Here is a 54,993-nt window from a genome sequence, read left to right as displayed (position 1 = left end):
TAGGGGAATGAAGTGGTTCACGTCATTGGCCCAGGACAAAAACAACCTAACAAGTGATGGTAGGAGCAAGTTAGCTTATACAGGGTCTTGTGAGCAAAAGAGACAAGTCAGGAATGTCGATGAGGTAAAGGAGGGACTGGGGCAATGCCAGCTTTTACTGGCTTGCATTGCTGTGGGATCGTACCTTTTATAAACTGATAACAATGCATCTTCATATGCAGAAGAAAGATTTATCCTGCTGCTGACAGGAAAAAAAAAACCCTCTTACAATGACAGTTTCTATTATATTAGTATAGCTACACAACTATGTGTATTTGGTGATCTTGTAAAGCAGTCAGAATGTGGCGCAGTTTGCAGCGTAACTTTAAAACCATGCTACTCATCTCCTATGATGTTAACCTGCCAGATCTGAAGTCAGAGCAATTTTAATGTTACTGTGCAAGGAAGCTGTAGGTTCTGAAGCAGTTAGAATTTCCAAATGTGAATATGAACTATTAATTTTATTTGCTGTTGTATATATCAGAAAAGCCTTTTTTCAAAGATGTGCTGCTGTCCTTTCAGTAGCTAGAAATGTGTCGTGGTTTAACCCCAGCCAGCAACTAAGCACCATGCAGCCGCTCACTCACTCCCCACCCCCCCAGTGGGATGGTGGAGAAAAATCGGGAAAAGAAGCAAACCCGTGGGCTGAGATAAAAACATAGCACCGTACCAGCTACTAGGAAGACAGTTAACTCTATCCCAGCTGAAACTAGGACAAAAAGTAAGATAAGCTAGAAAGAAGTAAGCTAGAAATTTAAGAACTATGTTTCTATAAAAATAATTAAAATAGTTAAATGAAAATGAACTATGAAGTTACAAATTGCTTTTATGTTAATCCTTTTTTTTTAGCTACAAAACCTGTCCACAAAAAACGTGGCATGGCTACCTTTGAACTTCTGTAAAAATAAATTTGAACCTCAATCAGGTGGTCTTTTGCAGGCTATATTAACATTAGCATTAAAGTTGACTTGAGAATATAAACAAAAAAGACTCAGTGTAAGAGTCTTTCATTTAGAAACCAAAGATGCAATGTTTTTCTGCTTCCTTTTGCAATTGCACTATGATTACAAGTTTATAGGAAAATAAAGTTAGGCTTTGGTATTTGAATTAGTCAATACTGTGCATCACATGTGGGGGAAGTGCCTGGTGTTCAAGAGGATGGCTGCTCAAGAGCTGACTGAAGCCTTTGTAGCAGGATAGGAAAAGAAAGAAGTATTGCTATAAGGATTGGGGATCGTGTGTGGCTTGGAGAGCCATAGGCAGAGTGGGAATAGACGGACAGGGTGGAGTTAGAGGAGAGTTAGTGTCGTGGTTTAACCCCAGCCAGCAACTAAACACCACGCAGCCGCTCACTCACTCCCCCCCAACCAGTGGGATGGGGGAGAAAATCAGGAAAAGAAGCAAAACCTGTGGGTTGAGATAAGGACGGTTTAATAGAACAGAAAAAGAAGAAACTAATAATGATAATGATAACACTAATAAAATGACAACAGCAATAATGAAAGGATTGGAATGTACAAATGATGCGCAGTGCAATTGCTCACCACCCGCCGACCGACACCGCGCCAGTCCCCGAGCGGCGAATCCCTGCCCCCACTTCCCCGTTCCTATACTGGATGGGACGTCACATGGTATGGAATACACCGTTGGCCAGTTTGGGTCAGGTGCCCTGGCTGTGTCCTGTGCCAACTTCTTGTGCCCCTCCAGCTTTCTCACTGGCTGGGCATGAGAAGCTGAAAAATCCTTGACATTAGTCTAAACACTACTGAGCAACAACTGAAAACATCAGTGTGTTATCAACATTCTTCGCATACTGAACTCAAAACATAGCACTGTACCAGCTATTAGGAAGACAGTTAACTCTATCCCAGCTGAAACCAGGACAGTTAGGTTTGATCTTGTTTTGGCTAGGCATTTGTGAGGCAAGGTAGTAAATTTATCGGAGTATCTCAGGCAATGCTACCTGCTCAACGTATGTCACTGCCATGTGCATCTTAACTTCTTCCTTGCCAACAGCAATGAGCAACAGCTTTTCAGGATGCTGGTGAAATGGTTAATGTGAACACGGCCAGTTCGCTTCTCCTGGTTGTTACTATTTTGCCCATTCATATAGATCTGCCGGATTCACTCATTTCTGCCTTCAGTTCACCCATGATTAGGCTGGCAAGGATGTTTAGCTTAGAACTCCTTTTGGTACATAACTTTCAAATTATTTAAAATGATCGGAAGTGGCTGAACAAGTGAGATGTAAGTAGAAGTGTCTTGCTATTTTTTTTTTTTTGTCCTTGAATGAGAATCTGACCAAGTAGTCTCTGAAATTTTGAAATGTTTGGTTCTTTTCTTGTGCAACTCTGGCACTTGAGTATCTTTGATTTTACAAGTTTTGCATCCCAGTTGTGCATCTTCTTTTGATCCATCCATGTGGCTCAAAATGTGGCAGAGTTTTTAAGTGCTCCTTGAAATTACAATTCCAAATGCTTGAGGGTTTCCTCTGTGTGGATGATTTTTAGAAAATATTACTGTCTCATGTTTTCAGTAGTTGTTGGGGGGGGGGCGGGGGGTGTCCCTCCACTTTTCTTAAGATATCACTAGGTCTTCAACTATTTCAAGGTGTCGTGGTTTAACCCCAGCCAGCAACTAAACACCACGCAGCCGCTCACTCACTCCCCCCCACCCAGTGGGATGGGGGAGAAAATCGGGAAAAGAAGCAAAACCCGTGGGTTGAGATAAGAAGCAAAACCCGTGGGTTGAGATAAGAACGGTTTAATAGAACAGAAAAGAAGAAACTAATAATGATAATGATAACACTAATAAAATGACAACAGCAATAATGAAAGGATTGGAATGTACAAATGATACGCAGTGCAATTGCTCACCACCCGCCGACCGACACCCCGCCAGTCCCCTGAGCGGCGAATCCCTGCCCCCCACTTCCCCGTTTCTGTACCGGATGGGACGTCCCATGGTATGGAATACACCGTTGGCCAGTTTGGGTCAGGTGCCCTGGCTGTGTCCTGTGCCAACTTCTTGTGCCCCTCCAGCTTTCTCACTGGCTGGGCATGAGAAGCTGAAAAATCCTTGACATTAGTCTAAACACTACTGAGCAACAACTGAAAACATCAGTGTTATCAACATTCTTCGCATACTGAACTCAAAACATAACACTGTACCAGCTACTAGGAAGACAGTTAACTCTATCCCAGCTGAAACCAGGACACAAGGTTAAAACCAACTTTGTCACTTCTTGAAGTAAAATTCTGAACATATTTTCCATCAAACCTGCTTTCATCAAGACTACATGATTAAATGCTGCAAAGTCCTTTTGCAAACTGCAAACATGCTATTTTCCCACTTAACTACAGAACTCTCTGTTCTGTGCCAAAGTGTTAATTTATACAGACTCACTATAATTATACAGTGATTAGTAACTTTATAGGGTGTGGTCATACATAATAGAGAAGATAAATGCTTTCCAAAACTGAGCTACTGTAAGGTAACTAATGTGCAATGGTCAGATTTTTAGCAGTAGTTCTGCAGTGTCCGGTCTCATCCTGCCAACAAGGACAGCACAAATGCCTCCCTTCAAGGAGGAGTAGCATCTGGGATCAAATAGTCCCTAGAGCAGCCATCCCTGAATCACCAGCGCAAAGAACACTGGTAGAGAGGAGTGGGCAATGACAGCAGTGAGTCTTCCTTTTGAAGACACTTTCTTCCCCTATGTTTCAGGAATAGCAGCTTCACTTTTCCTTCCACCCTCAGGACAGAGGAGTTTATGCTTTCAGAGCATTCATGTGCAAACGGGATAAAAGCGTCTGCAGGTGTGGATACAAAAACACATTTCTGGCATGATTTCTGTTATACTGTAAAGGTTTCCTGTCTTCTGTGGCAAATTACTTTTGATAAATTGCATCACTTCTTTTTGTAAGATGTTTTTCCCTTTACTATTAAACCATTACAAATGGCGGTAGCTGGAACAGTTACTGCCACTTTGATTAAGTGCCCTCTGCATCCTGGAATCTTGTAAGTGCTACAGCCCAGTCCACACCAAAACATTGAAGACTATGGGAGCTTTAATTTAAGCATGTAAGTAGTCCTGAGGCAGTCAGAAGTATGACTCAAGGTTTTTAAAAGTTAAGCACTTGCTTAAGTGTTTTCTTAGGTCTGGTGCAACTTTTCATCACTCTGAAAGATTGAGCAGCCATCTTTCAGTAAGTCAGTAAAAACAAGGTATTAATCTGTCAGCACAGGCAACTATTGGATCAAGTCCAGAACACAGGTCCAAATGGTTTAAAAACCTGCCCTTTCATGTTCGGTAAAGAAAAAAAAAAACCAAAAACTGGTTTGTCAGGGAGAGTTTAGGTTACAGTTTGGGTCTGTTTCTGTTGAATCACATTTCTGCTTTATGTGTTACCTAGTAGTAAAATAAATGGAAGTTTTCATAATATTGGTATACATGCTAATCTGTTACAATACTTCTAAATAGCAGAGGGAGTTTAGAAGCATCAAAGCAGTTCACAGTGCAGCCTTATACTGGGGCCATGGGTAATGGGGAGATAGCAACATCATTCAAAAAATAAAAAGGGAATCAGCAGGCTACCTGGCTCAATCTGATGATTCACTAAAGAGGGTGAAGGCTAATGAGCGCACTGCAAGTTGGAGTGGGTGCTGAGCTTCTGTGTTCAAATGGCTGCTGTGAGGGAAAGAGGCATGCAAAAACAAGCTGGACAAGTCACGGTAGTAGGAAGGAGTCAGTGAAGGTGGGCATCAGCCCACCAACAGCTTGGCCTGAGACGTAGGGCTTGTGCTTGGGGGATTTTGCTCTTGGCCAGCTGGCTCATTCACAGACTGGGATCAGCCGGGAGACATGGGATTAGGTAGTTGTAGCAGGCCAAAAAATCAAAAAAAAGCCTAAATTGTGAATGCTGACAGGTAATTGCCACAAGTAATTGTGGTGCATGTGCAGAGTGAGGGTCTGAAGCTGAACTTTTGAACTCTTGAGTACAAACTTAGCTACAGCTGTGTGGGCTGCTTGTGATGTCTTGCAACACCCAAACTAAACAAAGTGGGCATTTCCTGAATCCTCCCATCACTGAACAGGCATGAACCAGTGAACAGATCGTGCTTCATGCTTTTGAATGTAGACCTATCACATGAGAAAGCCAGGGGCTTGGGGAGGGGAAAGAGATCTTGGAAGCGGGGAGAGATCCTAGAGGTGGGAGACATACATGGAGACAGACACTGGGGGCACCCGGGGACCTTGGCTGGTAAGGTGTGGGGCTGGTAACAGTGAGCAGCTGTGGAGCAGGGAGCCAGCACAACCTTCCCAGACCAGCAGCCACCTCCCCGATGGGCTGGGCTGGTAGGCCTAAGTGAGTGGGCGAGGTAACTGATCAGGGTGACAGCTCAAGTGTCACTGGTTTTAAAATAAATCTCTGCATCGAGATCTACAGCTCGTCTTGCCTGTGATGCTCATATGGGATAAACACATTTATTGTCTATTACGAATCTCTTCCTGAATTGGGTCTGAGACCTCTGGATGGCATCTGTATTGATCTAGATATTAAACGCAGTATCTGTTCTTGGAGAATGTCTGCTCAGAAAGGACCGTCAGTGCTTACTGAGAGGCACATTACTGGGGACTTTGGACTTCCATTGACTAACTTCACAGCATCTCTCTTAATTGCAGTACTCCTTCTAATTCTCGTTCCTTTTCTTCCTCTTTATGTTGCTGGTAGAAGAAAACTGCAGCCAAGCCATTAACTGGAATACTTTTGTTAGCTTTAAAAGGGGTGGTAAGTTCAGCTGTTTCTCTCGCCGAGCCGATGCCCTCAATAATGCATGAGGTTCGTATGTGTGAGTGCTCCTCGGTGGTGGCTGTTAACCTAATCCGCTCGCTTCACTGTGCATGTTTCTGCAGTTTAAAGACATCGCCGAATTGACTCATCGGCGTCAAAATGCTGCTGTGTGCATCGCTCTACAGCCGGCTGCTCGGCGCTCCTTGAAGGTACTGCGGCGTTTGTGCCACGGCACGCGAGAAGCTCCCCCCGCCGCGGGCGGTGCAGGCTGTCCCTTTGCGGGGGTCGGCACCCGCGTCGCCCCCCGCTGTCCCACTCCGCCCCGCGCCCCCCGCTCCCGGGGGGGGACGGCGGTGGGCGGGGAGGGAGGCGGCCCCGCGGCCGCGCCTCAGCCCCCCGCGGCCCCGGGCAGGGCGGGAGGCGAGCGGTAAGGGGGCCGGCGGCTCGGCTGGGCTCGGCTCGGCGGCGCGTTGGAGGCTTCGCCCCTCGGTCCCGCGCGGGTCCCCGAGGCGGTGGCTCAGCGGGGCGGCTGCCGCCGCGCTCCCCCGGCCCCTTTCGGGGGGCTGCCGCCGCCGGCAGGCGGGGGAGGCCGGGCATCCGCCCTCGGCAGGCGCCGCGGCGGCATCGCCGTCCCCGGGCAGCCTTTCCCGCGGGCGGCGGGGCTCAGCGCCGGTGCGGAGGCAGCTGGAGCCGGGCGGAGTCTGACAGCGCTCCCCGTGAGTCCTGGCGCCGGGGCGGTGGTGTCTGTCTTTCGGAATTAGAGGAAAAAGCGTTGCTTGTGCTGAGGCCGGTAACTTCCTATTTCGTTACATCCCATCGCAGTCGCGGCGAGGCGGAGGTCACTGTTAGGCGAAACGGCCGTTCAGCAGCTCCGGTAAGCGAAAAGGTTTTTTTTTCTCTTAGCAGAGATCTCTCTGCTCGTTTTTGTTAACGTGGAGCATGGGAAAGTGTGAAATTCTTCCCCGAGTGTTACTGGGGTGGATCTTCACCGGCGGTGATGCGTGCTTGCATTCCCATCCCTCCAGATGTTCTTCCTAGACTCGAGGCAGTGCATGCTTCTATGTCTCTCTGGGCCAAGCAACTCCTTTCGGTTTCCTTCTTTCAAGTCCGTGAGACAGTAAGAATTGAAACTTCCTATTTAGCTGATTGCGTTTGTCTCTTTTTGGGAAGAATATGATACAGATGCTTGGCTGTGGTTTTCTTTGTGCAATGACAAGAGTTAGTTATCAGAATGTTTGCAGTATATGGAGTCCTCAAAGGCAGTAAAAGTGCTTTCCTAGCTGCTGGCTGCTTAAATTGTTTGTGTTTGCTCAAATTTTTTCAAAGTGGCCTATCAGATTTAAATATATTGGCCCCATGCTGCTTCTGTGCTTGCACAGTTTCTGCCTCCTGGGAAAAAATAGTTTTGTATTATGTTTGCACACACGTGCATCATGAGTATCACCTATGCACACTCCTGCTTAAATTGGGGAAGCTGCACTGAACTTCTCATCTGTAATGGACTGTGTGTTGCCTTTTGAAGATGATTGTCTAAAATAGTTGAAATCCAACTAGCCTCTATCTGTGAATTAAGACACTGGGCAAGAGAATGTTTTCGTGCTTGAAGAAAACTTCATGTATTGGGCAAAAGAAGGAATGGTCAGTTCAGCTTTTTCTGTCAGATAGAGGCTAATCAGTAACAAAACAGGTCTCAAAAGGGATAAAAGGGAAAAATGCTTTCGGTTTATATCATAGAGGTTGCAGTATTGAATGTTAAAGATCTTGACTTTTCTGTAATAATCATGTAAGTCTGGTAATTTTTTGCATTATTTGGTGCTTGTAGGGAACACTTTCAATTAAAAAATGCTGTACTGGGAGATCTCAAAATGTAGCTGGTTTTAGTAGGTACCATGGAGCCTGGTTTCACGCCACTGTGCCATGTTTCAGCTATTAACTATATAAAATTTTAACAGTGTAAAAATATTGTTAGTAAAGTTTACAGTGTAGGTAGTAAACAAAAGAAAAACAGGATATATAATCTTTATGAGATGATCTGAATTAACAGGGTGATACAGCAATTGTCTATGCAGGTCAACACCAAGTTAAATACATTTGGTATCAAACAATACAGAGGATGCTCAACAGGACAAAAACTCTTGGAAAGTAGTAACATAAAGACCATTTTAGATGACTGTGTCCTCTGTTGGGGGAAAGAAAGGGCTAACATTCTGCTTAGATGTACAGTAATAGGAATAGCAGGTAAGTGGTAGTGATCTTATGTTCCTATAACAAGGTACATGAAGTATATAGCACCCAGCAGTGAAAGGTGGTAAGGAGTAGATGAAGGTTAGCTGTACAGAGGCTTCCCTGTCATGTTATACATTCACTGCATTAATGCCATGGAGGCTGTAGCTCACTTCAGTAAATCTAGCTCTCACTATTCAGATATTGTCTGCACTTCAGGAAGGGTGTGAAATACTGGGGAACCTTCGCAAGAGAATATAAAAAGATAACAACCAAAGGAAATGGAAAACAAACCTTTTAAAGAGGACTTAATGTATGCTCTACGTTTATATAAGGTTGCGATGAATGTGGAGAAGGATATTTGATAGTGGAGTGTAAGCAAGCTTCTTAATCACTGTGAAAAAGATACGAGATGAAATGCTGTGTAGGTATTGTCTATAGTCCAAAATAGCTCCTAAAACCAAGAATAAGTGATGCAATAGTCATATAAGTGCAAAACTCACTGTCAGCTGAGCTTGTAATGAGTCTGAGTTTCTAACGTTTTCTAGAATATATGATTAAGTCTTTTTCAGCATGGTATATTATGCGTACAGGTAAGCTGCAGGGTCACGGTCATCTTTTCTGAGTGCTAAAGCAAGTGAGGGTTTGCACTCATTTTGTTCTCATTTCTTCTTGTGTCTGTGAGAGCACAGGATTACCTGCATTGTTCTCTGCATTCTTGTAAGACTTGCAGCACTGCAGTAGGACAGGGATTATAATTACGTACTGGGTTTTGGGCTGTAGCTGATTCTCTGAACAGTCCAGGGAAGTTTTTGTTTGCTTTCTTGTGAAACACAGTTTGCTAACGTTATTCAAGTGGACGTGTGTTTTACTCTGGAATTGGTCTTCGTTTAAGAGGCAAGGCTGGACAAGGTGAGCTAATGCTCTGAAGTAGTACAGAAAATCTTCCTTCTGATTTTCTGACAGGTGTGTATGCTGTACAAACTTCAGGTTAAAACCACCCAAATCTGGCAACTCTAAGAGATTTGGATCTGGCCACCCTCTCTTGATAAGAGTTCTGTGTTTCTTTAAAGCTCAATGCATGGATTTTCCTGCCCTGCCCATCCATTTTTCTCAACTAGTTGCTTATCATGGCAGAGGCATCTTGTTCTCCACCTTTGTTTGAGTGACTGTGCTCAAGGAAGGGGCACAAAGGCAACCACCCTATCTAATAATGTTTCCTAACTGAAAACGTCTGACACAAAACCATCTCTCAAAGTAGACCCTTGTATCCAAAACAGACTTTGTAGTCCCTCAAACACTGAGCCGAAGAAGAAAGCTCCAAGACCAGACCTGTACACGAAGCCTGTTTAAGCCCTAGCTTGTCTGTTTTTTCATTCTCAGTAGAAAAAAGAACAAGGAATGATAATGCTTCTATGAGAGCTGCAGTTCTCTCTGGTAGTATCACCAATACTCAGTTCTAGTGGTATTGATGGCCTGGCCTTTCTTTTAATGAGCATTATAAGATCAGATATAACCATGTAGTTAAAATGAAAAAAGTGACCAATATGTAAAAATGAAGAAATTAAGTCTTGTTTTGTGTTTGTAGCTTTAAGCTTTTTCCCTAAAAACTGAGTTTTTGTGATGAGGTATAATATATTAATTAGCAAACAAATATTTGTTTTGTAGCCTTTGTATCTAGCTGAGCATTTTATACCTTAAGATTACTTAGAGGCTAATTTCTTATGCTTGTTCAGAGAATAATACATTATATTTACTAGATATAGATTAATTATTTTTCTGTGTTAGTATCAAGCTGCATTTAGGTAAAAACTGTATTTAAATTCCAATGTACAGCGTTTTATATTAAAACATATTCAATATGCTGTTAAATATTATTCTATAATGACAGGGTTTATCAAAGCATGTTTTGAATCTATAACTCTAGGCTATACTAAACAACATAACTGTTATCAGCAGTTATTAACTGAACTGACCTTTCCTGGTCACTGGGTCTTTCAGGATTTTAGAACAACAGTATCTTATCCTTTTGTGCCTATTTTAATTTAGAGACTGAAAGAGGAAAACTGCTTTCCTGCTTTTTCAGTTCCCATCTGATTTGCAGCTTTTAAATTAACAAGTCATTGAACTTGGTGAATACAGCCTTTGTTTCTAATTTTTTTTTTTTTTTGCCCACTATGGCATTTTTAGAACAAGTTTCTGCGGTCAAAAGTTGGCACAGCATTTCAAGGGTCTCTGCTCCATGCTGCTCCTTTGGATGTGTCTATAAGCTTAGTGGTTTCTGTTTTCTCAACAAGTATGTATTGTTTGAATTTATTTAATTTATGTGATTTTAGTAGATTATGGCAGCATTATGTTGTAAGGTAAGCTGTCATAATTTCAAATTTAAATAGGTTTATTTTTCAAAAGAAAATGCACCTAAGTTCTGTTTAAATCAAATTCTATTTAAATGTTGAAGATCTTATTCGTCCTGGTCTGAGGTTCAGCTGACTATTTTTAGCTGAGTTAAGGACTGTGGGTCATGGAATCAGTGTGCTCAGGATCTTTCACTGCAGTGTCTGTCATTTTTCCCATGGATGAGCTTGTCAGTGCATGATTTATAGGGATTTGGGAAAAGCCATTAGCTGTCCCTTACATTTACTGCTTCCTCCAGTATGTTTACATGTCATTCTTTTCTCTGACCTATGTAGAGAAATCTCTGGTTTCCTCTTCTGATGCTCACTGGTACTCGTCCTTGATGGAACCCTGACCAATCCTGGAAGCTGATGCTTCTACACCCTGTTATCTAGGAAGGAGTCTGAAGTTCGTATTTGGATCGTGTGCCTGAAGTGTTCTCTTTCCCTCTAGGATTTGTGTAAATGCTGGTGGATTTGAATCTTGGAGTTCTGAAAACTGACGGTTATGGCTTTTCCAATTGCATCTGTGTGTAACATCACACTCAGGTGGCCCAGTGGGGCCATGTGCAGCCTCAGGCTTCTGGCATTCAGCATTGGCCGATTTTGTGTAGGGCAAGGTATGTCTCTCCGTATGGTAGCTGGCATGGCAGAGCTGTAGCAATTGCTACTAAAGACTAAATAAAAGACAGCAGTGGCTATTCAGCTTCTTTCTAGTTGTTAGGAGAGTGTCAGACTTAATAGGAAAGGATGCCCTGCCAGGTTCCAGCAAAGATGTTAGAAATTCTTGAAGATGACTGGGCATGTTTTATATAGGCTAAAGGCATACTGCCTTTCCATTTATAGATGTACCATGTTCTTTATTCACGGTGTAACAGCTGCACTGCATGTGAAGTATGTGTTTGTGTAGTTAAAAATAATCTTTGAATTGGATCTGAATGGAAAAAGCTTTCCTGTCCCAAAATGGGGGAGAAGGGTGATTAAGAAATAGTCCTAAGTAGAGTATGGGGAAAAGTTACTTTAGGTAATTGTTCCTCTGACTCCTTTAAACTTTTAAACCATAGCTCTTCCAAGCAACTTGAATTTCAGAATTAAAATGGAAAACCAGAGGTTTTGTTATTGAGAAAGCCTTGTTTCATCAACTATGTTACACAATTTTTTATGTATTTAATGAGACCTTCATCGAGATTGCCACTTCCTGCAAGAAATCTGGCTTTGGTGAATCAGTTTTTTAAATAGTTGAGGAAGACTGTTCTGTTCATGCTCTTTGTTTAGTCATCAGAATTCGGCTTTTATAGGTATCTTTAAGTGAAGCACTTCTGAATTTATGATGTGACTTTTACCGAGGCATGTTCTTTCACCACCTTTACATATGTGATCTCTTAAGTAAACAGCCAAAGAGCTATTTAGTCACGATCAGTATAGTGACAACCACGTAAGACATGAGTAGTGTTGTAACCTGCTGAGTCACTACCCTGGTCTCTGACATGTAGTAACTAGCAGCTGGCATGTCAAATAACTGGCTGCTAATTGATACTGGAGAAAGTGGAAGGAGGTACAGCATAGCATCAGGACTGAACCAAATCAACAGCTCACAGCTGGGAAGAAGTGTCATGGAGGTCTCTCTCCCCAGTTCTCTATTTCACCAACTCAGATGCCTGTCAAATCATGTAGCAAGTTGCTTACATTTGCTAATGCAGCACAAATACATTTTTTGCTTAGTTTTCTGCTATTTTAGCAAGTGGACGTGACTTACTGTGTGATGAGCACTAGAAGAGCACTAGGAGAGGGGGAAAAGGTAGGTATGGGTACAGGATGAGGACCGCTCACTGAGTGTGGATGCAATCTTTGTTTAAGCTTTCTGGTGAGCGTGTAGAACTAGAATTTTTCAAAGGCTTGTAACTTGTCATCAGGGCCAGATTTGCCATGCCTCATCTTTTAGCACTGTACTCCACTGTGGTGGAATATGTGGTGGTATGTGGTATTCTTGGCACAAGCATAATTAAAAAATGTTTTTATGATTTCCCAATGATTTTCAATTCCAATTCCTTCCTAAAAAAGTGTGGGATTGCTGGAACTAGTCAAAGGAATATGATAAAAAAAATGTTTTCCTTATTCTTGGAAATAGCTGAACTATTTTGGCTGAAATGCAGCCTCTTCTGTCTCGTGTCCCCTCAAAAACAGTGAACCACCATATGTAGAATATCAGCAGAAACCTTTAGAGCTTTGCCAAGTTGTAAGCAAAGACAGTGGGAAGCGTTTGATAAATGTAATAGTTTTTTTCCTTTTTTCTTTTTTTCTTCTTTATCTAGCAGATTGTTCTTCATCTCCCTGCTAGAGTTTTTGCACCCTTTGAAGCGTTTTATGCTTTAACCAAGGCCATGGTTCCACTCATACTGTCTTTTCATTTTTCTTACAAATTCTCAGCAAAGACCTACAAAATAATTTAATTTCTAAAAGAAGGGTAGCTGCTCCCAGATAAAGTCAGTGTCCATGTCAACTCATGGTTGGTTTTTTTGCGCCAGATCTTCTATTGAAATGGACTGTTAATTTCATTAGAAACATTTTGTAAATTGATTCTTTCCTAGGCTGGAAGGGACTTTGCATGTCCTGCCTGGGGAGAACCATCATCTTCATTTTGGTCTTGGTATTAGCTGATTTTTTTTTTTTTCTTTTCCTCTCTGGGTAGTCCACAAAGTAGGAAAACCTATTAGCCCTTTTCACTTAGAGCAGTGTAATCAAGTTCAGTATTGACAGCTGCTCTGTGGTGACACTGCTTTTCTCTCTTTTTGCTCAATTCTTTTATAGTTGCATATATTTGACATGGTGCTGCTGCCTATATGATCGGGAAGCAGTTGTTTCTTTACATACTGTTATCTAATCTTAAGGCAGCTTTTACTGTTCTTTGTTACTGTGTAGTTATGTTTAGTGAATCTAAGGAAGAAGTCAATCACTAAGGGAAATTCTTTAATTAGTCACAGCCATAATATGGAATGGTTGATGCAGGTAAGTGGAAAGCCTGTGTTTTGAACTATTGGTTTTATTTCAAGTTTTTATTTCTTTACAATACAGAATACACAGTGAGCTTTTATTACATGTTGCTAGCAGTTAAGTCTACAGAAAAGAAAGAATAGAGCCTTATTATTTATATCAAGTGCCTTAAGCTCTTTTCTGTAAACAATTATATGTATGCTTATCTTCACATGCCACGTGGAGGATTTGGTGTTCTCGTGAACAAGTATATCCCCCAAGATTAAAGCCAAATTTGTAGAGCTGTTGCAAAAACATTTTATTTGACTAACAAAATTATTTACTTTTTAAAGTTTATAAAAAAAATACTTATGCCCTTGTAGCATCTGTAACTTGATTTGTCTTTGGCTTACCATTCCTCCTTCCTCTGTCAGGTAGTTTTGATTGGGCATATCATCTTGTAGTGCTCTTGGTTATTTTGCTTGGTTTTGTTGATGTTAATAATAATAATCTTTGAAGCATGTTGGTTTGCTGCAACTACTAGTCTCCTAGCTGATGAAGTACTGACTACCAGTACCACTGTTTACCACAGCTGTATAGCAGTCATTGGTGTGTGGCCCTATGAAGTTGGCAAAGCCTTTTTTAGAGTCATCATTATGATTTTTCTTTATTTTTGAATGGAATGTAGTTTTCCTGTAGCCATGACTTTGGGACTGATTTTTTTACATTGGTATCCTTCTTAAACTTTAAAAAATATAGTAAGAATAAACACACACTTTAGTGCTTACAAAATACATTCTTACCTTTAACAGAGTAGAACTTCCAGTATCTCATCAACATTGCTATGGACTATGTTAACTCTAAAATTTAAAAATAACTATCTAAATATTTCTACATCTCCATCTATTTTTAGTTCTGTACCTACTGGTGCCAAATACATGGAACAATTGCTTAAGGTTCTTTGGTTTTATTGCCATCAGTAGTGTAATTTGTCTTTACTGCTTTGAGAACAAGAACTTACACCCTAGGTAATGAAAGTAGTAATAGATTCTCTTTTTGTAATTGCTTTGTTTCTTGTTGATACACATCTTGCTACAGCTGTATTTTAGGAGTGTGTCACTGGGCAAATGCCTCCCTCATTTCTCTTCTTACCCCATGTGCCCTTTTCATTTTTTTGTCCTGTTTTGCACTGCCACAGCCTCAAAATTTATAAATGCTTCCTGAGACAGACTGAAAATAATGCTTAAGAATAGTTCTGGCAGAAACTGAACACAAAAAGCATTTTTTTTTTTTACTATGGTTTTCTCTTCTAGATTACTGTAAAACTTTATTTTGTAGCGAAACCAAGAAGTTTTTGTGGAAGGGACCATAACATAGGGCAGAACCCCTTCTGCCTATATCCCACCTATAGATCTCTGTCCCATACAGTGACCTGGTGCACACCTGCTTCCTAGCATTGCCCGAACCTGTGGGAGGAGGAGATGCCTTCTTTGGTCTGAAAGCTGCTGGTGTACCTGTTCTAGGGAGAGAGCACTTGCCTCCCACCTGGACCACTCCTGAGATATAGGTTTGCTTGGAGAGCTGGAATTCCAGCAACTCCTCAGATAAACCTGAAAACCTAATGCGAAACAGAGACCCTAACTAACTGCAGCAATAGTAATACCCACCTTTTGCTTATGAACATAGTAGCTAGAGCCACTTGTCCAGTAAGTAGGAATATCGGGCCCTACGCTTTCATCTGCTGAAGGGGGTCTGAAACCTCTGTTTTCTACAGGCGGATCTCCTACTTACTAGCCAAAGGTGTAGTCTGGGTTGCAACATACTCTGCCCTTGATGTAGGAGTTGGGCCGCTTTACCAGCAAGCTGATGAAGCTTGGGCTGGATGAGCAGACAGTGAAGTGGACTGAAAACTGACAGAACAAATGGGCCCAGAGGCTGATGGTCAGTAGCACAAAGTCTAGCTGGAGGCCAGTGACTAGTGATGTACCCCAGGGGTCAATACTGGGTCCAGTCATCTTCATTAATGATCTGGGTGATGGGGCAGAGCATACCCCCAGCAAGTTTGCTGATGACACAAAACTAGGAGGAGTAGCTGATATGCCAGAGGGTCGTGCTGCAATCCAGAGGGACCTCGACAAGCTGGAGAAAAGGGCTGCCAGGAACCTCATGCGGTTCAACAAGGAGAAGAGCAAAGTCCTGCACCTGGGGAAGAACAACCCCAGCCACCAGTACAGACAGAGGGCTGGCCAGCTGGAAGGCAGCTTGGCAGAAAAGGCCGTGGGGGTCCTGGTGGACACCAGGTAGAACATGAGCCAGATGCTTTGCAGAGTGTCTTCAGATGTGGTGTCTGGGACACTTAGCTGGGATGAAAACCGTGTGAATTCACCCTCTTTCAGGTGGATGATGATCTGGGACTGTTGCCTGCTTCCTGAACAATTGTTTTATTAGGTGGTGATGCACAAGAGATGCGGGATCATTCGTTCTCCTGCAACAGCCTTCCTTTTCAAAGGAATTCACTCTGCTTGGTGAATCTGCTCACAAGATAGGGCTAGGCAGGCTGGATTTCAAGTGGATGTAGATATATTTCTTACCAATTCTTTACACGGTCCTTGGAAAGTAAATTGCTTAGGTGGATTGGATTGCCCTCAGAAGGATTTTAGGTGCACTTACCTCTCTCTTCTTTATAGGAAAAGTATACACTTATCTTAGGAAGACTGCATCAAATTTCTCCCATCATGCAGGAAAGTAACACTTGGACAAAGCAATACTTAACTTGAATGCTAGTGGGAAATGCTGAATAGCATTATTAACTCTTATACAAATGCTTACAAAGTATTACAGGGGCGTCTTTACTTGAACTATATTATTGTTATTTTTATTTTATGACAGCATTTCCTGCCCAGATAGTGAAAAAGAAATGTTCAACTGTTTGATTTGGATGTTTGTCCTGCTTTGCAGCTGTATAGCAGGTATGTTTCTTGATTATTAGCACCTGTCTTGCCATAAGAAAGTTTTCCAAAAGGTGACCTTCTCCAAATGAAATTTCAAAGAGTCTTGAAAATGAAGAAAATGTATTTTAAAAATAGAAGTTAGTAGGTGATTGACTAACTAGTGTACAGTATAGAGAGAAAAATTTATGGCACTCTTGATGTCCTCTTGTGGAATGTTAATTGTCATCATCATAGCCTGGATTTGTTTTCTTTTGTATTTAAAGTATTAAAAAAAAAAAAAAAAGGTATTTTAAAACTTACTGTTCCCCTGTTGCACAGCGTATAGAAGGGGAATCTATCTGGAAGTCATATCAGAGTTCAGTTCTTGTTGGATTGTGAATGCTGGTAACTTTGGAGATCTGCTGCTGATGGTACAAACTGATGTTTATGTAACATGAACACTTAAAATGCAGTTAATGTCTACTGGTTTTGGACTGTTTTAAGTCAAATATTACCTATTCAGAGATTCATGCAATGCCTACTAATGCTCTCATTCCTATTTTTAAAAGTCACCTGACAATGTGTGACTATTGATTTTTTTTTTTTTTTTTTTTTTTTTTTAATGTGGTAGTTCCACAGTCAGTTTAAGCTAGCACAGGTAACCACTGCAGTTGGAAGAGCGGGTAGTTCTGCACTCCATCCACCTCTCATCTCCCTCTTCTTCCACTAGAGTGCATGTTTGTGTGGCTAGTCGTGAAGTGGTGAGGAATCTGATCTGGATGGAGGACAATGTTATTTTTTGCCAAACTTTTATTTTTCATATGTATTGGTTTCCTTTTGGTTCACTACTCAGGCACTTCTGACATGCAAAGGGGGATAACAGCAGTGAATGAGTGGTTGAGGATTAAAAATGCTTGTGACAACAGTGCCACTTTAAACTGGTTAAGTTGAATAGTATAGGTTAGAATAAGGACAGAGATAATGACTTTGTGACAATAATTGAAAGTTCATGTGCAATTTATCACAGACAACTTAGCACACAACAGTAATTTGTTATATAATGGTATTTGTGTCTTAAATTGTTCGGGGATTACATGGAAGAGGGGTGCATATGTTTGTAGAAGCTTGAACAATACATGAAACAGTGCAGGTAATTGGTTACAACTGATATACAGTAAAATTTGTGCAGTAGAGTGTAAAGTAGCCATTAGTATGACTTTGAAACATAAATTACTTTGAAACAAAAAGGTCACAAAAAGAAACATAGAAAGCAATTTACAGTTAATACACCCAAAAAGGAGAGAATTACCAGAAAACAAGGAAGAAAGTTTAATATTTGATTCCCTTTCATACCTACATTCTAGCAAAGAAATTCTATCGGTAAAAGTTCGGGGTATTTTTGTTTTATTTAACAGATTTATTTATGGAGTTTGTCTTCAAGAAATAAGCAGCAAAAAAGTAAATAGCTAGCTCCTTGCAGGACTCTACTGGGCGATTCTTGCACTGTTTGATAACTTAGTTGCTGAATTCATTCATTCAGCCTTCTGCTGTGTTTCCCTTTTACATGCATTTTGTATACAATTCCTGCACTGTATCTGGGAATATAAATTCTATGAGGGGTGAAAGTACTACTGAGATACTGAAATATATTGCAGCTTAGTTGTAAATTTTAAACTTAGCAGTTTGATGTATTTTCTGATATAGGTATTAGTAATAACATCTAAATGGTATGTATATCTTTTACATATAGGAATATTTTTTTAAAAACAGATTTAAAAGACAGTCTCTTTTCTTCATTTTCAGCTATTAAAAACATTTGAATTGAAATTTCTCCATTTTTTCTGGGAAAGTATAGAAACATCATTCTTACATAATACCTATGGTAATACAGTAATTAATGTGAACTGAGTTTCCAGACAGCAATATCTGATTTGAGTGACTAACTCAGCAGTTTATTTCAACTCCATATGAAAAAAATCTAATTAAATGATCTGTAGACAAGAAAATAAGTTATCATTTTTCCACTGGTATTTTAAAAGGAATTAGGTTATGTGATATCTTTGATTTTGTTTTTAGATGACAACTCTATCAGAGATGCTGACATTTTTCCTTCATCTCCTGAAATTGAAAGAGGATCCACCCTGAAACTGTTTTGTGTTCTTGGAAAACGCTACACACCTCACAGAAATGCAAGCCACATCATCTGGAAATTGAATCATGAATTAGTTCCTTGGGAAAACTATGACATTGTGAATGAGACTGTATCTAGTATAACCATCCATAATTTCACTTACAGCAAAGCTCATGTGAAATGTTTCACTAAGTACTTGGGCAAGGAACAACTTTTGGTTCACACTGAAGTTAAAACTGGCTGTAAGTAGAAATGCAGAAAAATTAATTTTAACATTATTAAATAACTTAATGTAAAAATTTTACTTTTAAAACAACTACTTTTTTTTTTTTTAGCTTGTGGCATTGTAAGACACCTCTAGCTCCTTTTTTTTCTGAAAATGAAGCATGAAATTGCAGGCATTCCTTACTGACACTGGTCCATAACCTCTCTGACCCTGACTTTTGGGCAGATGAAGTGAGTGGAGGTTTTCTGTTGAGTTCAGAGGGTACTGGGTCTGTTCCTTTGGTTAATGTCTTTTGTGTAGCCTAGCCAACTTTAGCTTTCTCCAGGGAGAACCTCTGTTCCAAAGAAATTATAATTACAGTCTCATATGGAGAAGGTTACAGGATAAATATGTATACAGATTCTCTAATTTATTGAACAGATTAAGTCCAGATTGTACTAACGTATGCCTGGGGGTCCCATTCTAATAAAGAAGCAATAAATGCAGAAAAATACATCTGTGGAATAAAAACCAGCAGAAGGTATTGCCTGTCTGCAAAGTTTAGTGTGCTGTAAGCTTGTAAATAAAACAAGGATCTTTCCAGTGTTATATTAGGTGGGACAGAAAAGTACTGTTTTGGGGAGAGGGCTTTTTCAACCAATTTATTTCACTGTGTGCAATTCTCTTCCTTTCAACTCCAATTTCTTCTATCAACTGAAGAAGTCTGGCTTTAACAAAGTCTTTGAGGGTGTTACGTATTTATGGATGACTTCAGACTATAGAGATTGCAGAGGATGGTTTCCTTTGCCCTATCTTGCTTATAAGATAGAGTTCAAAATTAGCTATCTCTTCAAGGTCATATAGATACATTTCCCAGGAAGCTGTCTTCTGCATGTTAAGGTTGTGCAGGCTCCTCAGATTAGAGGTTTTCATAGGGTATGTGGTTAGACATTCTGGGAAGGAAGTAAGGGGAGTTTTATCTTTCAAAGAATGCCTTTTCCTGAACTTTTGTGCTGTTTCTTTGTTTTCCTCTTACTCTCTGGACTGGCCTTGAGCTATAGGCGTGTTGCAGAGGGTGTACTTAGAGGTTCAGGAAATGTGTGTAGTGGTTTCATATAAGATAGTTAATGAGTTACTGCAAAAATACCTTCAGGTCCACTTAGTTAAGTACTTCTGAGAAACAGTTGGAGAAAATCTCCCTGTCTCCCCAGGGGAAGAAAGACTGGTTTTGATTTTGGCTTTGTGAGGATTTTGGAGGGCAGTAAGAAATTATAAAAGGAAGTGCTATGCAAGACACTTAGTGAAGTTGCCATAATCTGCTTTTTGGCCCAACAAAATCACTTGTACATTAGACTTACGTATTTTTACTGGGCTTTTTTTTTTTTTTTTTTTTTTAACCTTTGTCATTGTAGTTCCACCAGAAACGCCAGGAAATATTTCCTGCATTTATTACTTTGATGCTAAACTTACCTGCACCTGGACTTCAGGAAGAGAAACACATCTTATGACAAACTATACTCTTTACCGAAAAATGTAAGTATAGGATGTATTGGGAATTGGGTTGCTGGGGAGAGACCACCAGCTCCCTTCCCCTCATATCCTGACTTCTCTTTAAAGAAAACCTGGAAACATTGTGGAGTTCAGAGTCATGGCATTTCCTCAGTAAATTCAATTAATTGGGGGTTGATAACTCTTGAAAAAAGTTAAAATCTGATACCTCTTTAGTATGCTGCATAAATGAAATTAGCATTCTCAACCCAATATTCAGTAGACAAATGTTTACATCAGAATTGATATTCACTTGTTTCCTTGAAGTAACATTACTAATTAGATGAAAAGCTGAGTAAGCCTAGGTACAAATGGAGAATGGAGGCACTTTGTGGGAATGTTACCCAGTAACTTTCTGTGTAACTAATTATCGTTATTTTGGATGGGTAAAAAAAGATTACTTCCTCCTCTACTTTAAACAGTTCCCATTTAAAACTAGTAAAGCCCCTGTTACTCTGCTTGACACCAGTAGCATTTAACCTAGGGACCTTTGGAGTCATAAGATTTCAGTGAAAGAATCCAGAGTTAGTTGTCCTTTTTGGATTGCTCGCATCTGGGATTTGTATTTACAAATACAAATTATGTAGTCTCATGCTTTCTCGTGTTTTTGTGACCCCATTATAGAAGCATAAATACTTGATAGTTTCAGTTTCCATTAAACTTCAAATATTGTTTAGAAGCTTACTTTTTCATAAGTGACTGTGAAAATGGTGAAATCAGCGCTGTTCCAAGGCAGATCTCAGATACAATTTTGAAGGTGATAGCACAGATTTTGTCCCAAATATACTTGTCAATCTGTTCTTCATAACAGAGCTGCTTGTAGTGCTCTTTTTCTGTCTAATCAAGACTCTAGGTAGTATGATTTCATGAAGAGTTTTCAAAAATGCCTAAAATTATTGTTGAGAACTGGAAGGCATTCAGACTCCAAAGGAGACATTTTCATATTGTAAGTTATGCTAGCGTATGGTATCTTTTTTATTTAAATGGTAGGGCAGGAAAACATCTTTAGTTTTATCTCTGTTTTAGGCTTGACATTTTAGGCTTCCATCTTCATTAGGTGGAACTTTGTTACTCCTTCTAGTGTTTCTACAGTTCATAACTTAGCTGAGTTTGTGAAACCATAAACTAGAACAGCCATTGAAAGTAAGTTTCAATATTGTTTCTTCCTGTACCAGCACAAATTCTTCTTTAACCACACAGTGAATTGGCTTGCAGAACTATTTCGAGTAAAATCTAACCGTTAATTTTAATCCAGATAACTCCCCAGCTGAGTTTACCATATGACTACAAAAGCACTGGTACAAGGGGGCAGAGAGCTGTGGATGGAAACAAACAGCTATGCGTGTTAGGGAAGGTAGGACTGCTTCCTTTTGGAGCAGTGCAGGCTTACAGTAGCTTAAAAAAGGTTCTTGAAGTACCAGCCTCAAACTATTTTCTGAGTTACATGAATGATGTGCTTACTGCATAATATGGAATACAGGCCCCATATATGAGTTTTTATTTGTTGAAAAATTTCTCTGTGGATCGGTAACATGAAACAAATGTTGTTAGCTTTGCATCCTGCACTACTTATAATGAAAGTATATGCTATGAAGACAGCATGTTATCAGTGTTTTCTTTCCAGAAAAATCTGACAAATTCTATTACCTTTTAATAGCTTGGCAGTGGTACAGTTTGGCTTTTCTTTTTTCTGTATTTAAAAGATGAATAAAAGCTTGTTATTACATAGTTCCATGTGGCATGTGTTACTAGCTCTATCTTACCTATATTTTTAAAGGAGGTCTTGCATGGAGTTACATGATTTCACTTCTCTTTGAGATTTAAATCTAAAATAATAGCATGTGGATCCCCCATTAAGGCATTCTTACTCTTCCTTACTGCTCCTGGAAAGTTGTCTTACTAATTGCAATTAAAACTAATTGAGTCTGTGTAGGCTACTTATATGCATTTGCAGGAGCGGAGCAATTAGGAAAGAGTATTTGTTTGCACTAACATATCATCGAAGGAGATATTCACTGGTAAAAGTGGCCTGCAACCTCAAAAACACATAAATAATAATTAAATAGTAATAATCAGTTAGAGTTATTCTAAGAAAATCCTCTAATTTCTAACTCCTTTAATTTTTCTCTTTTATTTTTTAGGATGACAGAAGGAGGGGTGACTCTTACAAATACAGTGCGGTCCTGCCAAAACAAAACGGAGTCATGCTCATTTGTCTATCCAGATACTCCATTTAGTAGTTCTTTTTGTTTTCAGGTGAAAGCTGAAAATGTTTTGGGTGAAGCCTCATCAGATTGTGTTCCTATACCTATGGAAAAAATAGGTAATTAAAAAAAAAAAAAAAGAGTTAAAGATAAAGCAGTGTATGTTGAGCTGACTGTACCGTCCCCAATTCTTTTGACTTCCCTGTAGCATAGAGGTTAGAGAACTCTGAAACCAGTTGTGTGATCAAAGTTGGTTTACATAGAAGAAAATAAAAAAATAATTTTTCAATATAATAGTTTTGAAACTATTATTTGGGTTTCATTTGGTTTTAAATTGGTCTCAGTTTTGAAATGCCATCCAATTTTAATTGTTAGCTAAAATTATGATGTCTCTGACATTACATTTAGGCTTTAATAATATGTTTCATACTTCCCAATTTTTTTCATCAAAATTTGGATGCTTCCAATTCTCTTGTTGTGTTTTAACTGATGGTGTTTCCAGGTAAAATTCTTCAAACTGGTTGGTGGTGCAGCAGCAATTTTCAGCAATTTCTTGGTCTTAGCAAGAGGTGGTGAAAAATTATAATGTGCTGTATTTATACTATGAAATGTCTAACTACAACAATATTTTTTTTAAGCTAATGTCTAACATATCCATTATAAATTACTAAGTTTTTAATTACTAACAAGTAAAGGCCATATACTAAAACTTTTCTGAAACTAAGTTGTACTCAGACTGTAATTTTCTATTTTTGAGTGGTACTAGATGTCAGTGCAATATCTAGCTGTAAATGAATAGCGATATTATCATTTCTCCAGCCAGGTCTACCCATCATTTACTCTGCTATTCTACTTTCTGGTTAGGAATGTTAAAAAAACACCTGTTCTGTGATTCCCAGGAGCAACAATAATATTTTGTCTATCTCTTCTCCCTCTGCGCTGTGCTGCATTTTCCTCTGTTCGTTTGGTGTAGTTAAAATACTCAGTTAAAAGGTTTGTTGATTTGCTGCAGCATTCCATGAGCTCTCCAGCCATACGTTCCTTTACTCGCTGTGTTCAGACCTGCTGTGGCTCCTCATTACTTTCCACATCCTCTGTACCAGCCATCTCTTTTCTCAGTGCTAATCCATTCTTTTCCCATCACCTCCTTCACACTTCTTTCCCACTCAAATCCTTTTCAACTGAATTCTTCCCTCATCTGCAGTTTGGACTTGACTTTGGCATCCCAGCTCCGCTTCGTTTCTTTTCCCTGCTGTTGTCTCTGAGGAGTATTCTTCAGTGCTGATACAGATGAAAGAAATCTGCACATCTGTTTGAGAGCAGGTTTGTCAGCATTAAATCAGTTATGTGTACAATCTCTCTTACAGATAACTTCCCATTTGTAGAGTTATGTCTATAAAATAGACCATCATGAATACCTGAGAGGATGTACATTATTGGGATAATAATTAAACTTCTTGGAACGCACATAGATGGAGCAGTTCTGAACTTTTATAAAAGCATTTTCCCCTGTTACTGTTTTTGTTTCTCCATTCTAGAGAAATTTGAACCTCCTGAAATACTTTCAGTTAAAAAAATCACTGGTATAAAGCAGTTGCTTACAGTAACCTGGAAAATGCCTGAGAAGATTATCCCTTCACAAGATTTAATTTGCCAGGTTCAATACAGAAACTTGTATTCAAACTCTTCGGTAAGCTACATAAATTTTCTTCTGAATGTTAGCTTCTTTGTGACTAATTTCTTCATGTCATAAAAGGCTAAATAGAAAAAAGGCAACAACTAGTTGGAAATAATGATTAAAACCTTGTTATTTTAGTGGAGCATAATTAGGTATGCATGATCTTAAGATCATTGTTTTGTTGTCTGGGATTAATTGTTCTCTTCCTTTTGGTCAATGTCTGTTTTGGTACATACTATACTTCCGAATATATTTCTGTAAAAGGCTAAGGGATTACACACACAGTCAGTCAAAATATTTTATTTTCCTGTTGCATTCTGATGTTGAAAACAGCATTTACTCCCAACCACAATAGTTGAATCAGATTAAGATGGGCTCATGATACATTAATTTTCAAGTGAATTAAAGTATAAATTTTACAAAATGGAAAATAAGAGAAGTTATTTTTCTGAGTTTGCCTTTCTGACACTTAAATGGAACTGTTATAGAAAAAACAGTATTTAGTCTTTTGCTTCTTTCAGATGGCCTATTCCAATGCTCCTCATTATGGAAGCAATTCTGTTTGCAGTCTTAGTGTTTCCTCTTCCAAATTTTAGAATGGGCCAGGTTGCCTGGCTTTTCTTTTTAAGTTCATCAAACTGAGATGTCTGCCTTGACCTTACCATTTTATACATTAAATGTGTAATTCTGGCAGAGAAGAATTAGTTGGGATAACTAATAGTAGTCCTCAGAGCTTTAAAAAAGTTCCTGATACTAAATATGTTTCTAAGTAGCATCCTCCTCACATTCTCATGGCAAGCATCTTTACTGTAGATATGACATATTAGTTGTTGGATTCAGGATATAATATTTGTGATGATCTGATGGGCAGGATGGCTCAGGTCCACCTGGGATATTAGAAACTGAACTTATTTAAAAGACCTGTTCAAGATGTTTATCCCTTTGGAGTCAAGACACAGTTGTCCTTGTGATGATTACATGCATATGAGATCCTTCCCAAATGTTGAAAACATTAACATTTTTGTGAAATAACAGCATTATTATGTATTTTGTCTATTTGTCAGCACCTGCGTAAGAAATCACCAGTTTACTTTTTCACTATCAAATACGGTCTACATCCATTTTCTTCCTCAGAACTTACCTGCATTTTTCCACAGACATTCTAGAGAAAAAAATAGTAGCCATGATCAGTAAAGACAAAAATCCAGTGAGTTTAGTTCTGTAGGAACTTAGACAGGCATTATTCATAGTCTGTCTAGCCAATCCAATGGCAGTGGCCAACAAAGACAGCATCAAACCATCAGTTAGGTACAGGAGCTATTTTCTGTCTGTCAGCACATACATGCAAAACAAACAAAAAAAAAAAGTTTTGAGCACAACAGGTATTTTCTTGACCTTTTAAGCCTTCCTACCAAAGCAATCTAAACAATTAACCAAAATAATCTAAAACAATTGCTGTGAACTGTTTTTACTGAGTTAAAACAGATGACCTATTTTTCTACTTGCATATGCTAAGTTTCTAATTATAATTGAATATTGTTAACAGCCTTTTGGCAAGTAACTAAAAGCTAGTCTGGGGTGTCTGCAATTCTATGTCAGGTTCTGCATGAGGTTGATAATATTTTTGAAGCCCTTTTTATTGCATGTTGGCTAAAAAGTCTGTCACCTAGCAGTGGTTTGTAGATCCCTGAATTCATTCTCATGGAAGCAGTTTTTCTATTTTTGACATCAAGTTTCTTGAGATCAGAATGGACTAAAATTTTCAGTTTCATTAGGCAGTGCACTTCCCATTCATGGTGTTCAAAGGAGTGGGTGTCTGCATTTTGTATTGTTAGAGTTTGATTCACTTTTCATTGGAAGGTTCAGCTGGTGGAAGACAAGGATTTCTTCATGGGTTTTTGGCCCCGTTGTTGTAAATCTACATGACATTACTACTTTAATTTGGCTCCCAAGAGGGAATTTTCCTTATTCTAAAACTTACCTTTGCTGACCTTCTAAGAATTTAGCTAGCTTTAACTTTTATCTTAGTGTCTTTCTGTTTCAGTCATCCGAAATTTGAGAGGACGAGAGTTGTTAGTTACGGATTAATTTTTGCAATTTGGAAGAGAAGGGTTACATCTTTCTACAGTTCCTGTTGTTTTCTTCTGCTTCCCATTGTCAGTCCAGTTGAGTTGATGCATCAACTCCAATTCCTGGTTTTCATGTCTTCTTTCACCTTTTGTTTTGAAACAACAATCTAGCTTCTGACTTCCATCAGTGAGATGTGAGTGGGCTCCTTTTAAGACAAGGAAATTACTCACTTTGTCATTACTTTTCCAAGAATATATTGCATCAGTTATTTCTCATACTCTTGTCTTCATTCACCACTTAAAGGCTCCATGTTCTTCTTTTCTTTTGGTACCAAAATTTTTTGTGTTTTCATTGGTCTTTTCATTTTAATCATATGCTGATAATCTTGGGGGTGGTCTACCACCACACTATTATATGGCTAAGAGCTGGAAGACGCTGTAACTCAGAAAACAAAACCAAGAGAAGAAACAAGTACCCAGCTGGCTCACAAGTTGCAGATGACCACTGCTTCCCCAGGGATGCTTCTGCTGTGAGATGGAGCTGTATCCAGGACTTTTTGGTGATACTGGCTTCCCATCAGTCATCCAGCATCTCCTGCACCAGCACAGCTCCTCTAGAATTGCATGTGAGCTGCACACAGTTCAAGCCACAGGTCAGTCAGTACAGACATAATTTTGGCTCGAGTTTTTCAAACCCCGGAGTTGTACAGGAAGAATGAAGATGCTACAGAGAAAAATGAGGAGTGAGGTGGGAAACATGAAAACTGAATCCTTTGTGGTTTTTTGAAAACTAAAGTAATATGTCTGCATGCAATTTTGTAGCAAATAATTTTTGTTTATGTATTTACTTTCAGGAAATCGTCACTGTCCCACAGAATTCTGCAGAGAAAACAGGATCCTGTAATCTCACAGCTCTGTGGGACTCCACAGAATATTCAGTTGCCATTCAGTGTAGGAGTGTTGAGTCAATATTCTGGAGTGAGTGGAGTAGGGAGAAAACAGCAAGCACAGAAGAGAAAGGTAGGCTAACTATTTAGTGAGTTTTTTTCTTTGTTTATACTTTGGGGCATTAGGATTTAATAATGGAAACCTGTATTTTCAGCATATTATCAGTCTGTTGAATTTAGAATTCTGTTGTGTAAACAGAACACGTGTATTTTGTTTAAATACAGAAGAGGGAAAACAAGCAAGGAGTGGAGGAGATCTGAAACGTGATACAAACAACATAGCGCTAAGGAAGAAAATGGGTGAATAGCAGTGAAGAGAGGAAAAATTAAGAGTGTAGATGGAGACTGAACATTGTTAAGCAGGATAGTGGCAGAAATGTGGTGTAGCAAGTGTGTCCAATGAAACAAATTATAAGTAGAGAAATTAAATTGCCAGGTTTTAAAGCAAGACTAGAAAATCTCCTCTAGAATTTAACGAATAAAAGAAAGCAGAAACAAACTTACGGAAAGAGAGAAGCTGTACTAATTAGGGAAAAAAGGCACAACGTTACACAAAGGAAAACTTCATTTTAATAAGTTGGTCTCAGACTGTATTTTTGAAACCTTTTGATTGTTTTTACCATATTATACTATCTTTTTAATGTAACAACAAATTTAAAGATATTTTTTTGTCTTCAGCTCCTTCAGAAAAAGTGGATTTGTGGAGGGTAATTGAGTCTTCACACTCAGCTGGAAGTAGATCTGTATATCTTATGTGGAAGGTATATACTCTTTTTATGAACTGGTAATCATATTGGTATCCTGCAGCTGATGTTGCATTGAAGTATTTTGGTGTTGTAGGGCTGTTGTGAAATGCTCTACCACAAGGACATATAACTGCCAGTGGGTTTTACTGTCATCAGAAAAAACCCTCACTAAACTAAAGCAGAATTGAAAAGGCTTTTGTTTACTGAATGGTAGATAAACAGAGTTTTGTAATCTGTGCAGAAGGGAAGGGTTTAATTGTGTACAGAACACTGGAAAATCTGATTGAAAGTCCTTACAACTGCTCTTAAATAATACAGCTTACTAAAGCTGTGTTTCAGTTTACTTTAATCTTCTAGTACAGCGACCAGAAACTTTGTTTCAAATCTCAGTATTTGACTTTTGAACCTTTCCTTCAATAAAATTGTTGCAGCTAACTGTCCTGAAGATGGGACTTGAAGAAAGTACCTTGCTTTTCTAAATATAGTATAATCATTTTGTAATTTGATTTGGACTCTTTAATAAAGTATATACTTTTGATTATACAAATAACACTGTGAAACACTTACTACTGCATATTTTTTTTAATAGCCATTAAACAGCTTTCCACCTTCTGGGAGAATTCTAGGTTACAAAATACAGTATTTTCCGGAAAACCATCCTGCACTTAAAATGACAAACAGCTCTACTGATGAGAAGATTATTTTACTTTTAAATGAAGAGGCATATAACATATCTATTACTGCCTATAACTCTGCTGGAAATTCTCCTGAAGCTATTTTGCGGATTCCATCCACTGGTGAAAAAAGTACGTTTTCTCAATATTGTGTTACGTTTTTCTCATTAACAAAAAAATTATCTTCCTGACATCTGTTTAAGTTCTATACATATAGAACTGTATTATGTACAAAGCTGTGTAGTGCATTACTTTTTACTAGAACAATATTATCTGGTTGTCTGTTTTACTATCATATATCATGTTTTGTTATAGACTATTATTTTGGGGGTTTTTGTTTCGTGATATATTTGTTAAAGATATCAACACTTTCTGATGTCTTATTAGAATTTCTATTTTATTACTTTCTGAGGTTTTTTTGGTTTTGTTTTTTTAACCTTGGGCCTCCCAAATAAATTTACAGTCCCATGCAATTCTGTCTCATCCCTCTACTAGGTCATAAAATTGGTTACCACAGGGCATTATTACAGTGCATTTAACAACAACATTCAAAGATGTGTTTACTAGTCCCTAAGATGCATCAATGGAAGCAGAGAGAGAAACATTGTGTTTATTCTCATTTCATATGCATTCCCAAAGTACCCCATCCCACCCACTTCCAGGTTCAGGGAGCTGGTTGGCTCTAGCACAACAGTTGTGTTCTTTGGCTCTTCCATTTAATTCTCATATTTCTGTGAGCCTTGTATTACAACAAGGTGCTGCCTACCTATGATCTGAAGAGAGGTTGCATATGACACGCTTGAATCACTTCTACATCAGTTGCTCATGAAATAAGTGCAGTTGTCCCCCTGGAATTGCTCAGTCAAATTCCAGTCTAATCAGAAAACTGGTTATGTAGACATGATGTTATCTTGTCCTGAAGGTTGCTGATTACCTCTCTGTCCCCTTCTGTATCCCACAGTACATGTTCTTCTGATTTTTCCATGCTGTGACATGCTTTTTTTGCCCTACATATAATCTCTTTTCCCTCTGCTTCACCAGGTCTTCTCTCCCTCTGCTTTGCCAGGTTGGATTTTCACTGAGATTTTTGTTACCTCTGTTCTGCAGGTTGATGGTTCACTTTTGCTTCACTGTCATTCATGACCTTGCTGACTTGATTTAACTGTTTTCCTATTGCCTTTGTCATCTCAATCAAAACTTGCTTATCTGTGCTACCTGTAAAATTGATAGTAAATTGGTTTGTAAAATTCGGATCCTAAAAGAGAGGTCTTTGATTCTGTATGTATAAATCTCCTTGAGTATCATCTCCTCAATCCCCCCGCCCATTTTCATTGTAACAATTCTTACATGCTTCATTTTAAAGTATTTTGAGTACATGCATGTGAACATAGGTATAAAGCAACTTTTTAAACTTTTTTTTAACTGTGACTAAGTCCCGTACTCTTCTAAAGAAGCAATCTCAGCTTGCTATACTTGAGTTGTTTTCTTGCTGCAGTTTTTATGAAGGTAGAATTGCTGACATTTTCTGTTTAAATTTTTAGCTTCTCAGATTATTGAAACAGTGAGGACCTTTACAACAAATGAAGAAGTGGTTGTGGAATGGATAGCCTCCGAACCAGAAGTAACTGAATATGTAGTTGAGTGGTATGAGGAATTGGAGACAGATCCTTTTAGTAGATCATGGCAATATGTATCAAATTCTACAAACTGGAAAACTAACAAAAGTATGTTTGTTTATCAGTTATAGCTGTAACAATGTACAGATACATATGTATTTATGTATATTTATTTATAGGTAAACTGGAAAGAACAAACAAGAATGAACTCATCCAGCTTTCTTCAGACCATTTTAAAAAATAACAGCATTATTACATGCTTTACTGAAATCTCTTCATGTAATTTCATAGCAATTTTAACTCAAATTTTCATGCAACATGCAAGATGGTGTTTGGTCCCATGTAAGATTAGGCTAGAGTTTTCATATTGAAGAACTTCTGTGGCTTGATCTTATGCCATGAATCTTCCAGCAGGGAGGCTTATGACAGATATACACTACTTAAGCAGAGAAACCTAGAACCAAAAAAAAGAATTTGAAGATTTGAAAAGGTCATGTGCCTTCATGTGTGTTAGAGAGCAAGAAACCTGAAAGGGGATTTGAAGGAGAATTCTACTTTAAAATAAGCAAGCGGAGTGATTGGTCAATCTGGCATGTTAAATATCATATAATCACATTTGTATTATGACCTAAGGCATTTCTAGGGGGTTTCAGTGGCTTTATGATGCACTGACAAATAGGTGAGGATCTGCTTACTTTTTTGTTTTAGAGGCTGACATTTTTTTAACAGGTAATCTTTCTTAGTTTGGCTATGTCTGTGTAGTTTCAACTCAAAACCAAACAATGTGCAGAGCTCAAGAGGTATGTGCAAAGGCAAAACTGGGAATGTTGATGTTGATGTGAATATCCCATCCACATTACCTTTAGTTAAGGAGATGCATCTGCTTTTCTTCATACATTTGGGTTTTGGTTTGGGGTTTTTTTTTGTTTTGTTTTGTTGGGTTTTTTTTTTACAAACACAGGAATAATATTGAAAATGTTTAATATAATATATGTAATGTATGTGATAAGTGCATTTTGGATTATTAGCTCTTTGGTTCTCCATTAGTGAAATTAAATTTATCAAATTTGATAGCAGTTCTTGTTCATATAAGGATCTTTCTGAATGCTATACCAAGGAAGAAGAATCTCCAAAGTTTTCAGAAAACAAGTACCCTGTATTTTCTGAAGTGAAAAGGAACATTTGGTTTGTTAATGATGAATGTAGCTAGCTTGCCCATGAAATTTGTCTTACTGGCTCAGACAAGAGTGATTTAAATACTGTTTCTGTGCTACAGTAAACCAAATTAAACAAAAATCTGCTTGAAGTAAAATTCAAGAGCAGTTTATTACACATTGAACTGAGATGGGTGAGTCTGCTGAAAATTGCACTATTTCAGCAATTTTCTGTGAGGAATAAATGCTATTTACAGCTGTTCTCAGTGTATTTAAAAAAACAGCTTTCCTCCTCAGCATTATTAGGAGATCTTTGTTTACCCTAAGCACAAGTCACATTAGAAATGTCAAGGCAAATTCAGACATTGTTATTCAGGCTTGATTCTAGCATACTTTTGTGGAATTATTTTAAGGACGATGTGGGCCATCATAACTTCTGCTGGGTTGCAAGAGGTGTAAGAGACTGAAAAAGCAGCAGAGCTGATACAATGCAGGGATCTGTCAATAGCCATTATTCTTGCTGAACAAGCTGCAGAGCTTGAGGAGGAATGGTCTAGGAAACCCTTTACACTGGTTTCATCCTGCAGGGTGTAAAGCCACATATGTGTCCTCCAAGAGTTGATGAGACTTGCTTGTAAGGAGGGCGTGCACCCTGTTGATTATTTGGCTGCTGGATTGTTCAGAGCTCAAAACTTTGTTTCCAGAAGCCTGAACTATGTCTTGAAACATATAAAATTCTACTGCAGAGATTTCACTTGTACAATTGTACTTTTGAGTCAAGCTGGTTAGAAGCAGATCTGCAGTTGGCATAACTCGAACATCAATGTGGAGTTAAGAGCTGGGGCTCCATTGTGCCTTTGAAGCTGTTTGCATGAGACAAAACTCTCTTCTGCAAAGCAGTAAACCTAAAGATATGTGAAATTACAAATATTCCTGAAAGTATCATTTTATACTGGTTATTTGAAAATAAAAACTTTCTCCAAAACCTTAAACTGTCATGAGATGAGTAATAGAGAAGCTGTATAAGGCTGAAGTATAATTACTCATTCAAAGTATTTCTCATGAAAAATGAGTCAGAAACCAAGTGCTTGTATGAATACTACTACATAAAATTCATTGCATTAAGGGCAGTAATGAGCATTCGAGGCAGTAAATATAAATTGTGCTTGCTAAAAAGTTGAAGAAAATAGAGGTCTGTAACTGTATATTTAGAACTACACTGTGATTTATTCTGCTTTCATTGTATTAATCTTACATAGAGAATTGCATGTAAATATTCCTTTTTTTCCTTTACAGAAAACTTTAAACCATTTATATGCTATAACATCTCAGTGTACCCTGTCTATGGATATAAAGTAGCAGCTCCATATTCAGTACAAACTTATGTTCAAGAAAAAAGTACGTATTTTAAACTAATGATGTTGTGAAAGGTGCGTTGTAGTCTGTCTCTCAGTGTGTATTATCTTTGAGCAATCTGGTACTGGGGTTATTCTGTTCATAGATCAGCTACTGAATTGTTCAGTAAAGAAAATTGAATCTTGTAATATGGGTACGTTGGTGCTTGAATCCACTCATTTGTTGTAAAGTTTACTTACTGTATACAAAGCACTTAGAGTATAGCTACAAACATGAAACGTTTTTTTAAACTGGGTGTCTCTTAAATGGTACAGCTTGTTTCAATATATAATTAAACTTGATTTTAATGCTTGTCTGTGCTTACCAGTCCTAATACATGAGGAAATTCTACTCACAGAATGAAATGGATGGTTTGAAAAGCTTGCTTTTTGTTAAATTTTGTAATGTAACAAAATGTTTGCAGCCCTGCATATAAAAAATGGTAAGAAGCCATGATGTTTGCGATTGGATAGAAACTGTGGATGAAATAGTGTTTTGGGTGGGGATGGGAGGAAGGTTTCTTTATTTGTAGAAGTTCAATGTGAATTCAGTGATTTATACAGCCAGCTGTAAGAATGTAGTTTACTGGTAATTTTAAGATTTCAGGTGCAAATGTCAGCTTGTGTGTGTGCGTATATAGGTCTATGCAAGTGTGCATGCACACATAGTACAATGCACTACTAAACAGCATTAATTACTAGGAGGAGGTAATGGAGTATTGTATGTTTGAGTAAGACTTAACTAGCACAGTTACAACTTCATTTCAAGTGCTTTCCTATTTATAGGGAGCTGTGACCGTACTAAAGGTTGTCACAGAATGGGAAGGAAGACACACGTTTTAAAACTGAAGCACAGAGAACTCTTGCTTCAAAGTTATGAGCAATGCACATGAGTTTGTGTTGTATAAGTAGAAAGACTTTGTCTAATGTGATGGGCAAAGACTGGGTGTGCTGGAGACCCCAGTTGAATCTCAGCTCAGCCAGAGACATCCTGCATACACAGTGACCTTGCACTGGAGTTCCCCCGTGAGTGCATAAGGATGTTTTACCTCTTGATCTCTCTCTAATATTGTGAGGATAGAGCCTTTTAACGATCTTGAGGTATTTGGATGCAGTAACATTGAGAACTATGCAAATGCCAGAATAGATAAGGGGGAGTATTAATCAGAAAAAATCGCACATTAAAGAGGGTGAGAAAAATTAAGGGCTGTATCAGAGCACTAAGATGACTTATTTACTTCTACATTTGTTGCCCCGATGTTACTGGTATGTGTGAAATAACACAGATGGATAACATTGTGGTACTTAGACTGTTTTACTACTTTTTCTAATTTATAATACTTCTGTGTAGAGCCATCAGAAGGACCTGTGGCTGACACAGGCATTCCAGGGAAAAATGAAGTTACAATAAAATGGAAGGAGATTTCAAAGGATAAAAGAAATGGATTTATCAGTAACTATACAATATTTTATAAACCTGAAGATGGAAAAGAATTGAGTAAGTATAGATGAAACATTAACGCTTTCAACAGGGTTATGACAATCTGATGTCTGAAGATAGTTATTTTCATAGTTATTTGCACACTTTGTTATTGTATGTTATAAATATATCTGAAAATACTGGTACTAAAATGCAGCTTACATAATGATTAAAAAATTTTTTAGGTTTAATTGAAACGATGGGGTATTCTAGTCAATAGTCCCTGCTTTAATACTACACATGTATTCTTGCTCAGTTTCTTTGTTCTGAACTTATTTTGCACAGCACTGCTTGCTCTCAGTTAATCTTTTTTACTATTAGTTTTGTACTACCCATGGTAGTACAGCCATGACTGTTGACCACATTGTCCTTTCTGCTTCTCAGATGCAAATCTGATTGATCTCCAGGTAATAAATATAGGCAGTGTATGGCAGCACTATCGTTCCTCTTCCCTTTCCAGACCGGGATGGAAACTGATATATGAGAGGCATTTTGCAGATTGTTCTCTGTTAACAGTAAAAAAATCAAATTTGCAGGATTATGCCAAATGAGAGAGTTCTATTTGTCAGATACTTGCTGTTTTCCCCTTTTACATGTGTACTAGTCTCCTTCCATCTTCAAATCTCTCTTCCATTGTGACATACCTCTGAAGCCAATAGAAAAAGTAATGGCAGAAGTAGAGGAGCTAAAGTGGAGCTAAAATATATTGGAGAGTCATAGATCTAGTGCAGATTCATTAATTTGAACCTTGTGAGGATTCAGTGAATTTCTAAGTTCCGTGCATGTCCTTGGAAGGATTCCTTTCCCAAGCCCTCAGCTTCTGGAACAGTATGGTGGAAATTTTCTGGTAAAAATGTTTTTACAGTCAGTTTTATAATAAAAGCAAAATAGCAAATTAAAGCCAAGAAGCTAAAATAAGCTGCCAAGAAATAGTTTCTTTGGACATAGTTTTTAGGTTAATTTCTTCAAATGTGCTTGATTTTCTGTGCTTGGTACTGTTTTTCTGCTGTGGAGGCTGACAGCATGACTTTTTGAGCATATTCTTAATCTCCTACCTCAAGAGTAGCATCCATACAAGGTGTCAGTATAATCCTATCTATCCAGAACTTCTCTAGCCTAAATCTCAGCAGAATCTTTTATGAGAAGTGTTTTGGTGACCTAAATTTGTTCTTCCTGTATAGTTTATGAAGAATGCTGTTGTATCATTCAGTGCTTCAGAAATGGTTCTTTTTCCTTCGTTTTAGACATCACTGTTAGCAGACACCTAACAAAATCTTTTTTTAAAAAGATCTCAAACTTAGAAATCTTGTGATATCTTCAGTTGCTTCTGGATATCCAGTTTGCAGCCAGGGCAAGAGTATTCTTGGTAATTTTTAAATTAGAAAGAGGAAGCTGATTATTTCTGTGAGATTCAGTCATCTACATGCAATTTTTCCTGCCATGTTGGTTTCTGAGTAATTTAATGCTGACTGCTTTCTGTGGGGTCATCCTCAGGACATGCAGTCTCATGTTATGGAGCCGTAGATCTCCATATTACTTCTAACGTAAAGTAGACTATGCCCATTTTAAGGGTTCAGGTTTGTTTCTTTAGGAAATTAGTTTTAAATAGCAACTCAAAGGAGTTCAATTTAAATGGCAAAACCCTACTATACTGATGGTTTTTGAGGCTTCTGTGAGGTCACATCTTTTTGATAAAAATAGAACATGGAGTTTGTGCCAAGTTTGTGACTTCACTGATGGCCTTTTAACTCTAGAACTTTACTTTCCCCTTCTTGATTTAAGAGAAACTCAGGTGGTTTAATCTCAGGGCATATTGCAGTGTATCTATTTCCTGAGTGTTTCTTGACTGAACTGAATGATGACATGAGTTGGCTTTGACTTGATGCACCAGAAAATATTTTAGTGACTTTAATTTCATAATATGAACACGCTTTTAATGCTGTTTGTAGACATAGAATGTTTTATATACCCTGCTTAAAAAAATTTAAAAGTGAAGCACACCATACTAATTCCAGTAATGGAGAAGGTATTGGAAATGTTGAGTTCTATTCAGAAAAGCATTTTTAAACTTGGAAAAAAATTCCTGTTGATTTTGGCTTTCCTCTGACTTTATTGGGGTGATATCCCAGTGCTGATCAATTGCAGCCTTTTGGATGATCAGTGTCTAACTGCATGTACTAGAAATATAGTTAAATTTCATGAGCTGCGAAACTATTTTAAGTTCTTAATTTCCAAGTGTAGGTTCCGGGAAATAAAGTTCTCAAAGCACTGTTTTCAATGATAAAATAAACTACAGGAGATCATAATTTGTCTATCTTTAATATAAGCAAAAAAAAAAAAAGTGTATTTATTTTTAAAAGTAAATACATAATGGTTTATTTTTTTGCCCTAAACTTTTAAGTAGCATTGATAAACACTGTTTAATAACTTAAGTTTTCCCTCTCAAAGGATTGATAAGGTTGCTTTGTATTTCAAGTTGTCTTTAAAATACTTTGAGATCTATCATTGTAAAAGATGCTAAATAAGTGTGCAGTTCCCTGATACAACACTATTTCTTGTGTTTATTGACATAAATCTTCGCCTAAAAAGATGAAACAGTGAACTCTGATGTTCTGCAATACAGACTGAAGTCCTTACAGGCTAATACGCAATATACTGTCTATATCATGGCAAGCAATGAAGCTGGTGGAACCAGTGGAGAGCCAAAAACCTTCAAGACTTTGAAATTCAGTAAGTAATATTCCAGGTTAGTTATTACTATTTTAAAAACAGGTTTGGGAGTAAGAAATGTAGGATATTTTTGTTTAGGCATTTGTTTGTTTTTTTTTTTTCAATTAGTGTTAAACAAAACAAGGAAGAATTACCAACACTAGCTGAATTTAACTCGATTTCACTGATCATCTCACAGACTAAAACCTCAAGATTAGAAGTCAAACCCCCAAATCTTTATTTTCCTGTCAATAAAGCTGTGAAATACTATGGATGTTTGTGGGACCAACAGTTTGTATGCTGTCAATTATGGGATGGGGTGCCTAACACTTACTAAAAAGCAGATATTTCCATCTGAGATACTAGATTTAGAATAGCTGTACATTGCGTTGCATCTCTTCGGCTATATAAGCTTAACTAATAAATGAGTGCACAGGTTGTGGCCAGTGTGTGTGTATAAGTATCTTTTCCTATTTCTTACTATTTGTTTTAGCCAGATTTTACCAAGGAGGTTGGTCTGATGGCTGCAGGTCAGAAGTTCAGACACTTCCTCATTTCTCCTTCTGGAAGAGTGTTTTCAATACATACATAAATTGTTGTAGTGGTGGCCAAACTGAAATATAAAGAATTGCATGAGCTATCCTTAAATTTGTCATGGGACTTGAAGCTGATTTATTTTTTGCCTGTAAATTCATCTGCTTGTTTGCTACTCAAATGCAAGCTAAGTTAGACTATGCTGAGGTCTGGTTTCTATTGCTGTCAGTACCTACCTCTGGTAGGTACTTGGAAGCTAGCTTAGAAATCTGTGCAATGTTTCAGTCAGAGTATTTTTTGTGTATTTAAAACCTATCTCCTGCATTGAATTTACTATTTAATTTGCAGTTACAGGTAGAAGTGGCACTATATGGCAGTTTTGGGTGACTCTAGAACAACAGGTGCCCAGAGGGGTGGTAGACTATTCATCCTGGGTGACTTTCAAAGGTTGGCTTGGTATGGCCCTAAGCAACGTGATTCTAATTTCAAAGTTGGACGAGGTCACCTACAGATGTCCCCTCCAATCTGAATTATTGTGTGATTCTATTAATAAAGGAAACTTTAAAATGCAATACACCTGTGCCTGAGATCCTGAGAAGTCTCATCATGAGCTGCTTTTCTGGCTCAGTAACTGTGACTTGTTGGATTCAAAATACCCATCTTTTGACACGTTGTACAATGAGTACCATACAGTAGTCTGAGTAATTTTGGCTAGTTTTGACAGAGTGCTTTAGAATTGTGCTAATTGGGTGACTTGGATGTTAAAAATTAGCTCTCTTAAGGGAATCCATGAACAAATGATAAATATCTGTGGTTTGTTTTTTTTTTTTTTTGCCTCTAAAGATAAAGAAGATATTATTTTCATTGCTCTACCTGTTGGAGTAAGCATGTTGTTTCTGTTAGGCCTTTGGATAACATGCATTTTGAAAAAACATGCGTGAGTACATTTTCTACTTTCTAAAACTGAACACAATCAGTTAATTTTAACTTGTAAAAGGCAAATTTATATATATCTTATAAATGCTTTTGTTGGTTTCCAAACCAATGTCAAATTAAGAAAATAAGCAATTGGAGTAACAAATAACTAAGCATACAGATTATGTTGTAACTGCAGTTAATGTGCTACAGTCCAAAAATAAGTACTAATTTTAGAAAGTGCAGTAAATTGGAACAAAAGAAACAGGAGAAACAGATTTACATATCACCTGTATCAGTTTATGGAAAATGCTACATGCCATTTGCAGTTCCACGGTCAATCAAGTGAGGAGAGCATACTTTAAGTCAGTTACTGTAAAGTTAATAATGCCAAAAATAAAATTTCCCAGGTGCTCTTAATGTATCTGCTAGTACATCACTAGAACACGTTTCATATAACACCTATCGCTTATCTTAGCTACAGTAATATTACTTTCGTTAGTTTGTGACACTTCCTTTGAGCTATAAAGAAGTCATGAAGAAACTAGAAACTGCATCATGTGAAAGCATTTGGATGCCTGATCCATTAGTATGGATCCATATCTATACATGATTCATAATCCTTTTATCTGCCATCACATATGTCCCCTGCTAAATTTTAAATTGCTTCCTCAGAGCATGGGAATATGACTGTGAAGATTTTTAAGGTTATAAAATGTGCTTTTCTTTAGCATGAAAAGTGACTAGGTTGTTTGGCTGAAGCTTAATACGAATTATTAACTATTAACTATTTTGGGGTGTTCTAAGCTATTGGACTGTTGTCATGCAAAGCATCAGGTAATAAGTATAGCTGAAGTAGTTAAGTATAATTCCCAGCTCTTTTACATCTTCATCTGTGTCATGTATTCTGAATTTTTACAATAGTAAGAAACTATGCTTTGATTCTGGAGAATACTTTGAGATGTAGTTGAGTGTAGATCAAATTGGAATGTGAAAAGTCAAGCTATGGCCTAGTTTTCGTTCACTTACGTGTGTACCCAGTATCAATGAGTGATTCATTTTGTTTCCTGTTTTCTATTCCGTTGGACAGTTATAAGCTACAATGTCAGTTAGCATCATTTATCTGCTGTTAATGTAAGAGCTCAGCATAGCTCTAGTGTGGTATAGTGCTAGGGATACTTTCCTAGAGCAAAGTTTACGTGAGGTGGCTTTTCACTGAAGAACCACCCTGAAACATGATCATGACAGGTTTTGTGTACAGCCTTAATTTGGCATGATAATATTTGATCTACTATATAATTAAAAAAAAAAAAAATTGTGCATTAGTAATTTTTCTGCAGTGACCCTCTCTGTAGCCCAAGATTTTTATTTGTTGAGATCTTTTGTAATAAAAATGAATGTGAGGAAAGACAATTTTAATTAAAAATACTGTGTTAATACAGGAAAGACTTCTTTTGTGAAAGTTTGATATTTTAGCAGTATTTGGGCTTTCTGGAGATTTGTTCATTTTATTTTTAATAATCCATTTCTTTCATCATTTGGCTAAAATTCCTTTCTCAATGATAGGTTTAAAAAGGTTTGCTGGCCTGATATACCCAATCCTGCAGAGAGCATTGCAGTGGAGTGGCCTCTTGATACATCCATGGTAATAATTGCAATTTCATGTATTAAAGAAGGGATCAAATGGAGAGAGAAGTCTTTCTCTGACAGTCATTTTATGACTAAATAAAAAAACCTGTTGAGTTTCATTCTTCTCTTCAAGTGCTATAAAATGCTCTTCCTTGTATTTCAAACTAATAGAACAGATGCATCTTTATAAAGTATATTCATTTAATTATTATATGATAATGAGAAATGTTTTGAATTTATAAAGTGATTGGTCAACATGTTTTATTAAATAAAGTCAATTACATTTGCTCGGATTATTGAGTCTACTGAGTCAGATTCCCACAGCTGGATATTTCCTCTCTTCTCCACCAAAAAATGCAGTGCAACATATAGTAAAATTTGGTGTATATTATTGTACTAACATTTCTGTCTTTTTTTATTGTTGGATATTTATTCCTTATTAAAGTTTTGATGTTTATTTGACTAAAGTGGTGTTGGTCAGGTTTACATAGAAAGTGTAATCTGTGGAGAATGGGATTTAAACTTTTGTCTGAAAAATGGCTCGTTAGAGTGGAGAAGATGGAAACAGTCCGAGCCCGATTCCAAGCCTTCATTGAAACTCCTTATTTTAGTTAGCACAGAAAACCTAATATGAAATTGTTTAACAAATGGACAGAATAACATTGTCATTTTTAGTACTTGTTCACATATAACTGAATCCCAGCTGAAATGCACATGAACTCTTTATTAATGCTCTCTTAAAACTTAAGAGTCAAACAGAGCTCAAATGGCAATATTTTATATATTAAAAAAATAAACTAATACATTATCTATCCCTATATAACTTTCCAATTTATCTCTTTGTACTGACAGAATAATTCATTTTTGAAGGGGGTGACACCTGAGGCTAAAACCATAGACTGTGAAGACATAAGTGTTTTGGAACATTGTTTTCCTGAAGAAAGTCAGGAAGGATCACTACTAATGAATTGTGAAAACCATGTTTCTGAATGTACTGATATTAATACAAAAGGCATGATTAACGGAGATAAAAAGATGCTGTATAATGAAGAAAATGAAGTTGCAAAATGTGTTTCACCATCCATGCCTTATATAATTACCGATCAAGATATCAGAAGTCAAATGCATTCAGTTTTGGTACCAGCGAAGGAAATCCACCCCATAGAAATGCTGGAAGATGATTTATATGAATCCCAAGATGATAATGAAGAAGTTTTAAAGCTGGAAGATTTCAGTGAAAAAGCACTGTTCAATCCATACCTTAAAAATTCTGTTAAAACAAGGGAATTTCTTATTTCTGAGAACTTGCCAGAACACAGTAAGAATGAACCCAAAAGCCAGTCAGCTGTCTTACCTCCTTTTCAACAAAATGTTGCAGGACAGTCTTACATAACACTGGACATGTTTGGGCTGGCCACAGCTCATTAGTGTGAGAAGACTTTCCTTTGTAAAGTCCCCTTGTGATATGTATCTTGGCACTGCTGCTCATATGTATTCATATGTCCTAACCTGGCAGATCTCAGTTAATTTGGATGAAAACACCCCCTTCCTTTGAACAGCTGTGAAGTAATTTTTTGCACTGTGTTTATACCCATCAGGGTTCACTTTCAGTGTGGGGTGGGGTTTTTTTTTTGCTTGTTTTTGTTTTTTTACCAGATAGATGTGCCAGTAGTGAGGCAAAGGAAGTAGCTTTTCTTATTTCTTCTTAGTTCTCCCATATCAGTCTGCTGAAACAAACTGATCTTTACTGCCGGAGCATCCAGCAGTGCAAGCAGCTCACCGATTTTCCCCCGGGCAACCAGTTCCCATGGCTGAGCATTGCTGGGGAAGTGGGGACTGACTTGAACAGAGCCAGGATCTAACGAATCCTTCCTTAAGTCACGTGGAGTAGAACTACTTTCCTGTTCTTATTTCCCTTGATTGTTTTATATCTTATTTTATGTATAGTGTTCCTCCTGCTCTGCAAATACTTGGTAGATTTCAGTAATTGTCTTTTTGCATCCTGACTCTTGAATTAGTGGTTTTGCTCATAGTTTCTCTGTCTTTATTGAGAGGATATTTGTTATGTATATACTATTGACTTATCTGCATTTTGGAACAGGTAGGATTATGCTGGCTTTGTTGCTTCCTTCCCTTTCTCTTATGTTTTTAATCATCCTTTGCATTTTGTGCTGCTGTTCTCTCCTGTTTGTTTACTGCCTTTTAAAACTCTGTTTACTGCAGGATATCTTCTTATCTTGTTCCTTTGCCTCTAATTTCTCCCAGTTTAAAACTGTGTTTCCTAGTTGAGGTTTTGATATTTTGGACTGAAAAAAAATTCAACTAAATACAGCATCTTGTGTTGGAATAAACACTGAGTTTATATTTAGGAAATTATTTTTCTGGGAGGCATTGAAAAAAACCCTAAGTTTACAAAATATCTCCACATATCCTCTGGTAACTGATTTAGGATTGGAGATTTCTACATGAAGGCTATAACTTTTGTAATTTGTTTTATGATTTTGATAAGTCATAAAACTACTTGTAGTTTCCATTTTATACAGCAGCAATTAAGCAGGAAGCTCTCCATCACACTATTTTTTTTCAGCAGGAAAGACGCTATTACTGTAAAATTCTTAACAAAATATATACTATTGTTAAATGATATGTTAAAAAAAAGAGATGGAGAGTCAACTCTAAGTAAAATGTGTTGAAAAGGGGTGTTCAGTATGACACGTGGCATATAGTGGTTTTAAGACTTCAAACTATTTTCACTGTTTAAAGGCTTGACGTTATCAGTCTTGTTTGTGCATAACTACAGACTTCTTTAGGAGTGAAAAAGATACAGGAGTCATGGGGATAGAAAATGAGAGACAAATGTGAATAGGAATAGAAAGCCTTTCCTTTCTGTGCAGGAAGAGGAGTGGGAGAATGGAAAATACATTGTCCAGCATGAATGAGGAGGCTGAGCCTTACCCTGGATGTATTGGCTCTCACTTGCATTGTCTTGGGGAAGATAGGGTAAAGCTTGCATGTAGGCTTTTAATGTATAGTTTGGAAGCTGCTTTTAGTTATAGCAATGTTTGTTTAGTTTCCAAGAAAGAATGAGAAAGTAATTTCTGCAAATGTTCCTTGTACAGCAACGCTGATTTCCACCCCCCCAAGTTGTTGAATTACTTTCCCAACTACAGTGCTATAAGCCAAAATGTATGTATATTCGTTCTTAAAAGCCCTTGCTTACTTATCTAAGTCATGCTCTGAAATGAGGACGGGACACAGCTTTGCTTGGGTCAATGCTCCTGCTTCACTCGCTTCCAGACTTCTCACTCACAGCTGCATTGCCATTTCCTAGGATTCAGAAGTCACTGACTCAGGCGCAGCAGTTTTTTTCCCCTTAAATCTCAGTATTTGTTTTAATATCACAAGATTTTAAAATAAACAGATACAGATGTATTTTGGGGCCTGTCTAGGAATTGTTTAGCAGCCATGTGAAAGCTGCATTCTCTGAGTTTCATGGTTGAGTTAGGTAAAAAATAAAAATAATGCAACCTTTAAGAGATCGTTAGAAAGGGTACGTTCTTGCTGGGTGGTTTGTGTAGGGTCTCTCTGTAACATCTGTTAGCTTCTGGAGGGTAAGTAATAACCTGCTTTTCTATCCCATTTTATTTCCTTCTCTGTTGCTATTCTGCTTTTCTCTCCTCACTTCTGATTTCCTTGCCCATTATTTTCTCTGAGAAGGAGTAATGTAATAAGTGTGCTCAGTACATCTCAGAAATTAGGGCTGCGTTTTGCCCATGCTTTGGAATGCCACCTTCTTGGACTTGGTTTGTTTTGCATTCAGTTGTACTCTTTCTGACCTTTTACAATTTGTCTTTCAAACTAATGCTGTGAACAATGAAAAAAATAAAACTGAGAGCACATGGAAAAGTTTTTATCAATTTTTACTAAATACACCATTTAGACATTTTAGATTTTCATATTCATTCAGAAGTGTGATCCTATTTTGAGAGGGATCCACAAATGGATTGGGTATATAGTTATTCTACTTTTATAATGTTCGGTAGCAATGGCAGGTTGGACATTACAATACTTCAGCATTTTTTATACATTTTTTTTATAGAACACCTCATGTCATTATTCCGAGAGAGCAGTTTTCCTAGATTTCACTTCACCATCACTGATCTGAAAAATGCCCATTTCTATCCCTCCTTAAAATGCAGAAAATTGATATCTCAGGTGTATGGGTCTTTGCAAGGTTAATAGAGATCAGCTTGTGGCGTAATTTCAAGAGGATACTGATGCATCTTCACACTTGTCATTCTTCTGTGTATTAGACAAATAATTCCTTTCTGACCTTAAGGCTTATGCCCTGCAAATTATTAATAGGTCATGTTTTTCACTTATCAGACTTCTAGCTAAATTTAAATGTTCAGTCTTTTCTTACCTGAGTTTACCTTTAACTCCCCAGAATTTTGAATTCTTTGATCAGGAATCCCACAAACTCTTTGATATAACAGAGTAACTTGTACTAGGCAAATTTTCCATGCTACATAACCTATGATATTTCTGTGTTCCTCACACCCTTTACAGTTGCCCAAATAGGGGGAAAAGTATGTTAGTGTTTAATGCAGTGAAGGGAAGAAAGCTTTCTTACACCAGTTAGCATGCTCCTCCAGAGATGACGTGATTGCTGAGCAGCTGCTGTAGATGGACTGGCAAGGGGTCTGACCTAGCTGGTACTATTTAGTGTTTATCTTGCCACAACATGTATTTCATTACAAATAACGTGTTGTCTTTTCCTATTCCTGGAAGATTAATTTATTAAAAATAGATCTCTTTTTGAGATAGTTGATGACTTCTCAAGATGTTTCAACTTCTGTTCACAAGTGAGAACTTACTCAAAAGAGTTGCAACACTAGTCCAAGTTTGGTATCTCCTGTAACAGAGGTAAATGCATGCAACAGAGCCCTAATCTGAGCGCAGAGTGTGTGTGTGTGTGACTCTTAACTTCTATTCTTGCTCAACAAATGGGTTCATGTCACCTTTGCACAGCTCTGCTACAATTCCTTTTTACCAGTTTTGCACAGTGAAGCCATAGGCATCATGTTTGTATGTTGCTTTGAGATTTTACACTGCAAGATGGGCAAAGGAGTCCAGGAAGTCTGGACATTCTTCAAGAAGAAAATCTTGAAGGCGCAGGAGGAGGCTGACCCCGTGTGCTGAAGGACAACCTGGCAGGGAAGAAGACCAGACTGGCTGAACAGAGAGCTTTGGCTGAAACTTGGGGAGGAGAGAGTTTATGATCTTTGGAAGAAGGGGCAGGCAACTCAGGAGGACTACAAAGATGTCATGAGGTTATGCAGGGAGAAAATTAGTAGGGCCAGATCTCAACTAGAACTTTAGCTACTGCAGTAAAAGACAATGAAAAAGTTTCTATACATACATAAGCAACAAAAGGATGGCTAAGGAGAATCTCCATACTTTATTGGATGCGGGAGGAAACATAGTGACAAAGGATGAGGAAGAGGCTGAGGTACTTAATGCCTTCTTTGCCTCAGCTTTTAACAGTAAGACCAATTGTTCTCAGACTACCCAGCCCCCTGAGCTGGGAGACAGGGACAGGGAGCAGAATGAAACCCCCATAATCCACGGGGAGATGGCGAGTGACCTGCTACACCACTTAGACACACAGATGTCTATGGGGCTGGATGGGATCCACCCAAGGGCACTGAGGGAGCTGGTGGAAGTGCTCACCAAGACACCTTCCATCATTTACCAGCAGTCCTGGCTAACCAGGGAGGTCCCAGTGGACTGGAGATTAGCAAATGTGATGCCCATCTACAAGAAGGGCCTGAAGGAGGATCAGGGGAACTACAGGCCTGTCAGCCTGACCTCGGTACCGGGGAAGGTTATGGAGCAGATCATCCTGAGTGCCATCACACGGCACGTACAGGACAACCAGGTGATCAGGCCCAGTCAGCATGGGTTTATGAAAGGCAGGTCCTGCTTGACCGACCTGATCTCCTTCTATGACATGATGACCCACTTAATGGATGAGGGAAAGGCTGTGGATGTTGTTTACCTGGACTTTAGTAAAGCCTTTGGCACCATTTCCCACAGCATTCTCCTGGAGAACCTGGCTGCTCATGGCTTTGATGGGTATACTCTTTGCTGGGTGAAAGACTGGCTGGGTGGCTGGGCCCAAAGAGTGGTGGTGAATGGAGTTAAATCCAGTTGGTGATCAGTCACAAGTGGTGTTCCCCAGGGCTCAGTATTGGGGCCAATTCTGTTTAATATCTGTATCAGTGATCTGGTCAAGGGCATCAAGCACACCCTCAGTAAGTTTGCAGATAAAAATGTCACAACCCAGACTGGACAGACCAGGGAGTCATGTTTAATTTGAAATTCCCTCTGGCTAAATTAAAGTGAAATAATACCAAACAATCAGTTAAAGATTTTATTTATGACAGAAGCAAACTGAACTGGGGAGGCGTGGTAGTAGATGACAGGGTTTCTCACAACGGGAATTGGCATAAGACTACTTCTGTAAACCGTGTAACCCAGGGTAACCATATACATTGATTCAAGGAATAAGGAGATCCCTCCCGTTGAGTCACGAGGTTCAGAGCAGACCCCCTTGCTTTCCAGACTCCCCCTCAGAGAAGGGTCTAGGGGCAGCTGGATCTACTCTTAGTCTCAGACTTGGTCAGCAGTTTATGTCTTGAAACAGATGAGGTGTAGGGACTGTGGAAAAGGAAAAGGAAAGAGAGAAGAAGACGGAGAGAAAGATTTCACCGGTCCTGGGTCCAGCATTTGTTCAGTCAGCCGAGGGGTCCAGTCAGCCGAGGGGTCCAGTCCTGGTGGGCTTGTGTGCCCAGGGCTTCATTTTGTGTCCTTTTATCATCCTTGCCCCTCCTTTGGGCGGGCACCGGAACTCATCAGGTTAATGAGCAGTTTGTGAGCCTTTGGGTTTGGGGGTCGTTTGTGGAGTAACTTCTCCTTCCCTGCAGACACGGCCATTGTTTGATCTTTGTATCAGAACAGCTTATCAGAGCAGGGAGCTGCGCACCCTCCAGCACGCCCTCCCCCTCCTGTTGCTGATGTCTGAGCTGATGGGCTTTTCACCTGCGTTCCTTGCTGTGCAGGGTTTGTCTTTAAGCAGAACTTGCCCCACCACAATGTTTGAGACATTAACTCTTTCAGTCTCTCACAGACACCAAGTTGGGAGGGAGGGTTGATCTGCTCGAGGGTAGGAAGGCTCTACAGAGGGATCTGGACAGGCTGGATCGATGGGCTGAGGCCAACTGTATGAGGTTCAACAAGGCCAAGTGCTGGGTCCTGCACTTGGGTCACAACAACCCCACGCAGCGCTACAGGCTTGGGGAAGAGTGGCTGGAAAGCTGCCCGGCAGAGAAAGACCTGGGGGTGCTGGTTGACAGCCGGCTGAATATGAGCCAGCAGTGTGCCCAGGTGGCCAAGGCCAACAGCATCCTGGCCTGTATCAGAAATAGTGTGGCCAGCAGAAGCAGGGAGGTGATCGTTCCCCTGTACTTGGCACTGGTGAGGCCGCACCTCGAGTACTGTGTTCAGTTTTGGGCCCCTCACTAGAAGAAAGACATTGAGGTGCTGGAGCGTGTTCAGAGAAGGGCAACCAAGTTGGTGAAGGGTCTAGAGAACAAGTCCTATGAGGAGCAGCTGAGGGAATTGGGGCTGTTCAGTCTGGAGAAAAGGAAGCTGAGGGGAGACCTTATCGCTCTCTACAACTACCTGAAAGCAGGTTGTAGTGAGGTGGGTACTGGTCTCTTCTATGAAGTAACTAGTGATAGAATGAGAGGAAATGGCCTCAAGTTGTGCCAGGGGAGGTTTGGATTGGATATTAGGAAAAATTTCTTTACTGAATCCATTGTCGGGCATTAGAACAGGCTGCCCAGGGAAGTGGTGGAGTCACCATCCCTGGAGGTACTTAAAAAACATGTAGGTGTGTGTCCTGGTTTCAGCTGGGATAGAGTTAATTGTCTTCCTAGTAGCTGGTACAGTGCTATGTTTTTGAGTTTGGTATGAGAATAATGTTGATAACACACTGATGTTTTCAGTTGTTGCTAAGCAGTGTTTATACCAAGTCAAGGATTTTTCAGCTTCTGATGCCCAGCCAGCGAGAAGGCTGGAGGGGCACAAGAAGTTGGGAGGGGACACAGCCAGGGCAGCTGACCCAAAGTGGCCAACGGGGTATTCCATACCATGTGGTGTCACATCTAATATATAAACCGGGGGGAGTGGGGGTGGGGGGGATTGCTGCTCAGGGACTAGCTGGGTGTTGATCAGCGGGTGGTGAGCAATTGCATTGTGCGTCACTTGCATATTCCAATCCTTTTATTATTATTATTGTCATTGTATTAGTGTTATCATTATTAGTTTCTTCTTTTCTGTTCTATTAAACCGTTCTTATCTCAACCCATGAGTTTTACGTTTTTCCTGATTCCCTCCCCCATCCGACTGGGTGGGGAGGAAGTGAGTGAGAAGCTGTGTGGTGCTTAGTTGCTGGCCAGGGTTAAACCATGACAATATGGCACTTAGGGACATGGTTTAATGGTGGACTTGGCAGTGCTAGGTTGGACTCGATGATCTTAAAGGTCTTTTCCAACCTAAATGGTTCTATGATTCCACAGGGTGCATTCTAGATATAATCCAGTCTGTTGATGTTAGTTATTTCCTAGGGCAGACAGGAGCTGAGAATTAATGAGATCTGAAATTTGATTGTGTTACAGACTTTTTGGAGGTATACCCATGCATACCATTCCTAAACACAAAAATGACTTCAGAATTATCTTAATGCTTTTTAACCTACTCGACACACTCATGTCTCGCTTATTCTGAGCTTATTGCCAGCTAGTCTTAAATTACTTGTATGACATTTGGATTTCCCCCTCCGGCCCCTTTATTGTCTCCCTAATGGTTGTTGACTTTACATGAAGATGTGTTCCGAGTTACCACACCTTGTGCATATATGCCTGTCTTAATCTGTATGAGAAAACTTAAGCATCCTTGTTGTGAGAACAACAAAATTACATATGCAATGGAAAGCGTATTGTGCTGTTTCTGTGCACGGTATTTTTCCAGTATGTTGGACATTCACAGGTGAGGAAAGTTCGAATGTTATATTCACTGTTTGCCTCCTTTAGAGTTTGTGCAAGCAGAGTATCTTTGGGTGTAGACTTTCAAGAAGAGAAGAAGAGGTGGCCCTGTTGCTGCTGCAAGTTGGTGTAGCTTCAGCAGAAGCAATGCAGTTATGCAGACATATATCTTCTATGTAACTATCATCTTGATTCCTTTGAGAAACTGTCTGTTGAAGTGTTTGTGTACATCTATATATGTTTGTGTACACGTGTGCCTGAGCTCAGACACAGTGAGGTATCATAATTAATCTAGTTTTGTGCAGCAATACCTGCAGAGAAGGAAGTTGTTTATGTAATTTATATTGCTGCTCAGTCTCATTCATCAGCGTAGATGAGACTGCAAGCTGCTTCACTGCTGGGATCTTCTATTTTATATTATGCATGGAGTCTAGCATAAAAGCCCACAAGATCCTGGCCCTTGAGCAGAAATCCTAATCTATGTTTTTACTGCATTTGTTGCTGTGCTTTTAGATTGATGCTCCTTGTTTCAGTGTATATGCATTGCCTTCATGTCCGAGTTTCCCATGTGAGGAGGTGGGTGGCTCCTTCCATTCACAGTTCAGTGCGAACCAGCACTTAAGCAGTCTGGATGATCAAGAAGTGAGACACGGGCAGGCTCAAGTTCAGAACTACAGTGACAGTGTAGGTGTATTCTCCAGTGCTCCAATGGTACAGATAATTACTATGATCAATAGTAAGATAGCAACTTTAAATGCCTAGTGACTGCAGCTGTAATAGGCAAGGCAACTGTCATGGGTAAATTGATTAGATCTCTGCAGACACAAAGATCTTAGGGTGTTAATGTTGGGCTGTGTTTCATACCTGTCAAAATGACACTGAAAGGCTGGGTGGAACAAATGCCAGAGACCATGCTATCTGCAGCCTCAGATGAACACAATGTGATGTGGTCATGAAAGTGAGGTTTCAGCTGGTAGTTTTTGCGGTTAAATGGTACCAAATCCTTTGGCCTTACGTTGTTGGAGATTAGAAATTTTACAAGAAAAGATAGTGAATCAACTCTGAAGCTCTACTTCAAGGAAATCTGATTTTAACTTTGAAGTCTCCCTTGATGGATTCGAGTAAGAGGGCTTTGTTGTAACAGGGATTTCAGGTATTGGGTTGTAACATTCTAACTTTGCTAACCTAGATGTCAAAATAGGAAGTGTTGAAGATTCAACAGCACAACCTTTGGGAAGTTGTTTATGTAACAAGCAATGCAATTCCAAATCTCAGTGATCACACAAAACAGTGTTTTAGTAACAAACGTCATGCTCCTTAGGATTATAAGAGGTAGTTTGTGAATATTTATTCAATAGCTTTGTTTTACTAGCAGCTATTCTGAAATATTCAGGTAAGCTACTCTGCCAAAGGTTACTTGGAAATAACACGTAAAGCTTATATACCACAAATGATTTGAGACTATATAAAACTTGCTTGTAAACAGCTGAAATGTGTATTAATTTGAGCTAGTGTTCCAAGTGGCTTTGCTCTGGTTTCAAGTCTACTGCAAAGATAGTGAAAGACTTGTTTTGCTGCTCCCTCTGTTAATGTTTGCCATATTGATAGCAGGAAGCAGGGCGCATTCTCAGTGTAGGTAAATCTTGAGCCCGTAAGTATATGGACTTATTGCAAGTTCTGGTAGTTGTTAATAGCAGTCTCTTCTGCCTCCTGGCAAGACAGGAGTAAAATATACAGTGATCTTATGGTGTGTTTGTAGTAGGGCTATTTATCAGAAAATGTGCTACCGTTGGCTCAAAACCAGATCATACCTAAAGCAATTGTTTTGTCCTGTATACAAAGGATGACATTTGTAAATGGACCTGACAGAAAAACATTAAGCATTCTTTTTTAGTACAAACTGTTCTTAGTCATAATGTTTATTAGGCATATTTATTACAAAATACTAACGGTACCCTTTTTGTGTATGTTTTGCTTACCAGTTTGGTAACTTGGGTGGGAGGCTCTAAGCAAAATACTGTCTTTTTAACCCCTTATGTCTTTCAGTTTTCTTCACAGTTTTCCTACTTAGCAGAAATTCTATTTTCAGTATTTGACAAAAATGTAATTATTCTAGTGAACTTGGATTAGTTTGTCTGGTCTTTTCCTGGGCTATGATTATTTTGTTTGCCCTTTTTTCCAAGAGTAGATAATAATTTCACTGCCACCTCGTTATTTAATTCAAACTATTGTTTTACCTAGGTCTTCTGAACTCAGAACATGAACATAAAAAGTGACAATCCAAAAGTTGGAACAAATGTTTGACTAACATATTCTTCTGTGAAATGAGATTTTTTTAATAGAATATCAAAACATGAACAGAAACAGATATGTATATGTAAGGTGTAGATTTGTTCTCTTAACTGTGTTTAAAACAGGATACTTGAAAAGTAAACACAGAGTGATTATTTTATGCTGCCCATCCCTATGCTTTACTTTCTTCAGCTCTTAAAAGGCAATGCATTTGTAGAAAATGCTGTCCCCAAATGGAAAGGGGAATAGTTTCAAACAAGTCATGTATCTAAGTTTGTCTGAGAGATTAATGTCTGTCCCCAGGGTCCTGAGTTATTCAGGTTATTTGGGTGAGCTTTGGGAGCGTGGAGGAGGGTGGAGGGTTACCCCACTGCTCATTTGCTGTGGGATGAGGATGCTGGGAGAGTTGCTGCAGCCCGGTGGGGCTCCTTAGCAGAATAGTCCATCTAAGCCTGGAATAGGCTTGTGTTTCCCAATTCAAGCAGTGAAAGAAACTATGTTATAATATGGTGGTTTATATTTCAAAAGTGCTGTTTTAACATTGACTAGTCCTATTGAGTCATGAGGTCAACACCTCAAAGTTCGAATGTTTGCTGCCACCATTTTTCTCAGCCTCTTAGATTGTCTTGATTTTCAGGCATTGCTCAGCCCCACATGGATTAGCTACAAGTGCTTTATCCTTGCTGAAAGCCTGCTGAGCCAACTTTTATATTATCTAGATTTCAGTGTCTGACTCAATAGAATTGAAGTTTTGAAGTGAGTACTTATTTCTCAGAAAAGCAGCCCTGTTTAGATTTCCTGGGTCTGTCATTGCTGTTCTCAGAGTGCAGTGCTGACCTAGCCAAAGGTAATGTCCTGGTTTCAGCTGGGATAGAGTTAACTGTCTTTCTAGTAGCTGGTACAGTGCTATGTTTTGAGTTCAGTATGCGAAGAATGTGGATAACACTGATGTTTTCAGTTGTTGCTCAGTAGTGTTTAGACTAAAGTCAAGGATTTTTCAGCTTCTCATGCCCAGCCAGTGAGAAAGCTGGAGGGGCACAAGAAGTTGGCACAGGACACAGCCAGGGCACCTGACCCAAACTGGCCAACGGTGTATTCCATACCATGTGACGTCCCATCTAGTATAGGAACGGGGAAGTGGGGGCAGGGATTCGCCGCTCGGGGACTGGCGCGGTGTCGGTCGGCGGGTGGTGAGCAATTGCACTGCGCATCATTTGTACATTCCAATCCTTTCATTATTACTGTTGTCATTTTATTAGTGTTATCATTATCATTATTAGTTTCTTCTTTTCTGTCCTATTAAACCGTTCTTATCTCAACCCACGGGTTTTGCTTCTTTTCCCGATTTTCTCCCCCATCCCACTGGGTGGGGGGGAGTGAGTGAGCGGCTGCGTGGTGTTTAGTTGCTGGCTGGGGTTAAACCACAACAGGTGACTTCTGCAGAATTTTCACTATTACATGAGCAACTGTATGTCTAATGGAGTTTGATGAAGAAGAAACATGTTTCATAATCATGGAAAGATTACACAACAGTATTCAGGGATGTCAGAAACAACGAGCACAAGATTATAATCAGGATAAATGCTCTGGGATGCCCACTTAGAACATCACTGAACTAAAATTAACACTTTAGTCTGGAAAAAAAAGAGTTTGAAAGGCTTTCTAAAATGATACTATGGCAAATTACATCCTAATGTAAGAGAACACCAGAAATTTCTTATCTGTAATTCTACCAAATAAGCACAGCACACTTCTGAAATGAATCTTCTCATAGTCAGTGTCTGCTAAGTCTGGGCATGGCCTTTAGGTTATATTTCTGTTACTGTCTTTACCTCAAGCAGTTAGCTGGGGGGGGGCGGGGGGGGGCGGCAGGAGGGGTTTGGGGTTTTATTTCCTTTTCCTGTTTGTTTGGGGTTTTTTTCCCCTTTTAGAAGTAGGAATTTGTGCTAGCATCAGCAGTTTATGAGCTACAGACATTTTGTATTTACAAAATGTGTTTAAAAATCCTCTGAACACAGGAAGAATTAAACAGTGGGGGATAGTATCTTTGCTTTTAACGTAAAGCTTTTTCATAACTAGCATACTGCTCAGAAATGCTTCTATCCAGCTGCCTTCATGGCTTGCTGCCTTTGCTGTCTGCTTCTCTCTCCCATGAGCTTACAGCTCCTTCAAACATGCTCCCTGCATTTGCTTTCATCTCCAGCGATTTTTTTACAGTGTTAGAGCTTGGCTCACAAAAGGCCCTGAGTTTTGCTTGTCTTTAGGGACTGCATCTTCTGCTTTTGCTTTTATTTTCAGAAGGCCTTAATTGCTTTTACACTTCTGATGAAGGGTATCTGCAGTTTATGAGCCTAACAAGATTTCACGCTGTCTAACCTGCGAGAGGAAGGAAGCAGGAGAGTGTTGAATCACTTTGGGTGAAAATGGACACACAGGAGTTCAGATTGTGCTAATTTTCACCTTTCTTCCAGCACACAGGGCTGGTTCTCTCTCTGTAACTACTGTCTTTATAAAGTAAAGGATGATCCTGGATCTAAGCTGTGCAGTACTGTTGTCCTAAAAGCAGATTCATTACCTGGTGTGCAATAGCCTGATCTCACACACTCAGGAGGGATACTACTTTTTATTCAGGCCTGGGTGCTCACTGGACTTTCCACAAATCAAGCTCACCAGATTCATCAGGTTTGCCTCTTTAATACAGTGACAATTGCATATAATTTACTAAACTACTCCTATCTAGTACATATTCAAACTATCTAATGAATATGCATAAAGTTTTATAACCATGACAGGTCAAATGCCTTCTCTGCACGCAGGGGGGTCTTGGGTGGTCGTTTGGGGAGGTATCATCTACTCACTTTGACTGCTAAGTTGCTCTGTGTTGGGTCAATGGTTCGTTTTTCTGCTAAGAGGGATGCATCATCAACCAGGAAGAATAGAATGATCAGAATGATCTTGGCTACTTCTCTGGGTATTATTAAAATTGTTTGAAGTTGAAAATGATTAACTCAATTTAAAACAGGATTTTGTAATCTACAACAGGACTTTCTATATCTGACATCACTACGTCTCCTGATATACTGGGGTACTAGGGAGAGGAGATGCTTGATCTCGAATAGGGGTGACCCTATCCTTTCCCCCATCCCTCTTCACCCTCCCCATGCACATTGCCACTTCCCCAGCCCCATGTCCCTAAGCGACATATAATTTCCCTGTGCCATCGGTTGGTGTGCCTGTCTGAATGCAAAACTACTGAACGAGTTTCTGCAAATTTAGCTAAGCCTTGGATTTACTACTAGGTCTGCTAGTATGTAGATGTGGCCCAGGTTTCGTAATCCTGAGGAGTGAGGTACCTCACATCTCAGTGAAAGGGAGCTGGCAATGCTGCATGTAATACGGGATAGGAGAGCAGGCACGTGGGGAAGATCCCTCAAGTGCCCCTGCTTGCTTTCTGCTGAGTGTTTTTTGTCGTCATGTCCTCAGATAAATTCTTGGATGCATTTTCTGCAGCTTGTGGTTGTTCTGCTCCCACCACTGAGGTTTGCTCTTGTAAGGACTGATTTTTTCCTTAATGATGGAGCCAGCTAACTCAAGTTTCTCTCTGGACA

At 38.9% G+C, this 54,993-nt stretch overlaps 1 protein-coding gene across 3 annotated transcripts; it reads left to right on the top strand.

Moving 5' to 3' along the window:
* The first annotated feature begins 6,273 nt into the window (after positions 1-6,273).
* IL31RA (interleukin 31 receptor A) lies at positions 6,274-53,800 on the top strand. Of its 3 annotated transcripts, XR_008233742.1 has the most exons (17): positions 6,274-6,708; positions 16,310-16,389; positions 18,427-18,723; positions 20,099-20,219; positions 22,376-22,557; positions 23,977-24,128; positions 27,040-27,205; positions 27,811-27,893; positions 28,468-28,684; positions 30,094-30,276; positions 32,619-32,720; positions 34,068-34,214; positions 36,786-36,926; positions 38,283-38,376; positions 39,921-39,999; positions 40,836-43,129; positions 53,787-53,800. XR_008233742.1 is itself a non-coding variant. In XM_052778656.1 (16 exons), the coding sequence occupies exons 2-16, from the start codon at positions 16,338-16,340 to the stop codon at positions 41,409-41,411; spliced, it is 2,592 nt and encodes an 863-aa protein (XP_052634616.1). In that variant the 5' UTR covers positions 6,274-6,708; positions 16,310-16,337; the 3' UTR covers positions 41,412-43,647. The 3 variants fall into 3 exon arrangements, 2 of the variants coding, with proteins under 2 accessions (XP_052634616.1, XP_052634617.1); XM_052778656.1 differs by lacking the exon at positions 53,787-53,800 and having other exon boundaries at positions 40,836-43,647; XM_052778657.1 differs by lacking the exons at positions 6,274-6,708; positions 53,787-53,800 and adding an exon at positions 12,001-12,248 and having other exon boundaries at positions 40,836-43,647.
* The last annotated feature ends 1,193 nt before the right edge of the window (positions 53,801-54,993 follow it).

This window comes from Harpia harpyja, chromosome Z, assembly GCF_026419915.1.
Source record: "Harpia harpyja isolate bHarHar1 chromosome Z, bHarHar1 primary haplotype, whole genome shotgun sequence".
NCBI classification, from domain to species: domain Eukaryota; kingdom Metazoa; phylum Chordata; class Aves; order Accipitriformes; family Accipitridae; genus Harpia; species Harpia harpyja.
This window is presented reverse-complemented; position numbering and strand designations above follow the sequence as displayed.

Coding starts and splice junctions, on each gene's coding strand:
- IL31RA (XM_052778656.1), top strand. CDS start 16,338: ATGTTCAACTGTTTGATTTGGATGTTTGTCCTGCTTTGCAGCTGTATA. Junction 27,894..28,467: donor CTGTATATCTTATGTGGAAG/GTATATACTCTT, acceptor TTTTTTTAATAG/CCATTAAACAGCTTTCCACC. Junction 36,927..38,282: donor CTTCAAGACTTTGAAATTCA/GTAAGTAATATT, acceptor TTGCCTCTAAAG/ATAAAGAAGATATTATTTTC.